Source organism: Rhinolophus sinicus, linkage group LG05 (genome assembly GCF_036562045.2).
Source record: "Rhinolophus sinicus isolate RSC01 linkage group LG05, ASM3656204v1, whole genome shotgun sequence".
Taxonomy (NCBI): Eukaryota; Metazoa; Chordata; class Mammalia; order Chiroptera; family Rhinolophidae; genus Rhinolophus; species Rhinolophus sinicus.
Genome location: NC_133755.1, coordinates 25,840,122 through 25,912,210, shown reverse-complemented (window position 1 = coordinate 25,912,210; position 72,089 = coordinate 25,840,122). Strand labels below are relative to the sequence as shown.

General features: G+C 36.4%; 1 protein-coding gene across 1 annotated transcript; it reads left to right on the top strand.

Moving 5' to 3' along the window:
• The first annotated feature begins 22,109 nt into the window (after positions 1-22,109).
• Positions 22,110-56,366, top strand: HNRNPLL (heterogeneous nuclear ribonucleoprotein L like). Its single transcript, XM_074331911.1, has 13 exons — positions 22,110-22,672; positions 31,542-31,660; positions 36,440-36,677; positions 38,179-38,259; positions 39,427-39,528; positions 39,615-39,687; positions 43,871-43,942; positions 48,270-48,487; positions 51,111-51,232; positions 51,624-51,825; positions 52,482-52,539; positions 52,627-52,725; positions 55,297-56,366. The coding sequence occupies exons 1-13, from the start codon at positions 22,484-22,486 to the stop codon at positions 55,350-55,352; spliced, it is 1,629 nt and encodes a 542-aa protein (XP_074188012.1). The 5' UTR covers positions 22,110-22,483; the 3' UTR covers positions 55,353-56,366.
• Positions 56,367-72,089: the final 15,723 nt, after the last annotated feature.

Below are 72,089 nucleotides of genomic sequence, written 5' to 3'. Positions count from 1 at the left end.
TTGTAAACCGTGTAGCCTATAGTTTAAGTCAGATCTTTCTTTGCAAATATGCCGTCTAAATTTAGCAAAAACTGGTCCAGAATCTTGCATTTATTTAATTAGGTAGGCCATAGTGGGTTTTACCACTGACTCGTTATGTGATGTGGGTAGGTTATGTAATTTTTCTAAGTCTGAATTTCCAGTTGTAAAATGAGGCTAATAATACCGTATACGTTTCCTGTAATGAGGAAATGAGCCAGTGTATTTAAAGGATCTTGTGGCAGGGCACATGGGATGTACTTACTAATAATGATGATGACAATAATAGCAAACACATTGCCCTTACTAAGTGCTGTATTATTCATGTGCCTTATGTATGTATGTATTGACTTGAATAAAACTTACAGTAACCCTATACATAGGTATTATGATTATCCCAATGTTACAGGTAAGAAACTGGAAGAAGAAGAGGTCACGCATCTAGGAAGTGGCGTAGCTAGGATTTAAAACCGGGCAGTCTGGCTCCAGAGTCCATGCTCTTACTCCTTTTTTCTTATTGTTCTCATGTTGCCCTAATAAGAATAAAAGAAGAAGAGCGTGCTCTAATTTCTTGGCTATTGTAATGCTGCAGTGTGTACCTTTGTTCTCATATCTTTGTCCATATAGCAGATTATTTCCTTAAGACCCTTGCGTATTTTCATTTATAATATGAAATCAAAGCATGGAAGAAGTTTTGGGGAATGGAAGGGACTTGAAGAATTTAACACTATTTCAGTAATCCTATGAAAAGAGGGACCCCTCCACACCATTTGCAAAAGACCTCTTATTTCACAGTTCAATAGTCTCGCAGAGTCCTTTCTGAAATGTCAGGAAGGAGATCAAGATCATTACACTGATCCCACCATCACGAACATGTCTACGAAAGGGTATAAATGAGGCGTATAAAGAGAGCATGATGTACACATACTATGTTTGTATCCTCATGTGGCTCCAGGCTGCATCCTTGCCTCTAAACTGAACAGATACGAGTCTAGGAGCAATTCTCTCTTGCTTCCTTTTTTGGTGTATGGCTCAGGACTTATTTAAGAGCAATTTAATGCAGTGAGTGGTTGCCATGGTAAATACTTTTCATAAGAACTAAGTAATTGTTGGAAGCTGTTACAATTTATCATTATTTAGTTTCAGAGTGATTGGAATGTTCTCACTTTTCCCCTTAATTTAAACATTTTATCTGCATCAAAACTTCTATTTTAATTTTCTCTGGAAAAGAAATATCTCATTAAGGACTGACATACGTAATCATAGTGAAAATATATGCATTTTTTTCCCCCAAAGAAAATGGGGCAGTGTCGTTCTGTGCATTTTGATTTGCTAGACTTAAAGCATCTGACTCTGACCTCAGATTACAAGTCGTCTTTTAAACCAAGCAACAGATCTCAGTCCTCAACAGTTCAGGAAAAAAAGGACAGTTGAGCCATTTTATCATGGAGGGAGAGTTTTGGAATGCTCACATTATAAATAGGCTCAATAGCATCAAGATGGAATCATACTTCATTCAAACTCTAAAAGACAAAATTCAAATGCCGTTTTGCAGTGTAGATGAGTTCTGCAGCTGCGGCAATAGCATCTATTGCCAGGTGTCCTGTGTCTTATACTGTTAATTGATATGTGGTACCCAAAGATACCAAGATAATGAAGTATCCTTAAAAAGAAAAGGACTCTAAAACCACAGTGGCATCAAGAACCTGAATTGTAGGGTGGAGGACCATGAGGTGGAAGATTTTTTGTTGTAGCCATGTACTCATGAAAATAGCCAACCCAACAGAGCCAAAAATGTCTAGGTATACTTTAATCGCAGGGTTAGAGCCTTGCCGTGTATCCTTCTAGGGCCAGTTTGCTTTTGTTCCTCAGAGTCTAAAACTTCTTACTTTCTAAGATGATATTGTAGAACATTTATTGTGGAGTTATTTGGTTTTTCTTTCTTTTCTAGAATGCATGAGAATCCTGCTTATTAGTGAGTTACTTGGACATGTGTTGATCTCTCTTCTTTCTCCTTTTCAGTCTCTCTCCACCCACCCCATTCCTTCCTCCCTCCCTCCTTCCTTCTTTCCTCTTTCTTTCTTTCTTCCTTCCTTCCTTCCTTCCTTCCTTCCTTCCTTCCTTCCTTCCTTCCTTCCTTCCTTCCTCTCTTTCTTGTTTCTAGACAATTCCAAGGAAATCAGTGACATAGTGATGGTATACATATGGATGATAATGAGTGGGAAAGATTAAAGAAATGGAGAATGTGTATTTGAGGTCGAGTCATAGGAAAAATTTTGAATTATTCTGAAATAATTTCTCTTAGCTTTCTCTTCTATTAGTAATAAGTGAAATAACTTTCAATTCTGTATTACTGTGAATTGGAGTCTGGGTATTTTACATAGGTAATTTAATATTCCTAACTGGCTCCTGAAAAGCAGGTGCTCTCTCCAAACAGAAAGCTCCTAGTCTTTGACCCTGGTAATTCTCTCCCTGAGGTCATCCAAAGTCCATTTCTTACAATTGGCTTCAAAACTCATCTTCTTCAGGAATCCTTTACTAATAATATACTGCCTCTTCCTGCAATCTCTTCTATTTTCATTTTTTAAAATTCGAAATAAGTAAAAAATGCAGGTAAGGGTAAAGTACAGAGTTTTCTTACCTGCTAGAATTGATAGTTGTTAGCATGCTAGTATATTTGCTTTTAGCCTTTACGTGTATTTCTATGTAATAAAATATTCCCCAATACGTTTGAAGTACCTTTGATCTCCAGTGTCATCACATTCCCACCTCTGCCTCATCCCCTGCAATTATCAACCATGAATTTGCTGTGAATCCTTCATGTTCATTTTTCGTTTTCTGCTATTTCTTCATTCTGTATCATGAATGCTTTTCTTTTTTTATATGAAGTTCTTGGTGGTGGCTCGAGGACAGTCAGTTTTCCCTGATAGATGGAAGTGAGCCAAGTGGCAGCTGCATCATCCAGAGGTCAGCCTTTGCTGCCACTGGTCTGTGAATCCAGGTAGCCAAAAGATTTGGTGAGCAGTATGTCTTGCCTCTCTCCTCAGTATGTGTTGTCTGCTCCATACAATTCGGCATCTTGGCCCTTGGTAAAAACAGATTCGTAGAAGAGCTCAAATAAATGCATGATGCTGCAACTAACAACATCTGGGCCCTGTTTTTTGTTTTTGGTTTTGGTTTTCTTGGGGGGAGGACTCTGTGACTATAACTCCCAACTTGGCTTTTGATTTTCTAACTGATTTAATTTTCCTCTTGTTTGGTTGCTGGAAGCTCAAAACCAAATATACAGCTGACCTGTATTAACAGGAAAGATCCTCATGACATGGCTTTTGTGTATTAACCACATTAGGCCTTTATTTTCTAAACTTCATTTACCATTTGTCTCAATGTTCTTCCTTTATACATTTTTATCCTTTATAGCTTGTGAATCTCTCTGAGATGCCCCACAATTTTTTTAAAGTAAGAAAATAAAAATCTAACAAACAATCTGCTATAGTGGGAGTTTTCATTGTTCCTGATCCAGAAAAACTCAGTGAGCTGGCAAGTAATAGAAAAGAAAATTTATAATTAGGAGGATTAATTATATTTTGTCCTGAGGTACATTTTGGGTGTGGTAGATATCTTCATTTATTATGTTCTATGAACACTGTGTAAATCTCCTTTATCTAAGAGTTAAATAGATTTTTGAATGCATTAAATGAAACTCTAATGAAATATGGTTTGATGCCATGGCTTGAGGGTCTCTTTTTGCTTCAAAAAACAAAAATGAAGCCTATATGCTGTCAGTTTAAATATTTTCCTTTTTGCTTTATTTGAAGGTAGAAATAGTCAAGATTCTTTTCCTCAGGCATGTAGAAGATTTGTGACTAAGCTTAAGTAGGTGGCAGATGCAACCAACCGTGTACTGTGAGTCAGGAATCCTGATACAAGCCTGGGGCCTCTCGTGTTTCCCCACTGGCCTCTTATATTCTTAAAGAACCAATGTCAGAGTTATGTTCCTTTTGATCTTTAGATTTGTTTTTGGTCTTTCGAAAACTTTTTGAAATGTAATTATCCCTTGGAAAGGTAAATCATCTTAATGAGAATTTATTTATGAGGACATTTATGTTTGCTATCTGGCTGAGAACAAGAGTTTGAAATGATACAAAAATAGGTAAGTTGGAAAGGACTGGGAAGTATGACAGCAGAAGGAGAGGAAACTTGCTTGTAATTCTATCTAGACTGAATCCCTAGCATAATTAAAAGTAGTCCTTTTTTATTTCCCCTAGAATTTTAAGACCTTTCTTCCTTCTTTCCTTCTTTCCAAAATATGAAGTTCAAAAGATTTTGGTCTATGAAAAAGAATTGCTCTAAGAATTGACCAAAGAGGGGGATGTCGTTTGTGCCACATAAGAAATTTCCCCTAAAGGAAATTTTCAGTAAATTTTTCCTTCAGTGAGTCTCTATATGAGAATTTTTCCCTTCAGAAATTTTTAATTTAATTGTCCCATAGAGAATCAAATTTTACCTCTCTAAAGTGTGGTTTCCCAACACCATGAAGTTTCCTAAAATGAGATTAGGCCTCAGTAGTTGTAGCACCAGCTTAAACAAATTCATCTATGGAGTTGTCAGCATTGCTTATAGGGTCAGGGCAAAACTGCCAAATTATGTAAGATACCAAGTACAGCATGACCTTGATAGACTCTTTTCTTATTTTTGCAAGATCGCATTCCGCTTTGAAAAAGGTCAAACCAGTGCTCCTTCTTTACTGGTTTTTCATGAACTTGTCACTTGATATAAGACGCAATAAGGACAAAGGGGGAATTTGCCTTATTTAGACAATTTACAGTTTCATCTCAAGGTACCTAATTTTCTGGGCCAATCTTTTATGGATTTATCCTGTTATTTTTTTTCCTAATGAATGATGCTAAACCATTATTACTTTGAAAAATTACTGACTGTATGGATATTTTAAATTAAAAAAAGTTTTTCCTTTGTATGGCTTGTAAAGACTTGTGCTTCCTTTCTCAGCTTCTATAAAACCTATGTCTTCCTGATCCCACCTACTTTCTGTTCTCTGACATGCCTTACCTTTTCTATCAATGTCTTTCCTGGAAGTGTAGACTTTCCAATGTATTTATTGTCTCAGAGTTACTGGTCACATAATTGGGCCAGATTAGCCAAGCAACAGCCATAAAACCAACTTTTTACAGTACAGGTTGGACATCACTTTTGAAGATACAAGTAGACGTTGGGCAGTGAAGATGTAGGATGAGAGAGTGGGAGTTGGCCAGGTTAAATGGTATTCGACTTCGTCTTCCGGGAAGTGGAGGCAATATCTGGGGCTTCTCTGCAGACATTTATCCTGACCTCATTTTTCAAACACAGTCAAATGTTGTATCCAAACTCATCACTAAATCAAGCTTGAAAACACTCCATAATAACAGAATGAAATTTGTGGGGCCCACTTTCCCAAATGTTAGCAAGTACTTAAAACTCTATTGTTGCCAAATAAAGCAGAGAGGTGTGGGAAGTGGGGGAAAACAAATCTTACACTAGGAGGCAGGAGACTTCAGCTGTCCTCTAGCCAAAATGAATACTTTAATGTGACCCCCCAGGCCTGTTATCTAAACACTGCTTTAGTTGTCTCATCTTGGCAGACTGAGGCAAAAGCCTGGGCCAGATGACTTTTATTAAAAGCCCTTACTAAAAAAACGTAATCATGTGCATTGTAACAAAAGAAAATAAAGCAAGAAATTGTAAAATGCAGAAAAAGATAAAAGAATTATAAATGGATATACATTTGGAACCAGAGTTCTACTTTTAATAATGATTTCTACAGATAGTATCTAAGAAATATTATTCATTGCAGTATTCCTTTTGTAATAGCAAAAAAAAAAAAAAAAAATGGAAGCAACACAAATGTCAATTAATGTAAGTCTTGTTAAAAAATTTATGGTTTAGAATACTATATAGCTACTAAAAAGAAGGAGTAAGTACTTTTTGTATTGATTTAGACAGATCTTCAGGACATACTAAATGAAAAAAATCAAGTTGCTAGGAAAATGTGTACAGTATTTTATTATTTGTGTAAAAAAAGAAGAGGACAAAAAATTGTCCTCTTTCACTGGGAACTACTCTTTGGAAGGCTAACCAAGAACCTACTAATATCAATGACCTGTGTTGGGGTTAGAGATGGGAACCAAGTGGGTCTGGGACAGGGTGAGAGTGAGACTTCTACTGTGACTATTTTTATACTTGTTTGATGTTTGGACAATGTGAATGCATTATCCATTAACATTAAATTAAAATAGAAATAAAAAGGTGCTGTCCTTTGCTTACTAAGATGATACTATTGATTTACCATAAGTAAGACTTTCATTTTTAGTTTAATTTTAACAGTAATACATTTGCATTGTATTATCTTACATTTCTTCAATTCTAAGATGTATATTTTTCCATGAATTAACATTTCTGAGATGAGTAACTTCCTCCCTCCTATTGTATATAAATATACTATAATAGCTATTTGGCTATTATTGGACATTTAGATTGTTGCCAGTTTTTTCCCCCATGAATAATTGTCTCACACTGTTTATTGAATCACTAAATAGTGTTTTGTTTTTTTGACAATTAGAAACAATGCTGCAATGCTCCAGTATAGTGTGGCACTTAAAAATATAGGTTCTAGAATCACAATGCCTGGGTTTGGATCCTGGCCATGGGACCTTCAGGCCGAGTAATTTGGGCAATAACTTAGCCCAAGTCTCCTTATTTGTAAGACTGAGATTACAACACCATCTATTTCATATGGGTTAGCACCATAGCTAGCACATGGTGGTAAGCATTCAGTAATATTATTTTTGTAACAAAAAATATTTTTGATATATAAGAGCAATTTCTATAGAACAGATTCCTGGAAATGGTATTGTTTAACCAAATGGTATAAATACTTTAGGATTCTTGATAGGTGTTGATAAATTGCTCTTCACAAATTTGTGTGTACTTGCCTGCCTATCAGCAGTAAGTATAGTGCCAAAAAATATTTTTAACCTTTTTAAAAAATATGTGAGAGTATAGTATTTAATATTAAATTTTAACTTCTTCTACAACTAAGTTGATGGAATGTTGTTTTGTTTTTTACTGCATATGTTTAACTGTAATTTGTAATTCCTCTTGTTTGAATTTGCCTCCTCTTAACTTCTGCTCCATTTTCTAACATGGTCTTAGTATTTATCTGATCAATTTATATGAGCAGTGTACAATATTGATACTTGCACTCTGTTATTTACACATTTTAAACTGGTATTTAATAATTTTTTAAATGAACTCAGATTACCTTTTAAATTAAAAAAATGAAGATATTTAAGCAAGAGTATATATAGCACATTTGTACAGTTTAAAGATTAATAATAAGTCGAGCACCTCTGTGTTCCCCACTCTGCTTACGAAGTTCAGCATCACCAATACTCTTGACAGCATCTCTGGAGTCACCAAAGTCTGAATTTCATTCCTTGCTTTTAAAAATAATTTTACGAGGTGCATATGTATCCCTAAATAATATATTGCTTGAATTTTCTTATTTTCAACTTTTATGTAAATTCAATCATACTGTATGCATGCTTCTATTAACTTGTTGCAATGCCGGTTCTGTTATATATCACGTAAGTCTATTTACGGGTCATCTAGTCGATTCTGTTAGTCTGTTGGTCTCTGGGTTAATATCACAAAGTCTTAATATTATATCTCTATAATGGCTTGCTGTTCAGTGGGACAAATCTCTACATCTGTTCTTCAGGAGTGTCTTGGCCATACTTGGCACTTTGCTCTTCCATCTAAGTACTAGAAGAAACTTGTAAAGTTCAATAGAAAAAAAACACAAAAACCTGATGGGATTATGATTCAGAATTGCATTGAATCTATAAATCACCTTGAGAGAACTGACATTTCTAGGATGTGCCATTTATGAAAAAGACATGTCTTTCCATTTATATTTGCGGTAGATTGATTTTGCTGTTTGTTGTTTCTGATGAGTGTCACTTATGGTGGTTTGCTTTCTCATGTGTTTTATGATTTTGGGTTGTGAGGTCATGTTCCTTGGAACTTGGAGGGAGTTCTCTGAAGCCTCGGTTTAAGGTAAAGAGAACAATTTTTGTACCTGCGATGTGCTCAGGAACATCGACAATCGAGGGTCACTTCTGCTAAGTTTTCAGACTGGGGCGTTTCCGGCCATATAGGCAGTGTGAATGCCCAGCATTTATGTGAGAGTACAGGGTTGTGGTCAGGCTATCTCAATGACAAGACAGGCAAGGCTCTTCCCATCTCACTTTGCTGGGTGAGATTTTTCCTTAGATGACCCATTTAGTGGGTCATCTTTAGAGCATTCTAGTGAGGGTCTCTGTTTTGATTTTTCATCTTGTGAGTGACTCAGGTTTTTCTCCTGCTGCCCATATGCAAGAGGTTTATTAAAGCCTGAGTGTTAGGTCACTAGGGATCAGCAGAGGCCCCAGAGCAAACACTCACCATTTACTTTTCTGGTTGTTTCTGGCCCCCACGGATTTCCTTTATAATCCAGGCAGCTCAAACATGCATTTAGAAAACTGTTTTTTGAATGTGCATTTAAAATAAAATACTTTACCCTGCTTTTTCAGGTGTTCTTTACTGGGTGAGTTACTCTGGTGAAGCCACCATATTGCTAAAAATTAAAGTCCTTGATCACCTTTTAATTTTCCCCCCCTAAAATCTCAATATTTTATGATGCTTTCGCTTTCAAATTATAAAGTATTTTAGATACACAAAAGTGGATGAAATATTATAATGAGTGTCCATCGAGCTTGATAAATAAAAAATTACACATACATTGTTTGTGATGGACTTTAACAATGTGAAAATCCAGTAGGTACTCAGTTTTCTTCTTTCAGAATAACATAGTAGTTAAGAACGCTGGCTCTGGAGTCAGAAAAACCTGGGTTCCAATTGGATCTCAAGCTCTGGAGAATACACCTTTTGGGAAGTCTGCCCAGACCATAAGCCTACTCTGAGAACTGTCCCCCAAGAGTTCATGTTTATATTGTGTGACTGCCTGACTGAACATATTTGATTGGATCAGAAGAGGAAATAAGATTAATCAAATTCTCTCTCCTAATATTTAGAATTGTGACCACCTGGAGTTAGGACAAGTAAACGTGCAAGTTGTAGTGGGGGTGGGGCAACTATATTTGGCCATTCACATATGATAGAGAAGCAGAGCATATGCCTGAAGCATGGAGAACAATAAAACAGAAGGAAGAAGATACGCAGAGAATGAGGCAAGAGACCTTGAGGAAGGAAGATAGAAAGGAGAGAGAGAGAGAAAGAGATGAAAGCCTAACCACAAAATTACCCTCATGTGAATTCTGGGCCTGCGCACTGTCCCTGACAGATTTCCATTTCCTCACTCCAGTCCATCTTGATGCCCGATGTTACTTCCTGACTCTTGGGTTCCTAGTAACACTGATCTTAAATTTCCTTTTTGTGTAGGAGGGGTATTTTAATTTAGCTCGAGTGGGTTTTTATTATTGCCTGCAATGTAAAAAAAACAAACACAAAAAACCTGATTCTAACAATTATTTATTAGCTGGGTAATTTTAGGCAAGTTATTTAACCTCCCATCTTTATTTTCCTCATTGCTAAAATGGGATAGTAAGAGTTTTACCTTGCCAGGGTGGCTGTAAGGATTATGAGTTTACATATGTAAAATGTTTAACAAAATGCTTGGCATGTGGTATGTTCTCAATACGTTAGATGCTATTTTTATTACTGAGTTTATTACTGCAACCATGCTAAGTACAGGATACCTTGTGACACCACCAAGAATTACACAACACTGCTGTAACGTGACTTGCCACTTCGATTCAGATCCTGATCTTACCATCCTCTAAAGCAGAGAGCTATACCCCCTAAGACATCCTGAAAGTCTCAGGTTACACAAGAGACCAGAGTCGGGGCTGGGTACAGTGGAGGGGGATGCCCACAGGAAGAGGTGTTTCTCCAGAGGGACCACACGGAACCCAGCAGAAAAGGGGCTGCTGCTGGCCTCTGGCCCGTTTTTAGACCTGGGGATCTGTGATGGTTGTGAGGGAAGTTAACAGGACTGGTTTGAGGTCTGCCAAAGACTCCGAGGCGTGTTTCCTGGTTTTTGTAGAGCTCAATTCCCATTTGAGGACTCTTGGTTTAGACTAGTAATTGTTAAATGCTGGTAATCAGGTAACGATCATTGGTAAAATAGCATATCATGCTGGCACTGACACCTGTTTCCCTAACAAAACTTTCTATCTAGTTAACAGGCAGTTAGTGTACCCATGTGAGACTGTTATCACCAGCATCAAAGGATGTAAAACAGGTCTTAAGAGTTCTACATGCACATCATTTTGCTTTTGTTTCCTAGCTTTATTGAGATATAATTGATATATAACATTGTGTAAGTCTAGGGTGTGTAATGTGATACCTGTATATATTGCAAAATGATCACCACAATAAGGCTAGTCAACACCTTCATTATCATCTCAAATAATTACTCTTTTGTCTGTGGTGAGAACATTGAAGATCTACTCTCTTAGCAACTTTCAAGTATGTAATACAATATGGTGCAACATTACATACACTGTGATGTACGTTAGAGCCCCAGAACTTATTCATCTTATAACTAGAAGTTTATACCCTTTGAGTAACATCTGGATTCCTTGGTTGGCCATTAATTTTCAAGACTGACTTATAAAAAAGTTCTTTGGAAGCTCTGGATGGAATGACAAGGTTTGTTGCCTAAAGGGCTTTGCTATAGGATGATTGGGTAGTGAACCAGCCTTGTTACTGGGGGACCCTCTCATGTCAGTATCTGGAGATCCTTACTCTGGGACTTTGCAGTTTCTCTTGAAGAGACTCTCTGATTGGGTGAAAGCAGGAGCAGGGCCGGTGGAAATAGGTATATGCTTGGTTGCTGGCATTCTGGGAGCAGGAAAGGAAGGTGCTTAAGGCTTCCATAGTTCAGTATATAGCTTCTTACATAACACACCAGCTTTCAGCTCTGTGATTTGCCCTTGCACTGCATGGGCAAGTGGCTTAGTCTCCAAGTCCAGAGCCTCTTGGGTTAATTTTTCCAGAGAATGAACCTCCATTCTCCCGTGAGATGGTGAGTAGAGAAGGGAAGATTTGTTTGGCTACTTCAGAGTTGGGAAGGACCCACCATTTTCCATACATGTAGTCTACCAATCCTCCTAATTTCAGAGTCACACCTCCACTTCTACTTTTTGTGGACCTAGCTGCCTCCAAGCACAGACTCTCAGTTTCTAGTTCATTATTCATTGGAATTTCCCTCTGAGGTATTTAGCTTTCAACTGCTTCTGTTCTATTGTTAGTTAGGACTTCTCCATTCACTTTCCATCTTCTGTAAATTGGCTGAACATTTGTTTCCTCTCCATTTTGTTGTTGGGAGCTTACGCATATACTTTTTCACTGTATTCCTTTACCATAATTTTACTGGTGTTTAGGAGGGGGCGTGGTATCTGGTCACTCTACCATGTTTTCCTTCCTTTTTCTACTTAACCTAATTTTGAATCCGCGGAATTATGGTAGTGAGTATCCCAATAATTGGCAATAGGAATGAAATCCCCTGAAAATGGTTTAATAGTTCAGCAGATAGTACCAGGAACATGAATCACTTTTTCGTGAAAGAAGCCCTGGCCAAATGGGCTTAAGCAAAAGTAGAACGTATTGGCTCATGAAAGTTTGGAGGTTCAGAGGGCTGAATGGACAATTTTGGTTTAAAAGAGAAATTCAGAGAGATAATCCATTATGAAGGAGGAAGAAAAGCTATTAGTTAGTAGAAGTACATTAAGTTAGTAAACTCAAGGCAAAGTAAACATGTCAGTCAGTAGTTTTGGAAGAAGAAACAAAATAAGGAGACACAGGCAGGAACTGCAGAATGTCTATGCAAGGGGAACCAAGAACACAGTGGGGACTGAACCTGGTGTGGTTCAAGCTTCACTCGAGCTGTAACGTGCTCTGTCCCCACAGTTGTTCTGGCAATGCAACACCCTCTTTATGACAATGACAAAGACCACATGCAAATGAAGTAAATAACAATTAGGGGACAAAGCCATAGGTAGTCTAGCTAACTGGACTTTGGGGGACTATCTGGAGAGGAGTTTTGCAAGTGATTTGGAGAGAAGTCTTAGAAATGATTTGACCACAGATAAAAGTAATTATCATGAGGGAAATAATGTGTTTGTCAATAGGATTATCTAGATACTGTGGGCTTGAGAGAGCTTCTAGCTATTTCCAACCTGTTGTCTTTCTCCCTCTTTGATCGAAGTCAATGAAGATAATGAATCATGTGCTTGCTTATTCTTATTGTCTCATCAGTTGTTTCATTGGCAGCACTGTCTGGAAGGAAACCCCAGGAACTCAGGACTTGGAAACGGTGAGAGTTTTGACTCCTGGTAAACTGGGTAAATTGTTCTGGGATTGGAGCAACTGAGCCTATTGCTCCGGAGTGGATGGTAGGAGAAGAAAAGGTTGTTAATATGGAGCCAGTGTCAGATATAACTGGATCTAGGGGCTCAAATGATGTCATTAGGACTGTTTCCTTATCTCCCAGCTCTGCCGAACCTTTGCGGTTTCATTTGGGGCTTCTTCAGTTCCAGGTGCCTGTGTTCCCAGTTTAGCAAATCCAGCAAAGAGAGCAATCTTCCCCAGTAGCTCTGACAAAAAACTCCCAGAGGTGATTCTGATATGTTCTGCTACGTCAAATATACATCTCTGAAACAAACAATGACACTAAGAAAATGGGAAACCATGGTTGGCCTGATATGGTCACTTGCACAATCTTGTGACGATGGCTGTGTAGCCATGAGTGAGCATTCAGCCCCACATAAGACACCTGAATTTGGTTTGAAGGAAAGAAGGGTTCTTTTATAAGGGGGAGGAATCAGACTGTTGAAAATGAGACATGTCCATTATAGGTTCGTGTACCACAGATGGATTAGAATCTTATCCTTATGTGCTGGCCAGCATGGCCCCTAAAACATTCCAAACGTTTAGAATGAACATGGAGCTGATTTGTTCTATGTAATTTTAAGTAAATGTTAATTTGTTGTGAGGGTCATAGTACCTGCAGAAATGATGCTAGTACAGCCTCACTCTTTAGACTTCATAAATACTAGGAGTATAGACGTTTAGGACTGAAGAAGCCCAGAATGAAACTGCGCAAGTTCAGCAGAGATGGGAGATAGGGAAATAGCCCTAATGACATCGTTTGAGCCCCTGGATCCAGTTATGTCTGAAACTGGCTCCATATAAACTCACAAGCTTAAAAATCGTGTAGCTGTGCAGATGAAGACCATGGCAGTGGCCAACAGTGGAGGAATCATTTTAGAGTAGGGGATGTGCCCCATTGGCTTGTCAGTGCCCGGCCTGTTCCAATCTAGCCGTCATCTCAATGCCTTTCATTATCAAAAGTTTTTAATCAATTTATTGGAAATTTGCCCCACTGGAATAGAATTTAACGGTCACCGTGTATATAAATTATACCTAAAAATGGCTACCTATGAGAAAATAGGATTTGCTTTACATTTTATTTATAGTCAACTTTTCTGAAATATTTATTTTATAAAGTGAGGAGTACCTATGGAATATAAAACTGGGAATTGGTGGAGTATTTTTGTAAATCAGATGTAATCTGAATGCTCTCACACCTAGTCAGCCTGTGGGAACCAGAAAAGGTCAGATTAATAATACACGCCTACCTGAAAGACTTTAATAACTTTCCCTCCCCAAATCTCCACCAGCTAATTTGAGAATTATGTGTTTCTTGCATGTGCTTAGGAATCAATCTGCTCATGTTCCTGTGGTGGTCCAGTCTCCTGGTGGAAGTCTTTTGTTCAAAATTTGTCTGAAGGAGGCCTCCACCTTATTCTAGGACCCGCCATGTAAATACTACTTTGATGTTGCGCCATTCCATACAGCACTTAGTATACTTGCTTGGTGCCACCCATTCAGAAATGAAGACAATGCCCCTGGCCCACTCTGTCCTTTATTACCTGAGTCTCAAAACAGTAGTGTGCATACACAGTCTGAAAAAGTATCCTGAGAAAATTTCTTCAACTTCTGATTCTAACACTTCTTTTCACAAGGACCTAACAAATCCACAGGACCATGTGGGTTGGGGTGAAGTAGAGGTGGAGGGGTGAGAGGCCATAGCTTCTGCTCTACTCTCTCCAGGTTCTTGGTCACAATCTTCTTTCTTTCTTTCTTTCTCAGTTTCCAAATCCCCCAAGCTTCCAGGCATAACAAAGTCAAGCATCAAATACCCCTGTGCTTGTTTACAGATTTAAATATCTGCCCCAGAACAGGAGAGAGTCACCCACATGACCCTCTCTGCTGAGGTTTAGGTCCACCAAATCACCTGCTCCTCAGATAGATTGCTTTCCAGAATAATGTCATTGAGACTTTCAAAAATAGTTTTTAATCATCTGTTCTAATGGAGCAAGGAACAGATTGGCTATATAAATGCTGACAATGGTTTTACTCTTTCCCAATCCTACAGTGTTAGAGTAGCCTATATTTTCTTTGTTCTATTTTATACTTGCTGTATTACTCAGCACATATTCATAACTGAGGCTCTATTTCTTGTGCTTACATCCATTAAATGAGAGAATGAACCACTGTAAAGTATTCTGCAAATGTTAGATGCTGTCATACTTAATAAATTTTTTAAAATAAAATTGGGCATTGTAAAAATATTCTCAATTACTTTCCCATTGAAGCCAAAGATACATTAAATTCTTACCCAAGTCCAGTAATGGGGATCACTGATGAAATAATTCTAAATTTATTTTGTGTTACTGTACAAAGTTTCCTTTGAAATCAGTGGCAATTCTGAATGTGGGCAAGCGCCAAGAAGCATTCTGCAGAAAAATAATCATGTCCAGTATTAATGAGTCATTCTGTCCTTCTTCCCCATCTGAATCACATATCAATTTGGCTTTATGGGTTTTTAAAAATGACTTTACAATCATCTAAATAAAGTTTCTTTTGATGATATGATTATAGTGATAAGGTTAAAATTATCTCTAATAAATGAAATGTATACTAATCTTTAAAGATTAAAACTCCTTAGAAGAGTTTGTGAATCATAACAATACCTCAGTCTTATTTTAATGCTCTTAATATTTTCATTGCAAAAATATTAGAGAATGTTTAAAAACTTCGATAACTTCATTATCCTATTGAAACTGCCTTTTGTAATTTTTTCCAAATTTCCTCCCAACTGTCTGTGCATGTTTTATATAACTGTGATCATAGAATATACATTATATATTTAGTTCATCTACTAAGGATTCTCAATGGGAGGTGATTTTGCCTCCCACAGAACAGTTGGGAATTTCTGGAGACATTTGCATTGTCCCTAATAGGGGCAGGTGAGTGCTATTGGCATCTCGTGGGTAGAGGGCAAGGATACTGCTAAACATACTACAATGTATGGTTCCCTCTCAAATAAAGAATTATCTAAACCAAAATGTTAGTATTGCCGAGGTTGAGAAACCATTGTGTATACACACACATTTGTATTATGCTTTTTAAAACTTTGTTAAATAAATCCTTTAATTTTTGCCCGATTCTTATAATTATCCCTTATTTAATCTAGTTGAGAATCGTAATTTATATACTTTCCCCACTCTCAGATGTCTTCAATAATGTTATGAACATCTTCATACATACGGCTTCTATATTAGTTTACACAAATTCTCATGAGTAAAATTACTCTGGCAAAGGGTATTATCATTTTAATGGCTCTTAAACTTGTTAGAGGGACCTTATAAATGTTAACTTTGGCAAAATACATTCATTATTAATAGTTTATCAAAGAGAATTAAAGTTTGCCTTTAACCACAGTTTCCAATGCTATAATTTTGTAAGTGGGAAATAATGGTGTTGGTAAAGGATTATATCTAAGAGTTAGTTCTAGCTTTTTGGATAGACAATGTGATTTCAAGAGCAGAAAATATATTTCTTTACCCTCAATTATGTTCCTCACTATTTTTTGACATCTCACGTAAGTCTGTTGGGGGCAAAAGGTAACCAACCATATGCCTTAGCCTTCTTTAAGATATACGTACTGACATGGACAGAGAGGGTTGTGATGGTGTCTCACTGCAAGTGCTTATTATAAGAGTTGAGTTGGTGATATGTAAATTGATTATTGCTATTTTAGTTTTCTTAATTTGTTGCAAGAACATTTAAAAAAAAATTTGCTGCTAATAAAGGATTCCAAAACAGAGCACACGTATTGGCCAATACTTGACTAAGACTCAATAACTGACATATTTATCCAAATAGTATAATGCTTCTCACATCATAGCATAGATAGAAAATATTAATATTTTTTTCTGGCACCCTGATATAAGCTGGCACCAACTGGCCTGGAGGCTCTGCCTGCACCTGGCATCACCTAGCTGCCCCAAAGGGAGAAGAGAATCATTATCTCACCACACCCATTCATGGGGCAGCCTGCCTGGCCAGGGTTTATCTAAAATGCTGCTATTCAAAATGTGGTCTTCACATCGTGCAGCGTTAGCAGCACCTGAGAGCTTGTTAGAAATGCAGAATCGCAGGCTCTGTCCCAATTTACTGAAACAGAATCAGCATTTTCATAACATTTCCAGGTGATCTATGTGCACATTAAAGTTTGAGAACACCCATCTATTAGGTTGGTGCAAAAGTAATTGCGGTGTAAAAGGCTAAAAGCAATTGCAAAAACCGCAATTACTTTTGCACCAACCTAATAGAAAATAGTGGGTAATATAAACTAGATGGGACGTTGCACTTATTGGGCATTAGCAAAGTAGCAAATCATTAAAATATTTTTTTTCCCTTGGAAGAAGTTGTACTAAGATGGCGCTGCCTGGAATCTGAGGTTTGATTCTGTAAACTTTCCTGCCATTATGGAGCGCGTGCGCTCTCTCTCATATATATGATCTTTCAGTATTCTACAAATGTGTGCTCTACCAAACATTCAGTTTCTTTAGGTGAGTGTAGAGGATAAGAAGAATTGCACTTAACAGCTGTTTCATCCTCCTTCAAGCTTCAAGTATGCTTCCTGTACTGCAGACTGGTAAGCCAAAAATCACATCTTCCAGACACTCTTGCAGCTGTTAGTATGCAAGAAGTTAGGTTTATACAATCTAAGCTCTGGAAGACTGTTTCTCTGATAGGCATGGAGGCATTTTATTTTTTTTCATTTTCTTCTGTAGAGGTCCCGTTGTTCAATTATTAGCTCTGTGAACATCAGGAAGCATGGGATGGTACATCCATTTTGCTGCTTCAGATTATGGTTTGGTATGGTGTGATTCTGGAGCTGACGGTGCAAGTGGCAGCTTCTTGATCCTGGTGGCTTTCAGATAGTGGCTGTGGTGATGTAATTCTGAATCACAAATTACTTGATGGGGTGAGGGTGGGCTATTTCCAAGATACTTTTATTTTGCTCAAATTAAAAAAGACAGAAAAGAAGAATTGAAAGCTCATACTTTTTAAGAAAAAGTTAAGAGCTACTGATCACTCCCAATTATTTCACATTCTATTTTAATACCTTTTTGTTAAGTGTGAGCAACTACTTGTTAGTTTTGTTTTATCTATATTTTCATATGCAAGATTAATTTACTTTGATAAATTCTATTTACTCACAACTGTGGAGAGAAAGCTATTTTACTCTTTTTGTTAAAATTATTTTTAAAGATCTCTAAAGTACTATTAATTCACGAGTCAGAGAGAAAAGTAAATGGAATAGTATTATTTCTAAGACTGAAGGTAAGTGGCGATAACTGCTAATGAGAATCTGAATTTTACAAAAAAAGAAAAAAAGAAAAAAGAATCTGAATTTTACCTGTCATTATTTGGTATATGAGCTAGTCCTTCTGAGGTCATTCTATTTTATTTTTGCAGATTTATCACAAATTATTTTTTTTAAAGAGGCTAAACACAGTGGCAGCTTTATCCCCAAAGCAGATATGCATGACAACAGCACCTGAAAGAGAACACCACTGTGGTTACACTTGACTACACAGTGAACCAGTAGTGTTCGAGCCACTTCCTGTGGGGCGCATCCTTTTGGAACGGTGGCTTCTTTTCACCAAAATAACCAAATGTGGATCGAATTAAAGGGGCCAGTTTGGGTACCAGTGCCACTGTGCTTTCTTGGTGACCTGTCAAAGAAAGAAAGTGGTACTCTGAATTTGACAAAGTCCCATAGGAACTAATTGAATTTCTATGAATGGACTTTGTTCTAAGCTGGATTTATGTTAAATGTGTCTTAATTAAAATACACCTCTATGGTTCCAGTCCTTTGGAAATGTGGCTCATAGATGGGGTGTGCATAAAGGTTTTGATTTTTGCAGGAAACAAAAATTTTGTATTTCCAATGAAATAGCAATATTGGCAACTGAGTTTGGGTATGAAAAGCTCATAGTTTACTTCTCTACTTGTTCAAATGATGTATCCATAAGAAAGTGATCACACTTTTCTCATGATTTCTGAGGCTTTTCTATAGAAATTAAATTTAAAATGAACATTAAAAGTGTATTATTTTTGCAATTTCCTATGGAAGCTAATTGAATTTCCATATACCAATGAAAATGGTGAAAACTATCATCTATTCATCCCTTCCCAGAATTACAGCTTATAAACCCTGGTAGAAATGAGTGAATTAGTATCATAAGTGACTATAAATTAGATCTATATGTTCATGGCAGTAAATACAATAATTAAATCGTCCTTCTTCTTGATGAAGAGTATTGGCTCTGGAATCAGATTGCTTGGGTTCCAATCCTGGCTCTGTACCTTACTGTCTCTACAGCAGGTCTCTTAATCTCACCTATGTTCTTTAATTGTACAATGGGCATAGTAATATTAATGCCTCTGTTAGGGAGCTTTTATCAGAATTTATTGACATGACTTTTGTAGTAGTTAGCACAGTGCCTGGCTGTTATAATTATTGAATGTTATTATATGTGCCTTATAACCTATCTTTTGAGTATGTACCTTGTTTCTTCACCTTGATTGTAAGCTTTGAGATAGCAGGGACCAGTTCATATAATTTTCTAGTCCCTAGCACAATGTCGTATAAATTACATAGTCAGCAATGAGATTTAAAACTAAAGGGCAATTTGGGGCTAGATTATAAGGGACCTTGATTCTGTTTCCCTAGGTCTGCTCTGGACCTGTCTTCTACTCTATCTAGTATAACCTGAGTCCTCTGAATTGTGGCAAAGGGAGTTCATGACTGCCTCCTATCCCAATCAACAGCAGCCAATCCAATGGAGCATGCAAACCATCTGCCAAAGGCCCAAGGCTGTATATAGTAGTGCAAAAGATTCCAGAAGGTCACGCCACGTAGGAGCTCTTTCTGAATTTCTTAGGCATTTCCGGCCACTGTGCAGTGTAATTTCTTAATCTCATCTAAGTTAAATCATGTAGAATAGCATTTATGCCCCCTCCTTCTTAACCTCTTCAGTTTTTTCACTTAACAGTTTGATTTGAACTATTCCAAAAAAGAATTAAGTTTAATGGTACTGATTGTCAGTGAAGTAAACACTGTGTATAGCAGGTAGGTTCGGCAAGGCTGGGTTTCCCTACCAGTTGGTTTAAGAGTTGCATTTTAACCTGGTAGAATCCGTAGGTTGGATGTAGGCTTTGAGGATTTAAAATATTTTTACCATGACACGAAATATTTGGAAAGTTAGTATCAGGCCTGTAGGGCTCTTCTCATTCTTCCCAGTGCTCTGCCAATTATACTTCCTTGTCTGCAGCCAGCTCTGCAGCTCCCTCTTTGATGTATTTTTTTTTGGTCCACTTCCATTCTATCTTAATTTACAAAATAAATTTCTAACTTTTTTTTAAGTTCTATTTTGTCAGTATACACTTGCAGCCACACATGAATTTGATTATAGCTGCATGATGTTGTGAAAAACCTTGCAATTGGATTCCAAAATGACAGGCAATGTAAATTATAATACACAAAACACTGTGTGTTAAAGCATTGTCAGAAATCAATAAAAATACTTTTGGAGGAAATAACTTTGGAAAGGAGAGAGAACGAGGCCGGGAGAGGAAATAATCCACACCTAGGTAAGGAAGCGTAACATTTAGGAAAGCATTTGAGGGACAAGGATGATGGAAACATGTGACTTTATTTTTATTAAAATATAGGTAACATACAGTATTAATAGTTTCAGATATACTATGTAGTTATTCAACATTTATATACCTAACAAAGTGATCACCACAAGTCTAGTAACTGATACTACAGTTATTACAGTATTATTGACTCTATTCCCTATGCTGTACATTATTTATTTTATAACTGGAAATTTGTACCTCTTATTCCTTCACCTTTTTTGCCCTTCTCCCCACCTCTTTCCTTCTGACAACCACCAGTTTGTTCTCTACGAATCTGATTCTATTTTGTTTTGTTTTTTTTTTGGATTCCATATATAAAATCATATGAGGGGCAGCCGGTTAGCTCAGTTGGTTAAAGTGCAGTGCTCTTAATAAGATTGCGGTTCAATCCCCATACGGGCCACTGTGAGCTGCGCCCTCCACACCTAGATTGAAACAACCACTTGACTTGGAGCTGATGGGTCCTGGAAAAACATACTTAAATAAATAAAAGTTAAAAAAAAATCATACAGTATTTTTCTGTTGGACTTATTTCACTCAGCCTAATACCTTCTAGAGTCCATCCATGTTGTCGCAAATGGCAAGACTTCATTTTTTTTTAATGGCTAATATTCCATTGTATATATGTCAACTTTTTTTATCTATTCATCTATCAATGGACATTGAGGTTGCTTCCATATCTTTGCTGTTGCAAATAATGCTGCAATGAACATAGGGGTGCATGTACTTTTCAAATTAGTTTTGTTTTCTTTGGATAGATAACCCAGAAGTGGAACTGCTGGGTCTTGATCATAGGCAGTCCTCCACAAAGGTTAAGTCACAGAGGGCAGTTAGTTTGCATTCGATTTGCCAATGACTCTCCTGAAAGATCTACTGCATCTTTATTTCCCAAGGACCACTCATTCAGCACTGTTGAGCAACTAACTTGTGAGGGTACTGTACAGGAACTGGGTTTGCAAAGATGAAAATAGCATAGTTCCTGTCTTTAAGCGCTTTTAGTCTTTAAAACAGAACATCGTAAGAGATAGGTATAAAGTGCCCTGTTGCAAAAAACAGAAAGCAGCAACTAGAAGCTTGGAAGAGTCCTCAGGGCCCCACAAAGGAAGTGAGCTGTGGTCCCAAGGACAAAGAGAATTTTGATAGGCTTTCGTATCTTTCAAAAAATAAATGAAAATGTGAAAGAAATAGTCCAGAAAGGCAAGGGTTGGGATGAAAGATGAAATTTTATGTAAAAGGTTTAAAACATTTAATTGGAGCAGGAACATACAGACTAGTGTCTGTAATTGTCAGGAAATAAGAAAGGTCCAGATGACAATTGAGTGCTAACTGAATTTGCTCTTGTGGACAGTCTTCTTTAGACTTGCATTTATTGCATTTGGTAAATATTGACTATTAGAAGTCCACCCACTTCTACCGGATTTTGCACAGCATAGGGAGAAGGCTACTTTCACGGTTCTAACCCTTTTCTCCTCTCAACCCCTGTAGTTTTAGGGCTGTGTGAGGTGTGGGATTTTAGACGTTTCCTTCACCCTCTTTTTGAAACCAAGTAATAAAAGCATTTAAATTAGCGGAAGGGCGGTTAACACCCGCAGCCCTAAAACCACTGCATGCCTCGTCGCCCGCCAGGGTTCACTCCGCGCCCCGCCAAAGGTTTGCCTAATAGCGTTAACGGCTTGGGGGAAGCAACCGCTCCCGGGAGGCACGCGGCGAGCGTTGCGCGGTCGGGACTCGCAGGCCAGTGTCGAGTTCAGAAAGAAGGTGCAGGGAGGGGGCCGAGGCCGGGCAGTGGACTGTTGACGAACAACCCTTACAGCCAATTGGAAGCCTGGTCGACTTTCCCCCTGCCAATAGGGAGCGAGATCCAGGCTGGGGGGGCGCTTCCCGGGGGCTGCGGCTGGATTCAATCCTGCGCCGCGACAGCGAAGGTGGGGGCGGAGGCTCGGCCTTGACGGCGGGGAGCGGATCGGGGGAGGAGGGAAGACCGGAAGCCACCGTCGCGTCCCATCCTTAGATTCGCTCCCCGGGGCTGGGAGCGGAGACGGCGGAGCGGGGAGAGGCTGAATGTTGGCTCCCTAATAAAGGGGACAGGCCGCTGCGCAGCACCCTCCCATCCCGCTCGCTCTCGGCGCCCACCTGGCTCCTGGGCGCGCTGCCCCTGCGCACGGCCGGGCCGCGCAGACCTCCGAAGAGGCGCTGCCCACGGCGGGGACTGACCCGTGGCGTCAGTGCCACGCCGCCACCCCCACCCGCCTGCCCGCCGGTCCCTCCGGTCGCCGCCATGTCCTCCTCCTCCTCCTCCCCCAGGGAGACATACGAGGAGGACCGCGAGTACGAGAACCAGGCCAAGCGCCTCAAGACGGAGGAGGGGGAGATCGACTACTCGGCCGAGGAAGGCGAGAACCGCCGGGAAGCGACGCCCCGGGGCGGAGGCGATGGCGGCGGCGGCGGCCGGAGCTTCTCCCAGCCGGTAACAATGCGCGGCGCCCCGACCCCTGTGCCGGGCGGCTCCCTGGGAAGCATGGCCCAGTGGCGGGGACTCGGCCCCAGGCCTCCCGCCCGCCTCGTTTCTCTTTTCTGCTGCGCTGAGCCGGCCGGGAAGCGCCGGTTCTTCCTTTGGGGCTTTTATTCTGTGCCCTACCTGCTCCCCGCATCCCGATCGCGAACCTGCCCCGGCCTGGCGACAGGCCCCGGCGCCAGTCGGCTCCCTGCCCTGAACGGGAGGGTCGCGCGGCGGGGGCGGCGGGGAGGTGTTGCTTCCGCTTGGGGGTGGGGAGTGGGGGCTTTGGGGCGCGATTAGCTCTTTGTTAGTTTAAGTCGTCCGGCTGCTGGCCTCCGTCCCGACGACCCTCTCTCTTCGGTACCTCTGCCCGCAGCATCCGCGCGCTGCTCCACATCACAGGATTGTTGCGTGGGTCCCCGAGGACTGTATTCGCGTAGGTCGGGAGGAGAGCCGTAACTAAATGACAAATTACGCTCTGGCGCTCACGCCCTAGTTCCCCTGAAGATTTAATTTTTTTTTTTTTTTTTTTTTTTGCTTTTGGCAGGCCTGGCGTGCATGCTTTGCTACCCAGTGTCATGATTATTGCTCAGTACAGTTAGCTCTTCGGTTTAAAAAAATGTGTTGGTAGGTGTTAGAACATCGCTACTTTCTCGTAAAGCACATGTTAAAATCACCTCAGTACCTCGTTGACAATTTATCCCAAATTTGCCCCACGAAAGGAGGAGCTGAAATCAGGATTGCATTAAACACTCCACTAGGTTGTTTCTCTCATCAAAAATGTTAGCTGGAGGCAGAAGGAATGTGAAACGCGCTTTATCCACAGCAAATAGTAACTCAGCTTCTGTTGGCTGGAGACTTTAAGGAAACAAAACAAAAGCAAACGTTTTTGCCCTTTTTTGATGCATTAAGGTGTCTTAATGACTTAGATGTTCTTTAAACATTTAACACATTTTGTGATTTCTTTTTTAAAGCAAACTTTCCCGGAAATTTGTGAAATAAGATACATATATTCTATTAATAGATTAAAATGTTTTCACCTTTGGTAGGAGTCAAATTAGAAGCCTGTTAGGTATTGTTTGAATGTTTATGTAAAAAATTCCGATCACCAAACTTCGGTTAGAGTTTCCATTTCGAGTTTCCAGATACGTTAATGTGATGGATAAGGTTGCAACGCATTTAAAAAAGAACTCTTTAAATAAAATAGTTTTCTATAGCTAGATACTTTTATTTTTGTGCCTAGCTATTTGGTATATTCAAAATGTAACTTGAAAGTGTAAATAAAGTAAGTACATTTCTTCTTTAAAAGTTTCCGTTCAAAGCCAATTCCATTGTGGAAGTTGGAAACAGGAATGTTACAACTGATTATTTAGATGCATTGGATCAGTGTATTTCTTTTGCCAGAAGGCTTGCTGGAGTTTTTGTGCAGCATCATGAAATGTCTACCATTAAGTGTCTTGAAAAGATACTTTAATCAGTTTATAAATTTAAAAAAAATTTAACCTTTAAAAGTAAAATTCCTCGAATATTAGAAAGAACATATTAAACATTAAGCCAATAGTATAGGGTGTGTTGGGAAGAAAATAATATATAATCAATATATCCAGAGTGAATTGTATCTAGCAGTGAAAATAGCACTGGGCAGGGCTTGGGGACAGTCAGAAGTCTTAGCTAGAATACAATTTATGTGACCTTTAGAAAGTCAGTTTACTATGCTGAGTGAGTTCTCTTAGTCTGTAAAATGTGAAAGTTGAACTACATGCCTTCCATACCTGACTTTGTCATTCAGTAATTAATGTAATGCAGCTTTTAAATTACCCAGGCAGGAGTTATAAATTCTAATTTTTGTTTATCTTACTGCTGTTATGTTTCTTCAGAGAGGGTGAATTGCTTTTATTTAACAGTAGAATGAACCAACATTGCACTGTGAAATCTAATGAATGCTTATTTTTCCTGTTTTTAAACATTTTTCTTCATGTAATGTTTGGTACTCTTGAAATCATTGCAACTATGGAAACCTGTACATAATAAAATTCTATTAGGACAGGAATTTTCTGGATAGCAGTTTATTGCCTAGTGCGTCATCATCCAGAAATATGGTAATTTATCAAACTGAAAAGTGTTTTGGTTCAGCCTCAGTCAGTGGTCCTTCAGCCCAGCCAAAGAAGAAGTACTTTTGCGGTACATGCAAATTAGGTACAACGATAAGCAATCTTTTTCAACTTTAGTTGGAAGTTTGTAAAATGCAAAGCAAGACTTCAAAGATTTACGTTGTTTGGCTTTTCATAATTATTTCCGTGAGTGCTTTGATAATAGATTGAAAGAGGAAAGTGAGTACATTCAAGAAAAACAGTGTTTCTACCAATGCTCCTAATTTAAAGATGAATTGGACATTGTGAATGATCGTGCTATTTTAAGGCATAAAGAGAAATAAGTTAATAGTTTGGACATGAGAAATAAGACATTCTTTAAAATGTGTGTCTTCTGGTACTTATTTTGACGAACAAAAGTGATTTAGATTCATTGGGCTGCATTGTTGAACAAAGCTTGATTGTGGAGGTTTGTGCTATGTATTATAGTCACTTTATTCTTACAGAGTAAATGGTATTCTTAAATTTAGTAGATCATATTAATAGTCAATTTCTGTATCTGCTTACTTTTAAGAAAGCAGCTTGACTTCCAAATATTAGGGCTTCCCTTGGCAAAACTAATTGAGGACTTGAATTGGGAGGGTACATAGAAAAGATCTGCTTTTATAAAGACTGATACCAATAAAAATTTATGGAGTACTAATTTATTTTGGAGACTTTCAGGTTTTTTCTTTTACTCTATTCTGCTAGTGAGTAAACAGGCAAATTGAAAATTGTTAAAGTGGTTTGTTTACTGATGAGGTGAATATTTATTTCTCAACTTTTAATAAATACGTAGACTAACCAGATGGCAAAATGCCAAGATAGAAATGTAGATTCTAGGATTTTCAAGCAAAGGAATATACATTATGTAGAGAATCTAGATTGAGCTTAAGATATACTGTTATGCTTTAATGATTTAAATTACAGAGGTGGTAGGAATATTATGATGGCTTATTGGATGAAGTCACTTTTTCAGCTTAGCTCTTACAGGAAAGTTTAGAGACTGTGACAGTGAACATAGTGACTACACTGGGGAATAAAACATTTCAAGGATGTGTGCCCTGGAGGTACGTGCCAGACAGAGCCTTGAGGCTTCTATAGCAGTAACATTGTTACTAAGTTACTAATGTAACTCCTAATGTAGTTAGCTAAGCTGCTACAGTAAGTGAGGATTTTTCAGGCCTAGTTTTGGGAAAGAAATGAAAAGTAGTAGGTTTTACTATCTTTTGGTTTTAACAAGTGATTGTTTCTTCGTGTTAGTACATAAAATGAAGAGCTGTTAATAGAGCCATAAGCTGGTGCCTTGGCTCTGCTACCAACATGGCTTGTGACCACCTCTCTGGAACTCAATTTGCTACCTATAACATGAGATGGTTGGATATGATGATCACTGATGTCTTAACTCATTAAAAAAGTAATACTTAAGCCCCTGTCATGTGCTAGGTGTTGTTCTCGGTGATGGAGATGTAGTAGTGAAAAAAATTCCATGTCTAAAAAGCTGTGATTCTGCATCATTTAGTGTTTTTCTCTTTTCTCTATGAAATTGAACAAAGCTTTCAAAATTTGCGGTTGCAGCTACAGCGACAACTCAGATGAGCTTAAAAAAGTGATAAGAGGGCGAGGCAGAGAATTTGTTGGCCCATATAACTGGGAAAGCCAAGTTGTGGCACTAGTTTCAGGCATGGCTGGATCCAGGGTTTTAGATAGCACAGAGACTTGATTCTGTCTCTTTTCATGTTTCCACTCTTATTTTCTCTAGTGATAAAGCTAACCTTATAGTCTTATAATTAGTAAGTAAAGAGAGTAGTCTCTTCCCCAGTGCTCATATTTGTCTCCTGATAAACCATTTTTATCTCCCCCTTCTTCCAACTAATCACTGGGCTATCTCTGAAGTTGGGGAGACAGGACTGTGTGACTGAGAATACCAAGATAATAGGGAGTTGAAGAGTTGGTGTTTTTTTTCACTTTGGTGTGTTTAACCAGAAGAAGGGGGAAAGGGCTCTGGGTAGGCAAAACCAAAGTACTTCTATATGAGTAAATAAATAAATAAATGTTATTTGAATCATATGGCGGTTCTTTTTTCATCTTTCCTCTGTTATGTGATCAAATATACCTAAGAACTTTGGATAGGAAAATTAAAGAGATTCCCATATTTTGGATCTGCTGTACTGTTTCTTTTAAAAAAGAAAGACCAAATTAAAGAGAGGCAACTATTTAATTTAGCAAGAAAAAAAAAACCCTCAAAAAACGTAGTTAACTTGAAGCATATTCTGAATTAAAAAATGTTTGCAGCTGCCTCTTAAAACTAGTTTGTTCTTGGTCTATATGAAGTCTCCAAAGTGAAAGAGAGGGTAATCTTAAATATCTGGAAATACTGGACTCCCTTCTTAGTACTGTGTTGATAAATTCTAGTCCAGAGAAAGATTACCAGAATGGAGAAGGCACTTAAAATCACATCATAAGAGGAATGACAGAAGAATCTGGGGTAGACGTAAGTGTGATTTAAGAAATCATTACAAATAATTGTAAGGTTATCGTGTAGAAGAGGGAGATGCAGATAAGGGTAGGGAGTGCCAACTAACACTTACTGAACCTTTACTCAATAACTACATCTAGCCCTGCTAGTCATTTTATATTTGTTGTTCCATTTATTGTAATCTTGTGTGATAAGGGTTTTGATTTTTTTTTCTTTAAAATAGTGAAACAGGCTCAGAAAGATTAAGTAGCCTAAGATCACTGAACCAGTAAGTGTCCAAAGATTGAAACTCAGGTCTGACTCCAGAGGCCATTTTGGGTAGGAAACTACAGGAGACAGATGTGGATGCATATTATGAAGAATTTTCTAAAAATATAATGGATTGTCTGTCTCACTGGGTAGTATGTTTCCTGTCATTGGAGGTGTTTAAGGAGAGGCTGGATAATCACTTGGCAGGGAGTCTGTGTGTTTGTTTCGTGTAGGGGGACGGAATTATTGAATTTGAGGTTGGTCTTAATCCTGTCACTATAGGAGGGCAGAAAAGATTGTTATTGGTCAGCGGCTCTTGAGCACATGTTGTGCATGGAGATACTGGGAAAACAAAAAAGCCTACAGACAATGTGCCTGGCCTTTGAGTTTACAGTTTAATTATTGCTTTTCTGTATGAATAGATGTTAATGGGCCCTGCTCATTCCTCTTAGAAGCTTCATTTATACTCTGCTGAGCTTTCCTTCTCTTTAATAAAACCTGGTCTTCAATCTTCAATGCCAAAATTAGCACTTAAGACTGGTATTATTAGAGTTTGTCCTTGAGCTAGGCTTTGAGGGGCAGGGAGTTTGGAATGGTTATGACTAGACGGGTCTATAACCTGCACTGGGGAAAATGATGCCTCCATTATAGTTGACCCAGTTTACCTAAAGAAGGGATTGACTAATTTAAAAAGAAAAAATATATACATAAATTGCAGGCATACCTTCATTTGCTGGCATTCACTGTTTGATACTTAATAAATTATTAATTAGTCTGATATGTAATAGATATAAATTGATCAGTAGAGAGTCTAAACATTTGAAATGGAAAGAATTTGGACTTCTGTATGAGAAAGGATTAAAAAAATCCATTAAGCTGGAGAAGACATGATCAAAGTATTAATATGTGGATGGGGTAAACATACTGATTTGTTCACCAATTTAGGAATCATAGGTATAGTACACTGCTTCAAAGAGGTTGTTTTAAGGTAGGTAAAAAGAAGCTCTACAGGTGATCAGCTCTATTACCAGTATACAGTATAGGTCGATATAAGAAAATATTGATTTAAGAAAAGTATTAGTATTTGGGAGGAAAGGGGGTGGTGAAAATATAGTTTTAAAAGTATCTTTAATATATCAGTTTTATACTTGGAAACAACATTAGGTTTTTTCTTTTTAAATAAATTACAGAAAGGATGAGAAAATTTTAAGTTAGAGAAAAGGGGGGACATAATTTAAAGATAAAGAAATATTAAGGTAGGTAAATTCATGAATGGCAGATTCATTGAGTGGGTGTAAAAAAATACAAGAGGTTTGGGATAGGTGTTCAGCCTTGAGATTGAGATAATCATATCTTCTAGATACCATATAGATTGCATTTACCCAACATTTTCCTGCTTTTATAGAATGACTTGAATCTTGATCTGTTCCGTTTAGGAAATATAATTAAATAATCACATAATTAAAATAACCTTTTGAGAGGGATTTTTAAATTGATCCTGTAATTCATTTCTTTGCGAGAATACCAATTTGAAAAATGGTTATATTCTTTAGCGCTATATACAACATAGTGGTTATTCATCATCGGAAGGGAGGTAGGAGGAAGAGATGTCAACTGATTGGTAGTCTTTTATTTATTAAAACGGTGGTGGGTTAATGAGTATATATTGTTCTTACGCTTTTTTGGTCTTAAATATTATATAATAAAATATTTTCCCAACTTTTTATTATGTATAATGTTCAATTACATACACAGTTTTTAACATTTTTTTACTTGGGATTTTTATCTCTATATCTATATACATACTTTTTTTCTCCCTAAACTATTTGGGAGTAAGTTATAGACATGACAGTTCATGCTTAAATAGCTCAGCTTTCCTAAGAATAAGGATATTCTTATTACCAGTACCATTATTATAATGGCACCTAAGAGAATAAATAATTCCATTATATAATCCAATATGCTATCTGTTTAAATTGTCCATTTGTCCTTAAGATGTTTTTTATAGCAGATTTTATCATAAAACGAAGGCTTACGTATTGCATTTGGCTATTGTCTCTCTTTAGTCTGAATCTGAAATCTTCCTTCCACTATTTTTTAAAAGATTTTATTGGGGAATGGGAACAGGACTTTATTGGGAAACAGTGTGTACTTCCAGGACTTTTTCCAAGTCAAGTTGTTGTCCTTTCAATCTTAGCTGTGGAGGGTGCAGCTCAGCTCCAGGTCCAGTTGCCAATGCTAATTGCTGGGGGCACAGCCCACCATCCCTTGTGGGAGTCGAACCAGCAACCTTGCAGTTGAGAGGAAGCACTCCAACCGCCTGAGCCACCAGGCCAGCCCCTCTTCCACTGTTTTTTGATTCTAACTTTTTGAAGAGTGCAGGCCAATATAGTTTTTATCTTGCGCTTTTACCTTTGTCAGCCGATTTCTAAGGCTCAACAGAGATAACTTTTATTTCTTGCAGTTCATTATTGTCTACTTATTTTTAGAGCAAAACTTGTTATTTATACTTTTTAAATGTATGTCTAAATTTAGGTTTTCAGGTATGTAGAGCTCTTTTCTTACATTATTGTTGTATTCAAGAACTTTAGGGTGATAATGCATATTTGGTTGTTGAGTTTCACCTACGGTAGGCAGTCTCATTTGTTAAAGTTGCTAATATAGAGTATTGGTTTACATAGGGAACAATCAGAATAGTTTATTTCAAATTCAGTGACATGTAATGAATATACATGTAACCATAGAAAAGATTCAGCCTAAGCAATTCAAATGAAATTCCAGGGGTTGAATTCGTATTTGCAAAGGACTGAATTTATTTGATTATGTAGTGGTCCCATGGTTACTTTGTATACTTAAATTAGTTCTTTTCTTTAAACTCAGACATAATTTTTTATTGTCAGGACATAAGTTTTACTATATTTTCTAAGTGTTTTATAGTAAAAATTGGTGAGTCTTTTAAAATAGCCATAAAAGGGTTTAATTATCTTAAAATGATTCTAAAGTTTTAATGGTAAAATATAATGCTTTTAGATTAGTTTGTAGGACAAAAAACCTTTAATAGATTTTTTTTGATATACATATATGTATGAACTGATCTGTGGGAGCATATTCTTTAATTTCTCGTATTTTAATATATATTCATATATATAGGAATTGTACGTGGAAGTCATTTCTGAAGTGATGCAAGAGGTTTCCAGTGGCTAGCTGTAAATATAAATCTTTGCCTTAATAGGCCTTGAATATGTAAATGAGAGAGCTATTTTCATTTTCAAAGTAATTGTCATACATAATCCTTTTTAAAATAAACTTTAAGACCCCATACTTACATTTTTAAACTTCCTGCTGGGCAATCTGAAAGATACACGACTCAGATACATGACTCCACAGAAGCCCCCAGAACGCTTGCGTTTTTGAGTACTCTATTCATCAGCAAAGATGATGCCTTGTATAAATTTTAAGTTGGGAAGTATACTGCCAAATGAGTAACTTCAGTTGTAGTGACACTAGATAACCAATTAAACAAGGACGAAGATATAAATCTATATTACAGGAAAAATAAAGTATACAATCTTTATATTAAAGATAAGTTTAAATTGGGACTTTTTGGTCTTACTGAGATTTTGATTTTATGGAGGAAAAACTATGAAATTGAGTATAAAATGTATTTCTGATCTTAGCATGCTCTGTCTCTGCTGAAATTTTTTCTGAGATTCCCTTGACATTGAAAATAAGTTGTAAGTAACTTAGTTTCACTTCTTATTGAGAGAGACTACTCCCTTTTAAGAAGTCATAATTCTCATGCCAAGCATTTAGTTGGTGATTTTATTCTCAGGTCCTGTTGCTTGCTTGTAAATTGAAACTTGGTTTGGGTTTTTTTGTTGTTGTTGTTTTAATGTTTGCTTTTCAAGGCCGAGCTGAATTTACTAAAAGATGCAATTTAGACTTCTAAAGTTTTTAACTAGAAATTATTTTCTTTTGCTAGGAGGCAGGTGGAAGTCATCATAAAGTTTCTGTTTCACCCGTGGTCCATGTCCGAGGACTCTGTGAATCTGTGGTGGAAGCTGACCTTGTGGAGGCTCTGGAAAAATTTGGGACGATATGGTAAGGACAGTAGGGACTGAGCGCAGACTGAAAAGCGTGTGGGGGGACAAGCCTTGCTGCGCCGCTCTGCCTTGATGTTTAACCACAGTATATATCGAGTTGCTTATGACTGTATTTCTTTGGAACCTTTTAACCTTTCTGGGATGATGCATGTGTGTATTTTTGTGGCCATGATCACCTCTCACTCCCCAACCAGGTTGTGTGTAAAACTGATTATTGCAGCTTTCATCTGATTTTCAAATGAGTTCAGGATTCCTTCTTAAGCACTGCTTTAAACCAAGTTGCTTATACCCTTTATTTTCAGTTTCAAGTAGTGGTACTTAAACACTGGTTTTTTAAAAAATTCTTACTTCGGAATATTTAGGAAATAACTGGCAACTGAAAGTGGGTAGATTAAGGGTAGGCATTGTTTGCTTAGGTATGTGTTGCTGTGAGTGCTTGTGCATATCCCAAGACTCAGTATTTTATCCTAGCTTGTTTTTTTCCTTTTGTATTCACTCAGGCTCTTCCTTTCTCTTACCATAGCTGGTGTATGCTTAAGAATATTGACTTAAGTGAAAACTAATTAGAAAAATGAATCTGCTACCAAAAATAAACACTTAAAAATTCTTTCTAAATTATTTTTGGGGTATGCCTGTTGTTCTCTTCTTAGTATGGATAATTGAGTTGATTTTGTTATTAGCTTTTCCTTGATGAATATGTTTGGGGTTTTTGTTTTAGGCATCAGTGACACTGACTTAAGTCAAAATACATAAACAGGAGAGACATTTCTATATATTTGCTGAGATATATGAGGTAGTGTTAGGTGATAGCTTCTATCATGGCATCTTTTTTATTAATTTCTTCAGTGACCTCATTGAGAGGTAGATGACATGGCAAACCTGTTATTCACAACTTATGTACCTCAGAAACCACTGGCTTATATATTTTTCATCCTTGGAGGTACAAACTGGGAATCCACACGGGCATAAGAAGGCCCGTTTTTCTTGAAGTATCACTAAGATGACCATCTCACTTCTTAGTCACTTGGAGTGGATCTTGGAAGTTATTAAGTCTATCTGGAGAGTTATATATTGAAGCAGACTCCTTAGATCTTATGTAGACTTGCATGTTGGCCCTAGACTAACACATCACTGTGTAAGGACCTAATAAGAGGTGCATCGTCCCATGGAGGTTTAAAGAGATGGGTATTTCTGGTTTATTTTTCTTTTGTTCTTATATGTTTAGGGCTTTTTTTTTTTTTTTTTAAGATTTTATTGGGGAAGGGGAACAGGACTTTATTGGGGAACAGTGTGCACTTCCAGGATTTTTCTCCAAGTCAAGTGGTTGTCCTTTCAATCTTAGTTGTGGAGGGTTCTGTTCAGCTTCAAGTTGTTGTTCTTTCAGTCTTAGTTGTGGAGGGCGCAGCTCAGCTCCAGGTCAAGTTGCCGTTGCTAGTTGCAGGGGGCACAGCCCACCATCCCTTGCGGGAGTCGAACCAGCAACCTTGTGGTTGAGAGGACACGCTCCAACCAACTGAGCCATCTGGAAGCTCAGTGGCAGCTCAGCTCAAGGTGCCGTGTTCAATTTTAGTTGCAGGGGGCAGAGCCCACCATCCCTTGCGGGAGTCGAGGAATCGAACTGGCAACCTTGTGGTTGAGAGCCTGCGCTCCAACCAACAACTGAGCCATCCGGGAGGCAGCTCAGTTCAAGGTGCCGTGTTCAATCTTAGTTGCAGGGGGCAGAGCCCACCATCCCTTGCGGGACTCGAGGGATTGAACTGGCAACCTTGTGGTTGAGAGCCCACTGGCCCATGTGGGAATCGAACCAGCAGCCTTCGGAGTTAGGAGCACGGAGCTCTAACCCCCTGAGCCACCAGGCCAGCCCGTTTAGGGCTTTTAAGTTACTATTTTCTTATAGCCAAGAAACAGTGAAGCAATGTCAGAAAAACAAGTGGATGAGCACACATAGTTGGAAATTTTAATGTTCATTATGACCATGACCTGAATGTTTGGGATTAAAGAAATAGAATTATGTGTTTAAGTTGGTGAGTAATTTGAGTTACTTTTGGGTGCGTGTTCATTTTTAGACTCTATACTGTTTGATACTTAATCCATAGTAAAGTGTCCCATATATAAATGTTACTCAGTTAACTTGCATAATACATCATTTTGCCCTCAAGATTGGTAGTAGTTGTGTGGATAGAAAAGTTGTGAAATAGTTGGAACAAATTAGTGTGTAATTAAGAGCTTAATTGGCATAAATATGAATAATACCGTTTCCCCGAAAATCAGACCTAGTTGGACAATCAGCTCTAATGTATCTTTTGGAGCAAAAATTAATATAAGACCCGGTATTATAGTATATCATATATCATATCATCATATCATATATCATGTCATATCAGACCCGGTCTTATATTAATTTTTGCTCCAAAAGACACATTAGAGCTGATTGTCCGGCTCGGTCTTATTTTTGGGGAAACACGGTAGGAGTTTCAGTTGTATGAAATGATACTGAATAAGTGGGAACTTTGACTAGTCTCCAGTGAGGAAGGAACAGGTACTTTGCTTCAAAATGTTGCATTTATAGAACCTTTCTTTATTTGTTTATTTTGTGATATGTATATGGGATTATAAAGATTGTATAGAAACTGCTCATGTTAAAAAGGTCAGTCACCAAGTTCAGCATATAGTAATTTTATATTGAAAAACTGGATGCTTAGGAAAGAAGTTCAGGAGAAACTATTACAAGATGTTGAGAATGGTTATGTCAGGATAATAAAATTGCTATTTTACTTGTCTTTATTGTGTAGTATATTCATGTATTGTAATCAAAAGAATATTAAAAAATATATACTAAGTCTCTTGTCCTCTCTTCCCCCCTCCCATTTTTTAATTCCCCCCTTCCATTAAAGGAGAGGATGCTAAGTAGTGATTAGCTATACCAGTTTAAAATTTTGTAACAAAACTTTTGAGACCCAATTTATGTAGTAAATCTTTTGCCTCCTCCTGTTTTTATTTAAAATTTAGTAAACATGTCTTGAGCTATAAGTTGAAAGCACCAGACCCTTAGCTTTTTTATTTATTTTTTCTGTCTTTGGCTTTTTAGTTTTCCTCATATTAATGCTTTTTAAAGATAATTTAAAAAATTACGTACCAGGCAATTTTAAGTGCATTCTTAAAATATTTGCGACATTCTAATTTTCCCTTCTTTGTCTTCATATGATACCACTTTCCTGGGTAATCTTTTTAACTTCTAAGTCTGTGCTTCTAGCTCACTTATTGCAGTTATAGAAAGCAGTTTTACTATGACCAAGGGTATACATATTAGGTCAATAAGGAATTTATTTTTTGAACCTTTCTGATTTTTCTGTTTCCCAAGAACCAAAGGCCATTATTAACATATCTACCTGGTAATATCATTTTGCTATTCAGCCAACTTGTATCTGTGAGAGAATATTTATTTTTTAATTTCTTTAACATAGACCTGATTCCAAGGTTTTTTATTTTTTTGTATGCCCAAGACTTTGGAACTTCAGCAAGAAGTCTGTTTCTAAGGGAATGTTTCTCTCCTAGGATTTCTCTGTCTTAGATTTATAGTTGGTAAATCTTTAAATCCATTGTTTTGGTAATTCTTTAATTTTGCATGATGTGGGTGGGGAGAGCTAACAAGCCTCATAGACCAACAGATATTGATTGAATGAATACCTGTTACGTGCCAGGCTGTGTTTCTGGATTCAGGGGATATAAAGATGAATGAGGCAAGGCAAGCAGTTTGTGTGCAGTAACTATAATTTTGACAACAACCTTCCACGTTTTATCAATGATGAAGCTGAATTTCATAAGAAATCATATAATTTCCCAGGCTACAAAGTGATATGTTTTTTATTAATAAGAAGCCATTTTCCATTTTTTAAAGTGTAGCAGTAGGTCCTGGATGCCTGGTTAAGAAGCAGTGTTGTCACTGAGTACCTGACCTGGTGTTATTTCTCCGGCCTTCTACTATAATGAAAACCATGTTAACTGTATTTCGAAACATTTTTAAGGTCCTAGTTTATGTGAATAGAATACATGTTTCCCTTGTTGTGATCCACATACTCTGATTTCTCTTTCCTCCCTCCCTTCATTTCTTTATTTTTCGTGTATTAAGATATTCTTCTCCCCAAAGTAGCATAGAGTGAAAAGTTAAATACTTTACCCTCTTGCCCATAGGCAGCCGTGATTACCATATTATAGTGAATATCCTTTCATGGATTCTTTAATATTTAAAAATATTTTGGAGATTATTTGTATGAAATTTGATCAGTTTGCAGTTGCTTTTATTTATTTTTGGTTCTGTTTTTAGTAAGTTAATGAAAGTATAGTCAGTTATTAGTGGGGGCCCTTATTTATTTGTAGTAGTTTCTGTTATTAGGGGTCCCATCTGCTAAACTTCTGTTAACTTTTATCTCTTGGTTTCTGTATCTAGACGTTTTCTAAAAGTGGTTGGGAGTAGAAGCCTGAGGAATAAACTGGATGGTGTCATTGGTAACTGATAACAGGAAACTGCTTGAGGAAGGCCTGAGGTGGATAAGCTTTTAATCACGGGAGGATAAGCTTTCAGATATGCACCATCTACTGGGCGTAGCATAATTGATTTTGATGACGTTTGAGGGTTGACTAACATTGGCTGTAGGTCGTGAAGAATACCGATCTGTATGATTTGACCCATTTTTATTGAAGTCTGCTTTTACTTGAATGAGAATAGATAATGTTAATGAATTTATATTTGCGTATTGCCTCCCAATTTCCCTTTCAGCTATGTGATGATGATGCCATTTAAACGGCAGGCTCTAGTGGAATTTGAGAACATAGATAGTGCCAAAGAATGTGTGACATTTGCTGCGGATGAACCTGTGTACATTGCCGGTCAACAGGCTTTTTTCAACTATTCTACAAGCAAAAGGATCACTCGGCCAGGAAATACTGATGATCCATCAGGAGGCAACAAAGTTCTCCTGCTATCAATTCAGAATCCCCTTTATCCTATCACGGTGGTATGTATTTTTAGTATGACAAACTGAATTAAAAGTGATTTTGGAATTTGCCTCTAGAGTGACTAACCTGTAGTTTTTCTTCCCTGCCATCTAGATATTTAAAAATAGTGTATTTTTAAAGAATTATTAAAATAAATCTTAATTTTGACTATTAAGTTAAATGAACAAAGAAATGGTGAGCATTGAAGCTCAAAAGGTCAGAAGCACAGTTGTCATAATTAAATAAGCGCATTTAAAAATTTTATTATTTAGCATCAGTGTTAACTCTGTTTCTGATAATAAGGGATTAGACAGACTTGTTGGAAATGATCCTGACATCTCTGCCATTCATATGCCAGCACATGTATTGAGGGCATCTACTAGGTAATGACAGACTCCCATAGTACAGTAAGATGTATATGTCATTCTAAGCTCTTTTGAGGTAGCTTGTTAAAAACCTGTCTGATTTACTTAAAACTCTGAATATTAGTGAAGAAGTGAAATTACTAGTAAAATTAAAAGAAGTGATATTTAAAAGACGTGATTGATATTAGTAAAATTTTTAAAAGCATTCATGTTCTGAACCAGTTGAGTTTTCTACTTTATAAATCACATGCTGTTTCACAATAAGCTAGTGACAAGGACCCTTGAGTTGTGTAGTGAATAGATTATTACAGTAAGGGAAGCTTCAGTTCGTATGATTTCTAGTAAGGGTATATGCTATTGGGACATAAAACTAAAATAAAGCATAAAATACTATTTAAATTTAATTAAACATTATGAATCTTTATTTTTATAATATAGACTTATTAATATACAGTATTAATATATTTACAGTATTCTGTGTTTGAGGGGAAAGAATATAACTAATCTAGTACAAGTACTCTGGTTTGCTTATTGCTATATCCCTAGTACCTAATGGGGCAGCTGTGTATTTATAGGTACTCAGGAAATTTCTTGAAAGAATTGTTCCTAAGTGGGTGTTTAGGTTCTCTCTTAGATGATTCAGGCATCTTGTTTGGTGTCATCTAACCACTGTATAAGTGGTCTTCCCTGGATCTTTTCTCAGTAGCCATTGTCTTTTGAAAAATGGATGGCGAGTTGTTCTACTATTACCCCTTAATAAATGTTTATTACCATACATATTTTTATTATTACCAATAAATATTTATTACCATTCAAGTGATTATAATATGAAACATTTCAGAGTCACAGTTTTGGTATTGTGTATTGTTAATATTTTAGTCACCTGTTAAGAAAATAAAAATTGAGGAATCACTTAGAAGATCAAATAGGTAATAGTGCTTTTCAAATGTTTCGTTGGAACGTCTCTAATGTGTGGGTATATTGTGTAGGTGAGGAAATAACTTTAAATTTATTACAGTGTAACAATTTTTAAAAATTAAAATAGTAATAAATAGAAGTGACAGCTTGCCAGTTTTTTGAATAAAACAAAACAGTGTATAGCTTTACTTTTTCCAAATATAAAATCTGAAGAAATCTTGTTTTCTTTCCTTCTTAGGATGTTTTATATACTGTATGCAACCCTGTTGGAAAAGTGCAGCGTATTGTTATATTCAAGAGAAATGGGATACAAGCAATGGTTGAATATCCTTTATTTGTAAATTATTCATTGATACGTATGAATGCTGTGTAACACAGATTTTTTTTTTCCTGTGTAATCATTTCTAGACAGGTGTTTATTCCCCCTGATCTGTTTTTCTTAGATTTAAAAAATGAAACTGCAGTACTCACAAAGAATTTTACTGGCTACCATAAATCAGTCATTGCTTCATGTTAACAGTGTGCTTTGTCTTTTTAATGGGGAAAACACAACACTATTTCATAATATGTACATTTGTACCTTTTTGAAATTTATCTCAAATCAATTTTTCTGAGTCTCTTGTTTTAAGGTAGTTTGGAAGTACCGAAACTTTAGAATCAGTAGAACCTTTCTTATCTTTCTTTATTGAATTTTTTAAATGGTAATGGTTTATATAAGAACTACTTTTTGTTAAATATGTTATAAGTTGAGTAAAAGAGCAAGTTGCAAAATAGTATATATAGTACAATCCCATTTAAAAAAACAATAATTAAAAAAATCTAACCTACATGTTATGTATACATGTGCATGTATAGAGAAAGGTAGGGATATACAACCTACTCTTAATGGTGCTTACTTCTGGCAAGGTGTTTTGTCTTTTTAAGAATTATAGCCTTAAAGTAATTTTAAAAAACAATAAAATCAAGATAGTTAAATGATTATAAAATTCTGCCTTCCCAGATATATATAAAAATTAAATATTTGTTTTGTATTATTTTGGTTCTTTGTAATGATCGTAAGAGTAAAATATTCTCCATTTCAAGATAGCAAGCTATCCTTTGCTAGAGAATGTGACCATGCTCCCTACCCCTTCTCCCCTCCAATTTATAAAGTACTTTTGATGACTTAAAAGGATTAATGTAGGTAGTTTGGTTGTATTGTTTTCTTTGGTACCATTGATCCTTTTTTATTTTTTAATTTATTTTTCCATTATAGTTGACAGGCAATATTGTATTAGTTTCAGGTGTACAACTAGTAATTAGACATTTATATACCTTATGATGGTACTATTGATCTTAAAAATAAATTGCTCTAAAATTCATCTACAAATTTTATTTGGTAAAACATTTCCAGAAGTGAAAGAGTTATTTCTGATTATTTTAAGTCCTTTTCTTAGGTAGTGAATAATGATTATTAGACATCTTAAGCTAAATTTCCTTAATAGAGCTTATGTTTGAATCAGTCCTTTGTGCCCAGAAAGCTAAAGCAGCGCTCAACGGAGCAGACATATATGCTGGATGTTGCACACTGAAAATCGAATATGCAAGGGTAAATATTTTTTTCAACACTTCGCCAAAGAAATATTTATGCTTTGGATATACAATTTGAACTTACTTTCTTTTTAAATTTAACAGCCAACTCGTCTAAATGTTATTAGGAATGACAATGACAGTTGGGACTACACTAAACCATATTTGGGAAGACGAGGTAAGTATTTTATGCATTTTAGAATGTACTTACATCTGCTGACAAAGTTTTACATGCAGTTAGATTCCTTTTTCCTGAGATGAGCTAGTTCATTCCAATGAAAATATTGTTGGTGAATGCTTTTGTTGCAAAAGGCCATGTAATGCTGGAAAATAACCTTGAACATTAGTGCCCCCTTCTGGTATGTACTGAGTTATTTATATTTAGTTCAATAAAGGAGCCCATACATACAAGCACGCCCGCAGTTCAAGGACTTGCATTTCTCCAAGCAGCTCTCTCTCTTTGGAGGAGAGGAAACTGATTCAGAATATTCCTTACAAACTGCAAACTTGCACACTGCTTCTCTATGGAAAGGACTTTCCCCCCAAGCTGGACGAGGCATTAAGAAGGCTAGAGGACTCCAGCAGGCTGACTCTACACTTCATCATGCACAACATCGGCACCAGCAAAAGCCCTCTGAAAAACTCAGACTTGCAATTCACCTTGACTGCATACTGCATGCACCATCACCCCAAGTTTTTAAAGGACGACACTTAACAGTACTTCAGACTTGCATGGGATGAACACCATGATAGACTGTGCCCATTTATTCACGTTGTATGTATATATTGGTCTGATTTCCCTTAAGGTTTCAGCTGTAGAATTTAAGACTTTTCACTAACTGATACTAGACTTTATCTACAATGTTGTAAATGTTAATGCTCATTACTGTAACTGTTTGCAGCTTAGATTCAAATTGTTAATTGGCAAATAACCAGGGCCCATTTATCTATAGGTCTCGGGAATTGACAATGCTCAACCAATCCACACAGATATTAAAGATAAAAGGATTAGAAAGGTGCACACTTGCTGCACTCTCTTACCTTTTTTTCCTCAAGTGTGGACTTTGAATAGAATAATATAATGAAAAGGTGCATTATATGTAAAAGGCGATTTCCTGTGTGGTTTGATTTTTGTAAAGTGGCTGTTTATAAGTTGTTACTTTTTGTAACAATTTAAGGTTATTACTCATGTTAATTTGTGTAACAAGAAATTTTGACATTTCAAATGTAGGTGAAAGTAACATGTCTGTTCAAGGTGTAGAATATATTTAAACTTGATACATCTGAAAATAAGAGCATTTCATTTGAGATACATTTTCACCTAAAACTTACAAATGCTAGATTTCATGAGCATAGATTTGACTGATAAAATTGTTCAACTAACTGTGTGGCAAGTCTGGAATATACAGATTAAAATGTGGATCTTGTAAAAACAAGGGGGCTGCAGTATTGGCTACATCTCAACTACAATATCAATGTTTGAACCATATGTTAGAAAAACTCAGTATATCTGTAAAATTCAATAAAGTAGGAAAAATTTTTATGGCATCCAAAATATCTTGGGCAATAGGGACTTGCTAGTGCATGCACTCTTGGCAGAAGAAAAAAATAACAAATGTAATGAAATGATTTGCATGTTCAAATATTTAGGACTTTTGGATGATTGTCCTCTTTAATTCTCAATTCTCAGGAAATCATCTTGCCTTACATATGGGGTTGCAAACAGGTTTGTTTTGTAATGCAGCTTTGGCTGGACCCCACATTTTTTGGTACTCATAGAAATCTGCTTGGTACAGGCTTGGTGCAGTTGGATACAGTATTGGAAAACAAAGCCTTAGTACTTTAACAATGGAACAAGTGGTTGATGAGAAATCTCTCACTTCTGACAAATTACAGTCAGTATTGAACATTTGTTTTGTTGTAGTTGTTATTTTTTATCAATTTGAAATAGTTTTGGTTACATTTCTCTTAATGTCTCTTAAAACATTTATAGACATGCTTCTTATTTTAATGCTCTTAACATCTATTCTTTTAAAAGATCTAAAATTTGCACAGAACCAGCTTATATTAGTTTTTCAGAGAAGGAATTACAGTCAGAAAGGTAGATATTTAAATAGTGAAATACAGTTAAAGGAAGTAAAACAGAATTTTAGTTTCTGTTTTCAAGGGAAAAGAATTCTTGTTTTTAAATTCCTTACAGAGAGGTGCTTGTCTGGCAAGATTATAGCAGTTTATGTTTTTGTAGTGACTTCAGGTTCCATTCAAGTTGATAATGAATTGTAACTTTTTCTACCAAAAAGAGCACTTTTATAAATATAACCGCATTTTTAAAAGTCCTTTTCAGCCCAAATTACATTTTAGTGCAAAGAATTCTTAGCCTCGACTCCAGAGAATCCCTCCAGAAATGTTAAGCAAAACTTGTGTGTATGTGCATCTTTTGGGGAGAAGGTCCACAGCTTCCGTCATAATTCAGATGAATCCGGAAAAGGTTACAAACTACTATTTATAGACTGATGTATTCAGTATTTGACTCATCTTCACACTTCTATTGTATGTGACCTTACATTTGGTAGTGAATGCTTCAAATAGAATTATTGATAATGAGAATGTTTGGCTGAAAGACACCATGGAGATCATCTACCTTAACTCCTTAATTTTACAAATGAAGATTGTTTCTGTGATTATACAGCAAATTAGTGGTTAAGTTGGGATCTTCTGATTCCTAATCCAGTGCTCTTTCTTTTATAGCACACTGTTAACTGTATCAATAAAACTGAGCCTTGAAGACATGGTGGTTTTGGTTTAAGATTTCTGGGTCAGATAAGGAATTGTATGTAGTATTTGATGGCATGCTTAAATAGAGGACTATTGACGGAACGTATCAGCAGACTGGATTGATTCAAGAGAGACTTAAATGATGATGCTGGAAGCCATATAATGGAAAGAAGGAACTGGATGTTTAGACTAGAGAAGAAATGACTTTGGGGAAATGGAGGGAGGATCATAATAGCTTTTAAGCATTTGCAAGGGTTTGTGGAAAAAGACCGAGTAGGTCTGTGAGGTCCCAAATGGGATAGAATATGGATAGAGAACCAATTTCTATACAATGTTATAATTAATTTTCTGATGGTTTAGGACCAACGGAAAATGTGAGGGAAAGTAGTGAGTACCTTGTTACTGGCGTTAGTTAAACAGAGGCTAGATGGGCCCAGTTGATTAGGATGCTGTAAAGAGAATTTATATGCTGAATAAAAGTTGACCTAGATGACCTAGGTCCCTGTCAGTGCTGTGATAACTTGGAATAGGGAATTAAAATGGTATTTCTCTAGACTGAAGTGAAGGTTAAAGTATTTCTCATCTCCCATAAACCTCATTTGTTTTAGGTGACTAAGGATGTACAGAAAGCCTCTCTCTGAATTTTCAGATTAGAATGACTGGACTCTAAAGATACTTAAAAAAAAAAAAAATCTTACTGGACACTGCTTTGATCAGCAAACTTTCTAAAAGTATTGTACAATGATTTTTAAAATTTACTAAGCTACATAGGAAGTGCTATTTTAGAAACTCACAAGTCACTTTTATTGAAATCTCAAATTAGATTGGGGAAAATTGGCATGGCTTCCCTGAAAATGTAGCTAGAATAAAGATTATCCTTCAGGAGTATTGTAGTACTCTCATCCAATAATGTAGCCCCCTTGGTTAGCTTTCTCTTGGCATATTAAACTTTGGGGGCTGCTCATAGTCCTGCCTGGTGTTAAGATCTATAGACAACGACCAATCCATGATATAAAACGGGCCAGTGATGTGCAAATTTCCAGCTCTCAAGTCTGTAGGTGTTTGTAAATATGTGTATATACATACAAAATACTCTGTGTTTACTGATTGTGAAACCATGTAATACAGGTTGTTGTTGGCTTATGCTGAACTTCTTGAAAGAAGCCCACTTTGAAAATGTGTTGCTGTTGAAGCTAATAGTATGATTCAGGTACTGTCTTTCAAAAGTACTGCACTTAAAGCTTGTTTTAAAGACATGTATTGGTAACAACTTCTGTACAATGTCAAACTCTAGCATTGTGTACATTCACTTTCTGAAAAGTATCCATTCTTTCCTTAAATTTGAACATGTGATTGTATTTGGCATTTGCCAAAAAGATATTAAGTGGAGTTTGTTAGATAGAAGTACTTTCTTAAACTTTTGGTGTTTGTATTTAAATTGGATATGAATGGATGTTTAAAGTTAACCAGGAATCATATGTCTTTATGAATTGTAATGGATGTTTTGAATGGGTGTTTCCCATGTGAGAACTCTGTTAAGTACTTGGGTCAAAATTGTTAAAACCATGTTTCTACTTTTGTGTCAGATAGAGGAAAGGGTCGCCAGAGACAAGCCATTTTGGGAGAACACCCTTCTTCGTTTAGACATGATGGCTATGGTAAGTTTGTCAAGGCAGAAGGAAGGTGGTATAGACGAACTGTTAGAAGTTTTGCATTTCTGATGAAGAATGGCACATTTCTTGTTTCTACTTTTCCTGCTTACCTGACTTGGTTTATTTGGGGTCAGTCCCTTATAATATACTCCCAAGGAGTTGTCAAAATGCTTTGCTTTTTTAGAATATTGATATATAATCCTTGAGATAAATGAGAGCTTTTGGTTGGGGGTTGAAAGCTTTTTTACCATTACATTTTGTTTTGTCTTGGTTTTGATTAGTAATGGGCTCTGGTCTGTTAGAGGACCAAAAAGAAGTATTATTGCTCATTACGTGTATTTCCTTCCATTGTAGCAATTATGAGCAAAGAGGAGTTTTGAGTAATAAGGCAGAAAGAATGTGGCATTTGTTGAAAGGGAAACATGTTTCTGGTTAGATCGTTAATTATTTTTGTTCTACAGTTGCTATTTTGGCTTTGGTTAAATTTGTTTGTATTTAATTCCTCTATTAAAACTTCTTTAGTTTTCATGTTTGCTATGTTGATAAGTTAAGATTATGAAACCTAGAGTAATATTCTTCCTCAGGAGAAAGTTAGGTATCAGACTATTGCCCTTGTAAGTAGATGTTGAGAATTGCTATTGATAAGACTTTTAACTGGTTATAAGTTCTGTGGTTTTAAATAGTTTTTAGTTTTCAAAAAGCAGTAATTATTGAGCCCACTTATTCTGTGGTTTAAAGTTGAAATACAATGCTATCTGAAGTAGTAGAAAATAGAAATTGCTACCTTGTGCTGTTGGGATTTATCATCGAAAAGCCCCTGGTGTTGCCTATTTTCTGAAATGTTTTCAAATTGCCTACATGTTTGATGATCATTCTTAGCTGTGAGTTTTAGCTTATTCCCTAATGTCTTTTTTTGAACTCTAGCAATTAAATATGCACGCATGTGCGTGTATGTGTTTAAGTTTCTATAGTAGTCTATATGGCAGAAAAGATTGAAATAATCTGTTATGTCATAACAGTAAGTGTGGTATAGAATGAAAATCTTAACTACTTACCGTCATTTTAGTGAGTGTTCCTTGATCATTTTTCTTAGTTGTTTCTTTAACTATAAATATTAAATGTGGTTATATGGATATTTCTGATCCTGCTATAAAGAAACACTTGGAGCCCACTGTGCTCTGCATTATGGAGGGTTATAAAAGAATTGCTAATCACAAATTTGTAGCGTTGTTGTGGAATATATAACTGTGTCATGGCAGTCAACTGAAGGCTAGAAATTGCCAAAGTGGGCTAGAAAAGTCTGTGAAAGAATAAATGAAGGACAAAAAACTCTAAGTAGTGTTGACACAGACTGTTTTCTCAGTGTGTTTTCAGGTTTGCCTTCCTTTATAAAATATATTTTACTAAATAACTGTATAAACAAAAATGTTAATATGCCCCTCGAAGAACTTTGTATTTTTAAAAAGCATATTTTGAAAATCTTGTCAGTTTCATGCCCTAATTTATTTAGAGTGTTCGTGTGTGTGTGTATAAATTTTAAAATGTAAGCTTACTTAGAGAGGAGGTGCAGAATTCTTTGGTGTGATGGTTGCTAATTAGGGGTATTCCAGGCTCTGGAGAGTACTGAGGAGGAATGATTGTGGTGGGTTTGTGTAAGGGTGTCCATTCTGAGCTATGTCCATTGAAACATTTAACTGAGGATGATTCTACTTTCCTAGGGAAGTAAGCAAAACAGTGTACAGGAACAGGGAGAGAGAGATGTATAAAAAGAGGTAGAAAATAGAAGTAAGATGAGGAAATTGGGCAAAAGGCAAAGAAGATGAGAGTAGGTGCTAGTTATATTGACTGTACAAATTCTGCAAATCACAGCTGTATCCCTTAGTTTCTGCAGTTCAGAAAAACAGGTTTATTAGCATTTTTGTGTTATATCATGTGTGGCTTTTCCTTTATGATGGTCTGTGAGACAGAGGGAATAGAAGAGGTTTAATGAGGGAGGGGGGTGATAGATGAGGGTAAAAGGGATCAAATATATGGTGATGGAAAGAGAACTGACTCTGGCTGGTGAACACACAATGTGATGTATAGATGATGTATTATAGAGTTGTATACTTGAAACCTATGTAACTTTACTAAAAAAAAAAGGAAAAGGTTTAATGAATTAGATTAAATTCATTATTTAGTTTATCATAGCAGTATAAGTCTATGTTTTGAGAATTCTTTAACTTTTAATTTGGGAAGCCCACCCCTATGAGATGAACTGGTAGACGCTCTCATACTTGAAAAGTGGCAGAAGTAAATATACAGATTCATTTGCTGTGAGCCCTAGAAAAGTTTGTATGTTAATTGCTAACATCTTTGGATATAGTTCCTGGACCAAAGATTTTAGAGTATCAAAGATGGGAAGTGACTTCAAAATGTTAATAATTATGCAGCATTTTCCCATATAAGTGAATTTTTTAAATACCTGAAACATTGGTTTTTTAAGCACCACACCAAAACTTTTTTGCATTTAGTATAGAAAGTTTTTAAAAGACTTCTGTTTGTTCTTATTTTCTTAAATATAGGTAATAATTTATATTCTGTAGGTAACATAATTTAATCCTGATGGCCCAATGTCATAATTACAAAGCATCAGTTATATTCTTGTACTGAATTTGATTGTTACCTATGGCAGTGGAGCTCAAAGTTATTGGACCTTGGCCAACTTAAGCAGAGTGGAAGGTTTCCACTGCTCATCTACCATATATCTTTCCACTCTCCATGAAAAAGAAAATTTAGTGATAGTAGTAAAGTGTCATTACTGTACAAGCAACTGGTAGTAGTTGGGGGGGGAGCAGTATAATATGTATATATACTATGTATGTATACTTTTACAGTAGGAATAATGATTGATACATGACCTCAGTGTACATATGACAGTTTAAATTAGAGGCCAAAATATGTGTAATTACTAACAAGTAACTCACCATGAGCTATAATGATTGTTTTGATAAACTACCAATTACCAGCAAGAAGAGCAGTTGAAAACCTTGACCAATTTAGGGCAACACTGATGACAATGCATTGATAAAGTATTGCTCTATAAAATCGCAGGAATTCAAACCACTTGCATGTGCTTAGTGCTAGTGTTGCTGTGTTGTTAAGAATGGCAGCTGTGTTTAGAATACTGAATTGGAGTCTACATAAACTCTTCATAGCATGCTATGATACTAAAATATAGAAGTTCTTAGTAACTCAGAGGCTGACAAGTGTCCCTTAGTCTTACATAAAAAAGAAAGTCAGTAGCATTACATACTCTTTACTTCTTGAGAAACAAGGAAAGGACTTGGGATTTTGGATTGGTTTCTTGCACATCAGGAGGACTTTGCATGTATCCCAGTGGATGTTCCTGTAATTGCTGACTCAGGAGTGCCTAAAATGTGTGGGTTTATATTTCCGAGCTACCTGTCTCCAGCTTAGTTGCCTCTCCTGAGATGCCTCTCTTCTTGTTGCTATAAATGTACCTTATGTCTACTTTTAGTATCACAATGTCTCCAAACTCCCTCATTCCTGTGTACTCCATCAGTCTAGCTTTGTTACTTCCAATCTGTTGTGGATGGGAAAACCAGATCAATTAAAGTTGTTTAGAACTACTCTAAAGTTAGCAGGTTGATTCTTAAGGATTATCAGTATAAGACATAGATTTGTGTGTGTTTCTGTGACAACAGGTTCAGATAGTCAGGCATTTTCTTCTGGTTCTTGATGTGGTATCAAAAAATAGAGGTTGCTGAATAGTGACACGTGAATAGGTGAGATATTAACTAAATCTGTGGTTTTAGTTACCTAAATTAGAATTGGAATAAGATACTAACCTGAAAGTACATTGTATGTAGTAAAATTTATTTAAAAGGAGACAACTTTTCAATGGAACTAAACATGTTCTTTTTGTTATCTGTATAGAGATAGTTTTCTAGATTTCATTGTGTTATTGTATTAAACTCCAAAAAACGTTGGCAGAAGGTAATTTTTTTAAATTTGAGGTATAATTTATATACAGTGGCACAAACCCCCTTCTTTCTATGGTCTGATCTTATATACTTTTTTTATGTTGAACTACTCCTTTTTAAATATATAAAGTTAAAGCTTGATGTGTGCAGGTCAATGAATATTAGATCTGGTACGAATAAATATAGATTTTATTAATCCCCACAGGTTATATTTGAATATTCACGCATTTGAGTTTTTTTTGGACATACATCAAACCAGTTATATTAAGAGTGTTTTTTTGCGTGGTATAGCGTATTTGCTAAAGTTGAGTTTTCTTTCTTTTTTCTTTTTTTAATCATTTTTATAGGATCCCATGGTCCATTATTGCCTTTGCCGAGTCGTTACAGAATGGGCTCTCGAGATACTCCTGAGCTTGTTGCATATCCATTACCACAGGCTTCTTCCTCTTACATGCATGGAGGAAATCCCTCTGGTTCAGTCGTAATGGTTAGTGGATTACATCAGCTAAAAATGAATTGTTCAAGAGTCTTCAATTTATTCTGCTTATATGGAAATATTGAAAAGGTAAGTTTTGTTTTATATGTTTCTTGTGCTAAGATACATAGCAGGAAAATCTGAAAAGGAAGCAGAGAAGTTCTTTTAGTAGTGAACCACATAAGCTAAAACTCCATTAAGTAGGAACTCCAGAAATTGTTTTTTGTTGGTAAGTGATCAGTATAGGTTTTTAGTACAAAAAATATTTTTTAAATAACTAATGTAAATGGAAGTCTAAAATAGTAATTTAATCAATTACAACAGTATTATAGGCATAAACCTTTTATTTATTTTTTTAAATCATTTTAAAGAGATTTTATTTTAGCATTTAACATGTTGAAGTATGGAATTTGAACAAGCAGTTACTTTCCTGTAGCTTAGGTATACATAAACATGTCTCAGAGCTAGGCCACAAGTCATGAATTTTAGGCACGTTCTAGATTTATATACTTGCCTCTCAAATGCTAGAGTTCTAAGTATCTTCTGAGGAACAGTGTACTTTTAGCGCAAGTAGTATTTGAAACTGACTCACTTTGATAGAATGTGTCCAAAACTTTCTGTCCGGAGGCTAAAAGTAGTGAAACATTTAAATTTTACATATTTTGAAGATCTTTAAAATTGTAACTTTATTTTTACCAGATAACTCTGTGGTTTCCCCAGATCTGCGATGTTTTGTTCATTGATAATCTCAATGAATCATGGAAAATTTAACTAGGGAAATGATTGATAGTCTTAAGTTACCAATTGTTTGATACACGTGCTAATTTGATATTCGATACCGGAGTAATGATATTTTTCTTGTGTTAAGTGATTTTAGTGTTCTTTCATAACAGAAAGAAAGTACAAGCATGTGAGTCATAAGTGTTGGGGAGAGAACATGGCTTGAAAAGTTGGTGCTTAGTTCTTACTTCATTAATTCTAAAGCCGCCTTGGTCTGAGGAAGCCACTCCGAAAATCTCTGAAACAAGAATTTCCTCAACATAACAGTACATAAAAAAAAAAAAAAAAGAAAATTCCACATTTGGTCTGGGGAGTAACATATGGGATATTGCTACTTATATATATAACCAGCCAAGAATACATACATAGGACAGATTTAGCAACATTGGGAAAAGTAGTTCAGATTTTTTTCACATAGACATTTATCTTACAACTGGGTGTATAGTTAAGGTCTAAGAGTTACATGCTTGATGACTAAATGGGCTTTAATGTATATTTTAACTTTCTTTACATAGTGTTACTTTTTTGTTGGTGCTTTTCACATTTGTAGACAAAAAGGATCAGGCAATTAATTTAATCAACCTCTTTAGTAGGTCTTTGTCTTGTGTTATGACTAATTGTCTCATATTTTAGAAACCCAAATCGCTGTCTAATAAAACTTGTCTTTTGTATGTTATTTGAACAATTCTAATCTCTCTCATTTCACATCTCAAAAATTTTTAAACATTTTAAATGATATATTATGATACATTAAACTCAAGTCATCATAATCCTTAAAAGACATATATAGTTAATTTTTCTAACTTTTTAAAAAGATTTACCAGTACAAGAACTACAAACGTAACATATATTTAGTCACTATTAGATTTGTAGGATGTTACTGGATTTAATCAAGAGAGAAATTTTGCCTACAAGAAGACAATTGATTTCAAATAAAACTGAAAAGTCCTGCTATAGCTGAGTTTTGTTCAAGTACAGGTGGTACAAAAATTCTAGGATAGCCCATTAAAGTTGATAGCTGCAGTGATGGATATAAATGCTATGTTGTTGTATTTGTTGTGTAAATACATTCCTAATATTCCTTTGAGGTTAACAGATAAGGAAGTATGTTCAAGGTATCATGAACATTAGTGGTACTTAACAGCTAATTACAGACTTACCCAGGGGTAGGCACTGTGCCGAGTGATTCTCATGCTTTATCCCATCTAAGCTTTATAGCATTTTATACTAAAATTGGAATAATACAAGAGGATAATATGGTCTCTGCCCAAGATGTTACGAAAACTTGTGAAGTGTCACCTAGTTTTTAAACTGCCCCTACCTTGCACAAACCTTCCTACTGGCAGTGCTGTCTCAAGGCCATCTTGTGTTATTTCTTATATAGAATTTTGTATATTACTGTAACAGCATGCTGAATATTTGGTAATTATTGCTGACTTTTACATTTCTAACCTACCTACTAGAATATAGGCTTCAAGAAGACCATGTTGTCTATTACGTTCACCATTAAATCCTCAGTACCTAGTGCAGTGCTTATCAAAACATTAGGCACTTAATGAATATTTGTTGAATGAATAAATATTGATGAGTCCTGTCAGGTGTTGTTATCTCCATGTCATAGGGAAGTCTGAAACTTAGAAAAGTGAGGTAAATTGCCTCGGATCACACAGTTAATAAATAACAGAGCCCGAGTAAGCCTATGCTCTTCTTCAGTATGCTATACAATAGAATTATAGTCTTTTTAACTTTATTGAATTTCAATATGAGATAAGAGCAATAATAGAACAGCTGAATAAAGTTAAGATCTCAGGTGATCTTCTGTATTTGACATCAACGACTTAAACCATATTGTTTTTTTTATTTTTTGTTTAGAAATTCTGTTACTGTAAAAGGGAATTAAATGGTTATCTTTTGGGGATTTTTGTCTTGACAGGTAAAATTTATGAAGACCATTCCTGGTACAGCACTGGTAGAAATGGGTGATGAATATGCTGTAGAAAGAGCTGTCACACACCTTAACAATGTCAAATTATTTGGGAAAAGACTTAATGTTTGGTAAATATCTTAAGTGGTAAATTGAAAAAGATTTTAAAAATCTTTATAAAGACATTAATTTCAGGGTATTTTAATGTAACTGAGGGCACATTTGAAACTAGCTGTAGTGTTGTCATTTTAGACAGTTTTAGGGTCATGTAATTCAGATTTTGCTTACCTATACCTAGTTTTTAGTTTTATGATCATACAACAGTATGTTTAAATGGTTATGTTTTTATGTTAAAGTTTTTTAATATGAGAGCATATTTAATAGATTTTTCTTTCTAATTGATGTCTATGCCTTTTTTGTTAAGATTGATGCAGGTGTATATGTTAACATTTTGAGACTATCTACTTGCCGCTTTTTATCTAACAAGGTATGTTCTGTACCTTTTTCCTTTCTAATATTTAGTGTATCTAAACAACACTCAGTTGTTCCAAGTCAAATATTTGAACTGGAGGATGGTACAAGTAGCTACAAAGATTTTGCAATGAGCAAAAATAATCGCTTTACAAGTGCTGGCCAAGCATCTAAGAATATAATCCAACCACCCTCCTGTGTGCTGCATTATTACAATGTTCCATTGTGTGTCACAGAGGAGACCTTCACAAAGGTAGGCACTGAAATACAATTTGTGTAGAATGTTTCTGTTTTAAAAATGTCATGCGTTAGCCTCATTTTAAAGTCTCTGCTCTGTTCACCTGCTTTTGATATTAGTATTCTTTTATTTATTTGGTTCTTTATATAGTTCATTCTTTGATCTTTATACTTTTTTGGCCTCCATCATTCATTGGTTTTTTTGTTGGTTTGTGGCTCTATCTTTATGAGAATTGGAATTAGAATGAGATACCCTTACTCCTACATTCAGAAAGTATTTTTACTATGTTCTTAATTCTCACCCATAAAAAATTTTATATATCCCTACCTTTTTCCCTAACTGTGGGAAATGCTTCAGAAAGGAATTGATTTTCTGGAACTCTACTCGCTACTGGTCAACCAGTAAATCCTGGTCAACTCCAAGAAAACACATTTTAGTTACAAATCTGTGTTTTTATTATATTGTAAAATTATTTATGTAGTTTATAGAATATCACTATTTTTAATTGATTTCGTCAAACAGCTTGTTAATCTAACAACATACTTGGTTTGGTTTATTTGTGCTAGACTCAAAACTCAAATGCTGCCATAAAGTTTACTTTCTTAAAAAATAAAAAGTTAGGAATATGATCTTGGCCGTATTTTTAACGGAGTTTTCCCTTTTTTTGACAGTTGTGTAATGACCATGAAGTTCTTACATTCATCAAATATAAAGTGTTTGATGCAAAACGTAAGTGCACATTTACTTTTTAAATTTTCTGGTTAAGTTGATAACAAGCAATAACAGCTGGATTTGTGTTTCTTCGTTTTGTTTTAGCTTCTGCGAAAACGCTTTCTGGGCTATTAGAGTGGGAATGTAAAACTGATGCAGTAGAAGCCCTTACAGCACTTAATCACTACCAGATAAGAGTTCCAAGTAAGTATAGTTGTCATAATTATTCAATGGGAGTTACTATCAGAAACATTGACAATTATTTAAAAATAACATTTAATGAGTTGGGTTTTATTTTTAAATACAGAGAAGTATGAAGGAAAAAGCCATATAAATTCCACAGCCCACATAATCCTATTAATTACCTATTGCTGTGTAACAGATTATCACAACATTTAACACCTTAAAACGGCAAACATTATCTTACTATGTATGGAAGATCAGTAATCTGTACAGTTTAGCTGGGTCTCTCATGAGGTTGTCGTCAAGCTATTGTCTGGGTTTGCGGTCATTTCTAGTCTTTACTGGGAGCTGGAAAATCCACTTCTAACCTCACCCGTCTAGTTGTTTGTGGGCCCAGTCAAGCTACATTATCCATTTCATGGTAGCTGGCTTCCTTCAGAGTGAGTGATCCAAGAGAGATGAGAGCAAAAGACCAAAACAGAAGCCACAATGTCTTCTATAAGCTAATATTGGAAGTGACACACATCACTTACATTGTATTCTTGTGGTCGCACAGACCAACCATGGTACAGTGTGGAGGGCATTATACAGAGCGTGAATACCAGGCGGTAGGGATCAGTGGGGCCATCTTGGAGGCTGGCTTCCACGATTCCTGTTGCTCTATTTAGAAGAAAGCAATACATATATATGGTTAAAAAACTCAAACAGTACATAAAAGTGCAAAATGAAAGTTAAAGCTTTGTACACTTTCTAACCTTTTGTCTCTTCCTTTTATTCCTCCCCCAGTGTATGTATAGGTGCATTTTAGAACTTACATAAAATGGTTCTTGTATATATACTATTCTGTGCCTTGCTGTTTATATATTTTGGAGCTATTTCTATGTCAGCACAATGTAAAACTACCTTTTTCTTTCTTAAAGCATTTGCAGAATAGCTATTCATATTAGAGATGTAACACAGTTTGATTTAACCATCACTGGTTGTTTCAGTTTGTTTTTTTTCTATTTCTGTAATAGATATCCTTATAGTTGTATTTTTTCTATTTGTAGGGCAGTTTCCTAATAGTGGAGAGCATAAGGCTCATATTTTGGTAAATGTTGCTAGCTTGCCCTTTAAAAAGGTTGCATCAGTTTACATTCCTACCTGTGGTATATATGCCCATTGCCCCACACTCTTAGCAACATGAGTACTGTCAGACTTTCAATTTTGTGTTAATTTGTATTAAATGAAATTATCATTCTCTGTTTATTCTCTCCATTGTGGTAAATGGCTTTTTTTTTTTTTTTAAAACTGTGCAAAGAACACTCATACGTATTTAACTTTTGAAACTTTGTGCTGATTTACTTTGATTCTGGATCTAAGGAGTGTTAAAACTTCATTTTTCTAAATAATGGGGAAAAATTATTAATTTTATTAGGTGATAGTTGAGAAAATAAAGAAAAATACACACTGAAGGCTTTATGGATGGAAAAACATACCTGGGATTTGCTTTAAAATATCCCAGGCCCCAAATTGTGTGGAGGGGAGGTAGATGACATAAGACTGCCACATGTTGACGTTTGAAATGAGGTGATAGATATGTGAGGGGTCATTATATTATACTACTCTATTTTTTTTATGTTTGAAGGGTTTTTTTTAATAAAAAGTTAAATAAGTAGGAATACTTCTGTTTACTTCTAGTCACAAAAGTGAATTTTAAGTAGTGAGCCAGGCTTAATTTTTGATAGCAGGTTTAAAAAGTCTTTAAAATTATATGCATATTTGAGATACATTCAAGATAGTATACGAATTATAGACTCCTTTGAGATGGGTACAGTTGTTTTATCCTCTGTGTGCAGTGTCTTTTTTTTTTTTTTAACTTTTAGGAGTCCTCTGCAATCTCTTACAAATACTTGTTGATGCATATGCTTTTTCCTTTATGCAATTCTTTTTTTCCTTAAGGAGCTATGGTTTTGAATACTAAACTTCTGGTACATTAAGCTACCAGAATTGCTTTTCTTGCATAATAAATTGGTAAAGAGTTATTTCTGCTTGGTCTGGAAATTCAAGAAAAACGCATGAAATGGAAGTATTTTTGTGGATTATACCCATATATTTTAAAAGTACTTTTAGAATTTATATTCCCTGTTGATCAGAGATTTAATACTAATCTCCTGGACTTTTTCAGCTTACAGATCCTTCCTGTGCGTTCCAGTCTTGTCTCACTTCCAAAGCTATATTTGAATTGGTTTTTATAGAGGAATTACCATTGCTAATATTTTCTGCAAAGTGACCTTTGCGCATGGACATAAGCCTAATCCTGATGCTATTTATCTGTAATGATTAATTCACTAAAAAGAAAATTGAGTGCTTTATGTATTAGATATTGTTTAAAACAGTAGGAATGGAGCAATGGACGAAGTCCCTGGCTTCATGGAGCTTACCTGCTAGTAGACATGAACAAAAGGAATCTTCCCCTTACATAGAAATTTTCTGTCTTTATATTCCTGCTTCTAAGACTATAAAGAAGTGAAATAATTTACTTTGCTAAATCAGCGAAATCTTGAAACTTTGGTGAAATGAACTATTAACTTTGTTTTTTAAATTTTACAGATGGCTCCAATCCCTACACATTGAAACTTTGCTTTTCTACATCATCCCATTTATAAGAAGAGAAGAGCATGTTAGAATTTATGTTCACCTTTATTACCATTTTAAAGCTACACTTCGTTTAAAAAATCTAAAATGGTTGACCTAATGTTGCCTTGCTTACTTTGACTTAAGATCCTGTTCTGTAATAATCAAATATTTTGCCTTGAGTAAATTTGTTGTAAACTTACATATGGAATTGTTTTCATTTTAAAATAGAATATCACTATGTAGACTATCTACAGCTTCCTTGTAGATTATGCAAATACATGATTTCTAATCTTATTATTTTTCTTCCACAGTGAAAATATATTCACATTCTTAATACTAATCTGCAAGTATTTTTCCATTGTGTATGAGATTAATGCAGGTGAAAGTATTGCATTTTAATATTATAGAATTCCTATTATATGTTTAGATGTTTAAGTATGTTGCAGTTATTCATATTAAACATAACTTGTATTTATTAAGTATTTTAATCAAGTTTGAGAATAACATTACACATACTAAATTTTAAGTACTACAGGTTTAGTTGGTTTTATATTTCTGAAAGGCTAACAGACATATGGATACACTTGTACAGTATGAACTCAAACTTATTTAAATTGGTGGGGGTTTTTTTGTGTGTTTTTTTTAAGTCATTGTCCATTTGTATTGACATGCTTCTGTTTCTAGTTCCAGTTTGGAGGTTTTATAAAGTTACAACAATGAATTAATATGTTCATCTTCATTGGTTGCATGTGACTTGACCTTGAAAACACATCTGGTATTTGGCATTGAGATTTTAATCGAAGTTATGATTAACAGTTTTTCTTTTAGATTATCTGAGATCTATAGATGGTCTTTAGGGAGTCTGTGAATCCCCTAAAATTGTATGTAGAATTTTGGGTACTGCATTTTTATTTTTTACTCTTAAATCCATCAGTAATATATGTATTTTTCTATATGGTGCAAGGTATAAGGATCTAATTTTATTTTTATTCCAAACAGATAGCTATTTGTTTCAACACCATTTATTAAACATTCTCCCAGTGGTTCTGTTTTTTTCCTTTTATTAAAAAATAATATATCTCATACATAGGCAAGTAAGATGTAGGGACGACACATGGTATTAAGATACTATAACGCACTTGTTATCAAGTTCATAGCTTTTTTATAATAGAAAACTCATAACCGTATTTCCCTGAAAATAAGACCTACCCCAAAAATAAGCCCCAGTTAAGACCTCAGCCAGACAGATGCATTTAGTACGTTACGACGATGTTCCAGATGACATGATTGTAATTGAATAAATGTAGATTGTTGTACATGAAAAAATAAGACATCCCCTGAAAATAAGCCCTAATAGAGCAAAAATTAATATAAGACCCAGTCTTATTTTTGGGGAAACATGGTATAGTCATTTTATTTTCATCTTTAAAAGAAGGAGAATATGTTTCATCTACCTAGAATAACTGACGTCTATAGTTGGCAATAACAGTTTTGTGATCTTGAGATTTTAGTTAAATGTGCATGTAGAAATTCCATTTAGATCTTTTGTAAAACCTTTATCTTGAATCTTAACATAAAGAAAGGCAGTTTGCCTTAATCCTTTTAGAAACGAGGCAGGGGTTTTAAAAAAATTTAAGAGCTGTTGGTTAGAGAGTTTAGATGGAAACTAACATTTATTTCCCCTTAAATTTTGACAAAAGTGGACCAGTGTCCCTTTAATCCTCTAAAGATCTAGAAAAATTTAAATTCAATCTAGAAGCATTTTAGACCATTATCATGGAAACCAGTAAGTTATACTAAGGGCAACTTGTGTACTCATATGATACTGGGCTATATGTTCTTCATTCATTGTCAACTTAATACCTAAGTTTACTAACTTTAAAATAAACAAAGCATTTTTTTCTCCCTATAAATACTTTTCTACATTTGTTGCAAAATTGAAATATCTTAATTTAAAAAGGTAACTTTTTAAATAAAGATTTTTATTAAAATATAGCTAACATACAACATTATATTAGTTTCATGTGTGCACCATAGTTATTCAACAAATGTACACCTAAAGAAATGATCACCATGATAAGTCCAGCAACCATCTGACACTGTACCATGCTATCACAATATTATCGACTATATTCCCTATGCTGTACGTTACATCCCCATGACTTGTTTTATACCTGAAAATGTTGACTTCTTATTCCCCTTCACCTTCCCCCACTTTTTAAATTTTACAATTACAGTTGACATTCAATATTATTTTATATTTCAGGTACACAGCATAGTGGTTAGACATTTGTATAATTTAAGAAATGTTCCCCTGACTAGTCTAGTACTTACCTGGCACTATACATACCATATTATTGATTATCATCCCTGTACTTGGCTTTACATCCCCATGACTATTTTGTAACTACCAGTTTGTACTTCTTAATCCCTTCACCTTTTTCACCCTGCTCCCCACCCACCTACCATCTATCACCCCAACAAACCTAGTAACCATCTGACACTGTACATAGTTATTACAATATTACTGACTATATATATTCCTTATGCTATACCCTCATTCCCAGAAATACTTTGTAACAACCAATTTGTACTTCTTAATCCCTTCCCCTTTTTTCACCCACAACCCAAACCCCCTCCCATCTGTCAGCCATCAAAATGTTCTCTGTATCTATGAGTTTGTTTCTGATTTGTTTATTTTGGTCTTTAAAAGGATTGATTCCACATGTAAGCAATATCATATTGCATCTGTCTTTCTCTGTCTGACATACTCAGCACAGTACCCGTCAGGTCCATCCATGCTGTTTCAGATGGCAAGAACCTATTGCCTTCCCTGGCTGAACAATATTCCACTGTATATATGTACCACCTCTTTATCCATTCATCCATTGATGGACACCCAGGCTGCCTCCACATCTTGGCCGTTGTAAACAATGCTGCAGTGAACATATGGATGCACATCTCCCCTTGAAGTACCGTTTGGGTTTCTCCAGATAAATACCCTGAACTGGGATTACTGGGTCCTTTGTCTCTTGTTATAGACTTTGTTTTAAAGTCTATTTTGCCTGGTACAAATACTGATACCTCAGCTTTTGTTTTTGTTTTTGTTTGTTCCCATTTTCATGAAATATTTTTCCATCCCTTTCCATCTGTGTGTGTCTTGCAATCTGAAGTGTCTCTAATAGACAGCATATGTAAGGGTTTTGTTTCTTATCCTTTCAGCCCTCCTATATCTTTACATTGAAAGTAATTGTTGATAGATACGTAGCTATTGCCATATATTTATTTTTCTTTTCCATCTTAAAAAAGTCCCTCTAACATTCCTTGTAATACTGGTTTGGTGGTGATGAACTCTTAGCTTTTTCTTATTTGAGAAGTTCTTTATCTGTCCTTTGGTTCTAAATGATAGCGCTGCTGGGTAGAGTAATCTTGGTTGTAGGTCCTTCTTTTCATCATGTTGACTATTTTGTGCCTGTAACTTTTCTGTTGAGAAATCAGCTGACAGTCTTCTGGGAGCTTCCTTGTAAGTTACTAGTTGCCTTTCTCTTGCTGCTTTTAGGATTCTCTCTTTGCCTTTAACCTTTGCCATTCTAATTATGATGTGTCTTGGTGTGGACCTCTTTGGGTTCATCTTGTTTGGGACTCTCTCTGTTTCCTGGATTTGTATGTCTATTTCCTTCACCATGTTAGGAAAGTTTTCAGTCATTATTTCTTCAAATGGGTTCTCAATCCCTTGCTTTCTCTCTTCTCCTTCTGGTACCCCCATGCTGTGAATGTTGTTATGCTTGATGTTGTCCCAGAGATCTCTTAAGTGATCCTCATTTTTTTGGATTCTTTTTTCTTTCTGCTGTTCCAATTGGATGTTTTCTGCTAACTGTCTTCAACATCACTAATTCGATCCTCTGCTTCATCTAGTCTGTTGGTGATTCCTTCTAGTGTACCCTTCATTTCAGTCATTCTTCATTTCTGACTGGTTCTTTTTCATGGTGTCTATATCTTTTTTTATGCTTGCTATCTGTTGAGGTTCTCACTAAGTTCCTTGAGCATCCTTATAACCATTGTTTGGAACTCTGTTTCTGGTAGGTTGTGCCATTGTTTAGTTCTTTTTCTGGAGTTTTCTCCTGTTTTTAATTTGGGATGTGTTTCTTTGTTTTCTCATTTTGGCTGTCTGTTTGTTTCTATGTATTAGGTAGATCTGCCACGTACCCCAGTCTTGGCTGGGTGGCCTTATGTAGTATGTGTCCGGTGGGGCCCAGGTACAGTCCCCCTGGACACCTGCTCTGGGTGCTCTGGGAATGTCCTTTGTGTGGGTTGTGTGTGCCCTCCTGTTATAGTTGAGCCTGAGTTGCTATTGGCACATCATTGGGTGGGGTTGAACCTCAGGGTGATTAGCTATGGGGTTTGGCCACATCTACAGCCTACGGGCTGCTGTGCAGGGGGCTTACCCCAGAGTGGGATTTACCCCAGTGGGCTCTGGTGCCTGTTGAGACTCCCCTTTGGGTGTGCTGCTTGTGGGGTAATTGGGTGGTGCTCTGCTGTGATCTGAAGCTAACCTCCAAGTACATTGGTTCTGGGGCCTCTTGGGAGGGGCTCCAGGCCAGGCCCAGGTCACCCCACTTTGACCAGGTGGGGACTACATGGTAAGAGCAGCAAAGTGATCCACAGTTTTTTGCTGCCTGTGCTAACCCTGGAGTTGCATGGGAGAGGCCTCGCTGCGAACCAAGGATTCTGCCACAAGTACTGGGCCTGGGGTAGCTTGGCAAAATGCCAGGACACCCTGAGGCCTGCTGCCACCTGCCATCTCCCTTAAGGGTCAGCCACCGATAAAGCCTCATATAGTATGCAAGTTGGGTGAGGCAGGGTCTCAGGGACTAGAGTGGGAAGAGTTGTGGTCAACAGGTTAATGTAAATTCTGGTTTGGTGCCAATGCTGAGCCTGAAGATACTCAGCAGAAGTCTCAGAGTACACCGAGTCCAGTCACCGCTTGCCTGGTGTCTGTGAGACTCTGATAGTTTTCCAAAAAAGAGTGCAATGCAGGCCAAGCTGGCTGCTCTAGAAGAAAGTGCTGCCTGATTTGGGGGAGTTGGGTGGGATGGAATCCCAGTGAGTCAGCGAGGCACAGCAGTGGAGCTCAGCAGACCAATGAGATTTAGATTTAGCCGTAAGTGTAGGGGGCGGGCTCAGCACATTAAAGATGGCGCCAGCCGGCTGGTTGCACTGGAGGAGGACCTCTCACAGGGAAAATGCTGACTGTCCTCCAGCCCTTGTCTGAAGCCATATAACTCAGTCTGCCCTCCCCGCCCCCTCGCCTATGTCTCCAACACCATCCAAGTTACTGTCTCCGCTGGAGCCCAAGGTGAGTGTCTGGGAGGGTGCATGGGCCCTTTAAGATGACGATTGAGTTTCCTGCAGCGTTCCATCCCACCTGTATGGTCAGAATCCCCACTGTTTTTCACAGCCAGATATGGGGGCTCTTTCTGGCATCAATACTCAGGGCTGGGGTGCCTCGCACTTGGGGAACCTCCACGGCCAAAATACCCTCCCGGTTCTCAACCGCCACATGGAATTTTGGGGTTAGCCAGTTATGCGTCTCTGCCCCTCCTACAAGTCTCGTGGCTTCTTTATATCCTTAGTTGTAAAACTTCTGTTCAGCCAGGCTTTTGATGGTTCTCCGGGTTGATTATTCTATAATTTAGTTGTTATTTTAATTTGTTCACGGAAGGAAGCAGGCACGATGTTTATCTACTCTGCCATCTTGTATCCCCCTTCTCAGTAAAAGGTAACTTATGAGTTTATGTAATAGTTGTCTCTTTCTCTTCCCTTTCTCTGAAAACTGGTACAGATGTCAGTGTTATGGATTATTTAGTGTCAAAAATTTTATTAGGTTGATGCAAAAGTAATTGTTTAAAAGGTTAAAAATAATTGCAAAAACCGCAATTACTTTTGCACCAATCTAATAGCTTTGAGTGTTTTAATATTGAAATTTCATTCCATATCCAAATCCCATTAAATATTTGATAACAGATTTCAGAACTGAGTTATGGAATATAATCTACCTTTTAAAGGTCATTGTTTTTTTTCTTTAAAACTTAGCATTTCCATTAATTAAAACCTGATACATTTTAGTTCAGCAAATCACCTTCCTAGCCATCTCACTTTTAACATGTTTTGAATTGAAAAAAATAGTTGAGTTTGCTTTACTAGTATACGTTTCTTGAGTATAAAGCCCTTTATCTGGGGGAGCACTTGAAATTCTTTTAGTTTTAATTTATGAATGAGAAAGTTAGAAATGGTGGATATTGCTGCCTTTCCACCCTTCCACATTTTGTAGATTAATCAGGGTTTAGTGATCCTGACTGACTGAGTCACATCCCTCTAGCCCGTGCTCTTAATAAGGGAGGTATCACCTCATTGGGGACATTTTGACAGTTTATAGGGGTGCTTTTTCCAGTTTGGAGGATACAGATATTTGATGGGCAGGGACCAGGAAGAATTGTCCCTTACGTACTACATGACTTTCCAGTATCCCATGAGACATCTGATCCTAGAACCTAACTCTGTTTTGTATATATAAACACAAAGTATTTTTGTATACAGTACACCAAATTTTCTAGGAATGCAACTACCTTGTAAATCTAGTGAAGATGATTGTTTTGTTTAGACTATTTCTAAGAGTTGTTCACCATTTTGGAAAATTACATCATCAAATTGGTATTTGAGTTGACATTACAACACATGAGGGTCAGTTTTCATTTTTAGCAGTCACATTCATCTCTGTGTTCAATTGTAGCCATTCCTGAGTATAACACAATACGCATTTGATTGTTTTATTTCTCCTTTATATTACAGTTAGGGTTTTATTTTGTTTTTCTTCAATTGTGTGTGTGTGTGTGTGTGTGTGTGTGTGTGTGTGTATTATACCTATCTAGGAATATTTCAGCATAATAAAAGGATGTCAGATTATCTGGGCTGGGAACCATTGCTTTAAACAAAGTAATTGGGTTCTGGGCTGAACAGGTAAACCTAGGCTGATCCAAAGGCAGTGAAACCTAGGATTTGTTGAAGAATGGGTGAAGAGATGCTCTCCCGAAGGGTTGTGGTCTGCTTGGACTGCTATAACCATATTTCTGTCTTGAGAGAACTAGCTGGTGGAGGAAACAGTGACACACAGAAGAAGGAGAACTTAGTTTAGGCCCCCTAATTTAAACAGCATATGGAAACACCCTGAGCACAGGCCATGCTGATCACTTCATGCTCAGTAGACCCATCTTCAGAGTTCCCTTTTCAGTTTGAAATCCTAACTATATATTTTAAGAATCTTCAATGGCCTAAATCTCACTTTTAGCCATTCTAATGTAGAAAGAACAGTCAAATGAAAGAGCATTGAGAATTGTTAGAAAAGGGGCCCACCCTATTTTTAAACCTGAAATATGTTTATCTTTTTGCCAGTCATAGGCCAGTGACCCATCTTATTTTCTCATAAGTACTATCATAAAGTTTAAACATAGGTGAAATATTGCTGGACACTCTTCTATACTGAAAATATTCTCTGTAGATTTGTTAATGACCCTTTATTTTCAAGAGCAGAAAGCTTATATATATTCAACTTAAAAATTCTCTCTGTTGTATAACTTAAACCCTTTTATGTAAATCATATAGAATTGCTAATTGAATAAAGTGGGAGCATTGAATTAGTGGCAATTCCTGATTTGGAAACATGTACAGCTCTTTTGTGTGACACAGTAATCACATAGGCTTAAAGCTGCTAGACAATCTTGAAATGTTTGCTTTGAGTCGATTTGATAATTTGGCTGTCATTTCTGGTTTTGTTTTTTTTTCTCCCCAGAAGTAAAACCCAAGAGAATTCAAGAACAATATTCCTCCTTTCTGGGGAGTAGTTATGGTTTATTGAGAGCCTGGAAAATAAACCAGTAAATGGCCTGAAAGATGATGATTGCTACTATACTTTTAGAGTAGCTTATTAAACAACTAAATACCAGTGGGATAGTTTTGGGGCTTTAAACTTTATTATAATTTAGGATTGTAAAGCAGGTTACTAAGATAATTTTTAGATGTGATTTTATTTGAAATACCTTTTTCTTAGGACAGTAGCCGTGCTTCTACTTTTGCTTAAATGACGTGGTAGATAATGCTTGTGTTGCACAGTAATATTTAGCAGTGATTCTCAACAGTGAGAAAAGAGGATTTGGCGGTTGGGGTAGGGATGACTCCATGAGTACAAACTAGAATCATGTGGGGAGCTTTTAAAACTACTGATATCCGACCATCCAAGTCTTAACTGAACAGTGGGTATGTGTGTGCATGTGTTTCTAATGTCAAAGCAAATTGTATTGTTAATTTCCATTTAAAGTTTATCTTTGTGATTTTATGATATCACAAAGCATAATGTAAAGTAGATGAGATTATTTTTGTTATCATTTAAAGGTATAAAAGAAAAATGGCAGATTGAACCAAAAATTCTTATTTCCTACCAAAAAAACCATTTCATAGGTTTCACTTGGAACCATTTGGCTTCTTGGACATTTAACTCATTTATTTTCCCAACATCCATCAAGTGCACAAAATGTGCCAGACCTTAAAGTTCAAGCAGACAGCTTTAAAAAAATCAGTAGGTTAATTTGAGCTTATGAAGGAAACAGAAAAAATGGCAAAGGCATCTTTCCAGATAGGAGGCAAAACCCTATTTCCTAAATAGGAGGTACTGAAAATTGATTAGTGAATCTCTAATCTTTCAGTAATATAAGCTGAATCTTTTCTGCTTTTATGAACTCTATAAAATGAAAAACTGAGGTCAAGGAGTGGTTAGCACTGCATGGAGTGTGGAGGGAAGCAGGTACGGTAATTCTATTTCACACATTGATGAGAGACCCAGGTATTGTGAGGTGCCCAAGTTTAACAAGACAAACCTGAAGTTAAACCTGGTTTGGAATCCAGATGTTAATCCTCAGAGTTCTTATACAAACAAGCCTTTTGCCTCATTGGGTTAATTGGTCTTCCTCAGTAACTGGAAGTATTGGCTGTATTAGTCCAAACTATTAATTACTCTGGTAAATGGTTAGACAGAAAGAAAAATAGTGCTTGCCCATGGACTGGGGTTGGGGAGAATGAGAAGTGACCATTAATGGGTACAGGATTTCCTCTTGGGGTGATAAAAAAAGTGTTCTGGAACTAGATAGTAGTGATGAATAAAGGAAAGGACAGGCTACCTACCAATTTCTTGCATCATGATTGCTCATGTGAGAATCCTTAAAGCTGGACTAGGTCAAAGAATTGGATTAGGAGAAGAACGTGACCCCAGTTTATGGGAAGCTAGTTGAGATGGTTACTAAGCAACAGTGGTTCAGTTCCATGGGATTCCGGAACACCAGCCACTTCCTCTTACTCAGGTTCTGGTTGTGGATGGGGCTGGGGTGTGTGTTGGGTTGTTATGATGGGGGAGAGAAAAACGATAATGTTGGCACACCTGGGTATTGTGTTTGGATATCTTGAAAACTGCTCTTCAAAGACCAGCATTTCTGAGCTTGAATAAATATTTGAGGTACACCAGATCCTAATTCTGAGACATGGAAAAAAGAAACAATAATTAGAACTTTGATTTTTTTCCCCTCCCCTGAAGCTATGTGCCTTTGAGAAAAATCTAGACATTTGTGGTCACAAGAAAATCTCACTGTGCTGTTGGCCATCTAGTGGTTACAGGGAGTGATCATAGATATTTGAAAAACTTCTCCATTAAGTGGGAGAGACCTTACAGGGAAAGCCTGGACTGGAGTCTGTCTGGACTATAGTTATACTATATCAGTCAGAAATCCAGCTTTGATCATGTGTGCACATCTTGCCAGCTCCCACCGATTCTTGGAAGAAATATCTGTGTGTGCTGGCAGACATGCTATTAGATATACTGCAGGAAAGAGTGGTATTTTTCAATTAAGTCACAGTTTATACATATCCCAAGATAATGTTTTGGAGTTAAGAAGGGACAGAAACAACTCATTACATTCTAGTCATTTTGGATGAATCAAAAATAATTTTTAATAACTTCAAGGTAGCATTGTATAATAGAATGCTAGCTTAGGACCTGTAAGACCTAAGACTTCTTATCTCAGCTGTGCCAACAAATGAGCTGTGTGACTCTGAGCAAGTAATTTAGGGGAACTTTTAAACCTTAGATTCCATTTGTATAAAATGAGAAAAATAACGTCTGACCCACTTATCTCACAATGAAATATATTGAAAAGGACTTTTGGTGATACTCAATACAAATCTCCAGGAGAGGCAGGGTCACTTCCATTCGACAGGGCCTCCACGCTGCCACACGATAGACACTTGGGAAGGAAACACAGGCTGCCACAGCCCGATCATTGCCATTTTGAGTCCATGGTCAGCAGCTCCTTTGAGAATATTTTGGCAATAAAAATGGATTTTCTAGATAAAAGGCATAGATCAGGTAATAGAAAATCCAGCAAGTTGGTTATTCAAATTATTTCAACCTGTCTGAATAGCCTTTAAAAAAAAAAGCCTTGGCTCACTCATGATATCAATAAAAGCCCCCCTAAATGCTAATGGCAGGCAAAGTTAATTTAGCTATTAGTTTAAGAGACGATTGTGATAGAACTTTTAGTATTGAATATATACAAATTATGTATATTTGTATGCACATAGTAAATAGAGAGCACTTATACAACCAGGATGTGATATACAGACTTTTCTTTTTGATGAATGTGGAGTTTTGAAGTCACTGGATTTTAATGCTATGCTGGCATTAGCTGTGATTTATCTGACATAACAGTCCCTTGGTGAAGACTCTTCATCATACTGCTGGGAACTGGGAGACACTGGGAAAACAATTTAATTCCTGATGATCAATTTAGAATATTTTTCAGGAACTCACTGTTATGAAGACTTTTCTGGCTATTTCATGGAAGTACAGAGTTTGCTACGTTTTTGCTCTGTGAAGAAGTACTTTAACAGGAGTTTGAAAGCTAGATTATAGCAAACAGTGCCTGTCGATCTTAGTTCTGTCAGTCTGAATTTGATAGTTTTTTTCTCAGCTGCAAGCATTCCTAGGCTGCAGAGTTCCAATTTCTTTTCCTTTTCTTTTTTTCAGTTTATTCTAATAATGTAGCTCTTCTTTCATCAAAGGTCCAAGATTTCTGCCATCATTTAGTTGTTCCCTTTCTGGGGCGTTTGAGGTTCTGAGATGTGGCAAGCAGCACTGTCTGCCAGCAGTGTACCCACTGCAGTTCATAGGAAGAAGCTATTAGGTTGGTGCAAAAGTAATTGTGGTTCAAAAGGTTAAAAACGATTGCAAAAACCGCAGTTACTTTTGCACCACGGTGATATTTTTCCATTTTGGTTTCAATACCCTTAGAAGGAAGAATGCTGAGGGGAAAGGAGTGTAAGATTTGGAGTTAGATATTGGGTTCATGGCCTTGCGCTGCTCTTTATTGGTTATATGAATCTGAACATATCCTTTAAAATAGCCTCAGCCTCAGTTGTTTATTAATCAATAAATGTCTCCTTTATCTCATTTACCCACTTAACTAAGTGGCCATAGAGTGGGCCTTAGGTCCATTGCAGTGACCCTATTCTTTTCTCATTTGTGAAAGAGGCCACTAGACTATGAACTCCATAACGGCAAGAATCTTTGAACTGTTCTTTCCTTCCTCTCAGCACCTTACCCATAGTTAGGATCTCCCACATGAAATGGTTTTCACAGATGAGGGCTGTCTGTCTCCATTGGTGCCAAGGCCACAGTTTGACCTTGCCTAACTTTGTGGCTGAAATGAAGGAGCAAGCATACTTATCAAGGGGAAGATAACACAGATCTAAAAGGAAGTTAGAATACCACAGACCACAGAATCAAGATTAAAATCTACCTCGACAGGCTTTGGACAATCAGATGAAATTTAACAGATAAGTTTCCTTATTTAAGTTTCATATTTAACAATAATAGCTAACAGGTATCTTATATGTCTTAGGCATTCTGCTAAATACCATGTTTCCCCGAAATATAAGACCTAACCTGAAAATAAGCCCTAGCATGATTTTTCAGGATGACATCCCCTGAACATAAGCCCTCATGCGTCTTTTGGAACAAAAATTAATATAAGACCCAGTCGTATTTTCGGGGAAACACGGTACGAGGTTGGACAACTTAGTTCACGAACTTATTGCAATGATGTTGCTTACCTTTCTTGATATCAGGGATTATTTACTATGAATTTGAATTTGTACCAACTGGACAAACAGTTAACCAAGTTTACTATTTGGAAGTGCTGAAAAGGCTGCCTGAAAAAGTTAGACGATCTGAACTCTTCGCCAACAATTCGTGGCTGTTGCATCATGACAATGCACCAGCTCACATGGCACTGTCTGTGAGGGAGTTTTTAGCCAGGAAACAAATAACTGTATTGGAACACCCTCCCTCCTCACCTGATCTGGCCCCCAGTGACTTCTTTCTTTACCCAAAGATAAAGGAAATATTGAAGGGAAGACATTTTGATGCCATTCAGGACATCATGGGTAATATGACAATAGCTCTGATGGCTATTTCAGAAAATAGTTCCAAAATTGCTTTGAAGGGTGGACTAGGCACTGGTGTCAGTGCATATCTTCCCAAGGGGAGTACTTCGAAGGTGACCATAGTGATATTCAGCAATGAGGTGTGTAGTTCTTTTTCTAGGATGAGTTCGCCAATTTAATTGGCAGACCTTGTATACATGTTATGTAATTCTTATGACAGATGAGGTAGATACCATTAATATAAATATGAGGAAATTTAAAGTAATCTGTCCAAGATTGGTCAGCCATTAAGTGGTAGAACCAGGATTCCGACCTCTGAGTGTTCCAAAGTGCACACACACACTTAACTGCTATGGCCCTCAGAATAATGCTGCTTCACCCCCCAAGATGTCCACTTCCTAATCCCCAGAACCTGTAAATATGTAAACTTTATGGCAAAAGGAACTTTGCAGATGTCAGTAAATTTACTGACCTTTAGATGGGGAGAGCATCCTGGATTATCCAGGTGGGTCCAATCTAATTGCATGAGACTTTGAAAGGGAGAAATTTTCCTGTCTGCAGTGAGAGGGAGAGGAGACGAGAAGGAGGAGAGCGTTGAAGCACACAGCCTAAACACAAATTACTAAATAATCTTTGTTTTTCCAAAATGGAATAATAATAGCTAACGCATATCAAGTGCTTACTGCATGACAGGCAGGTTCTAAGCATTTAACGTATACTTATTTAATCCGTACAACAACCTTATGAAGTAGGTATTATTCTATTCGTGCTAATGATGGCAAACTGAGGAACAGAGACACCAAGTAACTGGCTGACGGTTAAACAAAGGGGTGGTGCTAGGATTGGAACCAAGGTTGTTGGTTCCCAAGGTCGTACTTGTAATTACTATTCTAAATTTCTTCTAAATGAATTTAAGAAATGGCTTTCTTGATTTTTCTCACTACAAAAATAAGCGATGCTTATTACAAAAGATTCAGTCAAAATAAAAAGTATAAACAAAAGGAAAATCATCTCTAGTCCATTATAATTTTTGATTACTGCAGAGTATTCACTGTGAGATAGAATGGAAACTCATTTAATCAATTCCATGCTGATGGGTTTTTGCATATAGCTTTTCAAACATTCACTTATATGCTCATGATACTCCTGAAACTGGAGTTTCTTGGTCAAAAACTATTCATATTTGAAATTTTGACAGAAATGCCAAATTGTACCCCTCACTGCAAGAAAGATTGACCTGTTAAAATTTGTTAATCTGATAGGTGAAAATAAGCTCAATATTATTTTAATTTTCACATTTATTGCAATATACTTTCATATATTTTAATCATCTTTATTTTTTATTGGGTGTTCATCTTTGCATTGATTTGTAAGCATTATTTCATTTTTTAAAAAAAATACTAGGGCCATTCTGTCTGACATACACGTTGCAATTTTTTTTTTACCTGTTTGTCATTATAGGATTATAAAAATAGTGATCTTAATTTTCTTATATATCTTTAAAAACTACCATATATTCTTTTTAAATTGCTAATTAGTGAGTGAACCAGACCCCACCTTCCAGCTTCACTCATTCCCTTAGACTTAACCCTATAGGCTCATTGGATCAGGGCTGCCACTTAGGTTTATTAGTTGGTAATTCAAAACTGTTTGGCATTTAGATAAATTTTGTGGACTGCTCACGTATGCAAAGGATAAACATGTTTAAATCCACATAGGACAGGAGAAGCAAGTGAATTAGAGATGTCAACAAACATTGGAAAATTGGATGCAGAAAGACAAGTGGTAACTGATCTAGCATATAGAGGAAAACGCCAATGGGAATACCAGTTAGTGTAGCAGACCTCTGAAAGGTTCAGGCATTGGAGGCACCAGGTACCTCAGATAGCTGGAGGGGAGAGAGGGGCTCATAACATGGCGAGTTGTTGAAAGACTATAAGAAACAGTTAAACCACAGATCCCTTTCTATACCCTACCTACGATGTGACTACCTCTCCATTAACCCAGGAGAAGGATGTTTAGTTTCTTAAGAAATTCAACTATAGAAGCATCGGACTCAGGAACAAAGGCAGAGAGAATGCATGTTGAGGCACAATCCTGAAAATGAAAATTAAGTGAAAATCTATATATGGAAAATGGAGATTCCCTCAACCCTTGGTCCTTAGCTGGCCCCTTCTCCCTTCTCTGAACTTGGCTCTCTGGGCAAGAGATTGAAGGATTCTTCTCTGGAAAACCTGTCTAGCCCAAGGCAAAAATGTTACAGATTCTGACATTTTAAGGTTTCTTGTAAATGGGCAGTTACCCTACAGAGATGGCTACTGGTGAACCATCCTTGCCCTGTGCATGCAGAGCTTCTGATTGCCATTTTAGTTTCTCCCTCTGAATATGAATGGACTGCCAAAAAAATAAGTCCTTTAACATGAAAGATAAAGACCCAAATAAACAGGAAAAAAAGAAACCTACCAAAAGCATATACTACTCAGGGAGCAGAAGAAAATTAAAAAGAAAAACTTCTGCGTTCTTGGAGAGTTGAGAAGATTTTGCATAAGTAACACAAGTATGGGATGATTTTAAACAAAACCATAAAGAACTCTAAGAAATTAAGAAATAAAATTCAAAATTAAAAAGTCAATGAGTACTAACAACAAATAATCAGAAACTGAAAAAATTTGACACCACTTACAAAGCATAAAAATATGAACTATTTAGGGAATAAATCTGACAAAAGATGTGTAAGACCTGTACACTGAAAACTACAAAACGTTGCTGAGAGAAATTTAAAAAGACCTAGTTAGAAGACTCAATGTAGTTTAACCGTCAATTCTCCCGAAATTGATCTGTAGATTTAATGCAATCCCTATCAAAGTCCCAGCAGGCTTTTTTTTTTTTTTTTAGATTGAAATTTATAACCTGATTCTAAAAATTCATACGCAATGTGAAGGATCCAGAATAGTCAAAACAACTTTGAAAAAGAACAAAGTTGGAGGACTAACACTATCTGGTTTAAAAATTATTGTATAGCTATAGTAATCAACACAGTGAGTGGTGGTGTAAGATAGAAATAGATCAGTGGAACAGAATAAAGAGTGTAAAAATACATTCACACATACATTAATGACTGATTTTTTACAAAGATAATTCAGTGGTGAAAGGATAGTCTTTTTCAAGAAATGTTGCTGAAACAATTGGATATACATATACAAAAAAGCTTCAATCCATATTCTGTACCATATACAGAAATTAATTTAAGATGGGTCATAGATCTAAATGTAAGAGTTAAAACTATAAATCTTGTAGATAAAAATATAAGAGAAACATCTCTGTGCCTTGGTTTAGGTAAAGATTTTTTAGTTATGACACCAGAAGTATGATCTATAAAAGAACAAACTCATGAATTGGACTTCATCAAAATTAGAACCTTTTGCTCTTAGATTATGAAAAGACAAGTCATGGACTAGGAAAATATTTGGAATGTGTATATTTGAAAAAGAACTTGTATCTAGAAAATATGAAAAACTCTCAAAACTCAATAATACTGTTTCCCCGAAAATAAGACCTAGCCAGACCATCAGCTCTAATGTGTCTTTTGGAACAAAAATTAATATAAGATCTGGCATTATATTCTATTATTCTATTATATTATTATATAATACCTGCTCTTATATTAAAATAAGACCAGGTCTTATATTAATTTTTGCTCCAAAAGATGCATTAGAGCTGATTGTCCTGCTAGGTCTTATTTTCGGGGAAACACGGTAAGAAAACAACTCTATTAAAACTTGGCAAAAAGATTAGAGTAGACATTTCACTAAAGAAATTATATGAATGATTAATAAGCACATACAAAGATGCTTAACATCATTAGTCACTAAGGAAATGGAAATTAAACCCATGGTGACATGCCACTCCATACCTATTAGAATGGCTAAAATTAAGAAGAGTGACCATACTAAATGTTGCTGAGGATGTGAAGGGGCGAGAACTGTCATATACTTCTGGTGGAAATTTAAAATGGCACAGTACTTTGCAAAACAATTTGGCAGTTTCCTAAAAGTTAAACCATCCACCTGCCGTATGATCCAGCCATTCACTCTTAGAAAAAAGAAAATGTATATCCACACAATGATTTGTAAAAAAATGTTCCTAGTAGCTTTATTTGCAAATCCCCAAATTGGAAACAACCAAATATTCATCAACAAGTGAGTAAATAAACAAATGGTGGC

What these genes read in the sequence shown, in the direction of transcription:
- HNRNPLL (XM_074331911.1), top strand. Translation starts at nt 22,484, where the DNA reads ATGTCCTCCTCCTCCTCCTCCCCCAGGGAGACATACGAGGAGGACCGC. An exon ending in TGAAAATCGAATATGCAAGG is followed by an intron (nt 39,529 to 39,614) that starts GTAAATATTTTT and finishes TAAATTTAACAG; the next exon opens with CCAACTCGTCTAAATGTTAT. An exon ending in ACCATATTTGGGAAGACGAG is followed by an intron (nt 39,688 to 43,870) that starts GTAAGTATTTTA and finishes CTTTTGTGTCAG; the next exon opens with ATAGAGGAAAGGGTCGCCAG.